At 41.9% G+C, this 70,741-nt stretch overlaps 3 protein-coding genes across 6 annotated transcripts in view; 1 reads left to right on the forward strand and 2 right to left on the reverse strand.

Moving 5' to 3' along the window:
• The window catches only part of Nfs1 (NFS1 cysteine desulfurase), an 18,124-nt gene extending 4,307 nt beyond the window's left edge, over positions 1–13,817 (reverse strand). The window contains exons 1-10 of the mRNA XM_070007166.1: positions 13,702–13,817; positions 13,093–13,202; positions 11,709–11,825; positions 9,989–10,072; positions 9,663–9,815; positions 6,521–6,614; positions 5,275–5,409; positions 2,498–2,655; positions 1,696–1,801; positions 1,535–1,616 (exon numbers count right to left, since the gene is read on the reverse strand). Of these exons, the coding sequence (XP_069863267.1) occupies positions 1,535–1,616; positions 1,696–1,801; positions 2,498–2,655; positions 5,275–5,409; positions 6,521–6,614; positions 9,663–9,815; positions 9,989–10,072; positions 11,709–11,825; positions 13,093–13,202; positions 13,702–13,798 (1,136 nt within the window). The 5' untranslated portion in view covers positions 13,799–13,817. The remainder of the gene's footprint in view (positions 1–1,534; positions 1,617–1,695; positions 1,802–2,497; positions 2,656–5,274; positions 5,410–6,520; positions 6,615–9,662; positions 9,816–9,988; positions 10,073–11,708; positions 11,826–13,092; positions 13,203–13,701) is intronic.
• Positions 13,818–13,852: 35 nt separating this feature from the next.
• On the forward strand, positions 13,853–17,257 carry Romo1 (reactive oxygen species modulator 1). Its single transcript, XM_070007167.1, has 3 exons — positions 13,853–13,962; positions 14,191–14,321; positions 17,065–17,257. Exons 2-3 carry the CDS (start codon positions 14,191–14,193, stop codon positions 17,171–17,173), a joined length of 240 nt encoding a protein of 79 aa, XP_069863268.1. The 5' UTR covers positions 13,853–13,962; the 3' UTR covers positions 17,174–17,257.
• Positions 17,258–20,528: 3,271 nt separating this feature from the next.
• Rbm39 (RNA binding motif protein 39) lies at positions 20,529–57,859 on the reverse strand. Of its 4 annotated transcripts, none has more exons than XM_070007169.1 (17): positions 57,507–57,859; positions 56,776–56,839; positions 54,985–55,034; positions 48,084–48,278; positions 44,287–44,352; positions 44,136–44,189; positions 39,417–39,534; positions 37,280–37,432; positions 35,775–35,912; positions 33,151–33,216; positions 31,201–31,405; positions 30,862–30,939; positions 26,362–26,394; positions 23,816–23,897; positions 22,914–23,019; positions 21,606–21,684; positions 20,529–21,516 (listed from the first exon to the last, which is right to left on the reverse strand). In XM_070007169.1, the coding sequence occupies exons 2-17, from the start codon at positions 56,824–56,826 to the stop codon at positions 21,416–21,418; spliced, it is 1,575 nt and encodes a 524-aa protein (XP_069863270.1). In that variant the 5' UTR covers positions 56,827–56,839; positions 57,507–57,859; the 3' UTR covers positions 20,529–21,415. The 4 variants fall into 4 exon arrangements, with proteins under 4 accessions (XP_069863270.1, XP_069863269.1, XP_069863272.1 ...); XM_070007168.1 differs by having other exon boundaries at positions 26,362–26,412; XM_070007171.1 differs by lacking the exon at positions 44,287–44,352 and having other exon boundaries at positions 57,507–57,809.
• Positions 57,860–70,741: the final 12,882 nt, after the last annotated feature.

Raw genomic sequence — 70,741 nt, forward strand, 5'->3', positions numbered from 1 at the left:
GCTCAGTGGTAGAGTACTTGCCTTACATTCATGAAGCCCTGGGTTCAATTCCTCAGCACCACATAAGCATTAAAAGCAGGAAATGGTGCTCTGCCTTTTGAGCCTTGAACTGAGGGACAGCGCCCATGCCAAGAGTTCAGGCCCCAGGACCGGCAAAAAAAAAAAAAAAAAAAAGAGGGAGCAAAGAACTCTGTCTTCATTCCCCAGCACAGAAGAGATTATGTGTATGAGTCCAGAGCACAACTAAACCCTTGGTGGGAAGAGGGCAACAGAACTCCTAGCATGACTTTAGAATAGATACAACTTTTGGGACCACAAAAAGGATCAAATTTTCCCCAAGAAGCTGGGTACCAGTGGCTCATGCCTGTAATCCTAGTGACTCAGGAAACTGAGCTCTAAAAATTGCAGTTCAAAGCCAGCCCAGGCAGGAAAGTCTGAGAGACTCTTATCTCCAATTAATCACTAGAAAAATGGAAGTGTACTGTGGCTTGAAGTGGTAGAGCACTAGCCTTGAGCACAAAAGCTCAAGGACAGTATCCAGGCCCTAGTTGAAGCCTCATGACCAAAATAAAATAAAATAAATTCTGCAAGGAAGCCCTTCTAAGGTGAGCTTGGGCTGTGTCTTGACAGGAAAAAGATAACTTTTCCCATGAATCAAGACTTTTAGAGCCTGCGCTGGTGGCTCAGGCCTATAATCCTAGCTACTCAGGAGGCTGAAATCTGAGGATTGCAGTTTGATGCCAGCCAAGCAGAAAAGCCTTAAGATTTTTTTTTTTTTTTGGTTGGTTGTGGATCTTGAACTCTGGGCCTGGGTGTTGTCCCTCAGCTCTTGAGCTCAAGGCTAGCGCTCTACCATTTGAGTCACGTACCACTTCCGGCTTTTTCTGTTTATATGGTGCTGAGGAATTGAACCTAGGGCCTCATGCAGGGAAGGCAAGCGCTCTACCACTGAGCCACCTTCCCAGCCCAAGACTTTTTTTTTTTTTTTTTTTGTCATCATGGGTCTTGAACTCTGGGCCTGGGTGCTGTCCCTTAGTTCTTCACCTCAAGGAGAGCACTCCACCACTTGAGCCACAATGCCACTTCTGGTTTTCTGGTGGTTAATTGGAGATAAGAGTCTCACGGAGTTTCCTGCCTAGGCTGGCTCTGAACCAAGACTTAGCCTTAAGACTCTTATCTCCAATAAACTACTCAGAAAAAGCTGGAAACATGGGGCTGGGAAGGTGGCTCAGTGGTAGAGTGCTTGCTTTGTATGCATGAGGCCCTGAGTTCGATTCCTGAGCACCACATAAACAGAAAAAGCTGGAAGTGGCCCTGTGGCTCAGATGGTAAGAGCACTAGTCTTGAGCTAAAGAGCTGATGAGCTGAGGGATAGCACCCAGGCCTAGAGTTCAGGCCCCAGGACTGGCAAAAAAAAAATGACCTCTTGTATCTGTCTTCTCCATAACAGTAGTCTTAGTAACTTAACCTCTTCAGTACTAAGAAGCCAGACTAATCATCTCCACCACAGTCTCTGGCTATCTGTTGGGCTCACCTCCCTGAGGATAAAGCAACATCCTTGAGTGCCATCAGCAGACTCTCTCCTTCCACATATGCAAAGGAGAGGTTGATACAGCCTAGAGAAGAGAAACATATGAGAGTGGACTCAAAGTCTCAGCCTATTCCAGAATGCAGGTTGAGAGGGCATGTCAATACCTGGGTAATGCTGTTCAGGGTCCCCATTCATCACTACATCTGGAAGGCTCTTCATTATCTTCTCTATCAGCCGCTCTGATAACTTTGAGATCCGCTTGTGGTCATACTAAGGAGAAGGAAGGGAGGACCAACCATCTTGGAAACAAATAGTTTAAAAAGTTCTTCTCTTCTACCCAGGAATCAGACCCCAACACCATCATATATTTCTGGTGAAGACCACTGCATCTCCAAAATTGAATAGTGTCTGGTGTGCTTACTAACTAAACACAAGGTGGCAACAACCCAGAAACAAATGAGGTGATGACTACTAACAGAGTATAGGTTTTAGAAGCCCTGACACCTCCCTCAGGACAAGGAGCCAGCAGCATCTGGATAGGTCAAGATTTTTTCTCTTTTCTTTTCTTTCTTTACTTCTTTGTTTTTTCTTTCTCTTTTTTCTTCTTTCTCTCTTCCTTTCTTTTTCTTTTTAGCAGTAATAGGGCTCAAGCCCTCATGCTTGCTCAGCTAGCTTGCTTGGCTGCAGCTCTACCACTTGAGTCACAATCCTAGCTTGATTTTTTGCTGGTTATTTTGGAAATGAAATCTCAGTCTTTTCTGCCCAGACTGGCTTCAAACTGTGATCCTCTGGATCTTAGCCTCCTGAGGAGTTAGGATTACAGGCATAAGCCACTGGTGCCCAGCAGCAGGCTTTTCTTAAACCTCCTCTTCCAATAGAGATCTGACTGAGCCTTGTTGAAATGCCACTAAAGAAGAAACTTGGGCATAGGGTAAGAAGTATGGAAGGGAATTGCTTTCCCCATACCTCCATCTCTTGCTGTGCCACCTCACATGCAGCCCCTAGTCCCACCACCAAGGGTGTGGGCACTGTCCCAGACCGCATACCCCGCTCCTGCCCCCCTCCACTCTGCAGTGCTTCCACACGAACTCGGGGCCGGCGGCGGATGTAGATGGCACCAACTCCTAGGAAGCAAAGTTTGTTAAAAACGAGAAACACAGATAATACAAGATACCACTTGCCAAAGAATCAAAATAGCATTTTAAATTTTCTGCCTAAGTTGAATAAAAGAAAGCTGAGAGAGGGGCTGGGAAGGTGGTTCAGTGGTAGAGTGCTTGCATGAGGCCCTGGATTTGATTCCTCAGCACCACATAAGCAGAAAAAGCCAGAAGTGGCGCTGTGACTCAAGTGGTAGAGCACTAGCCTTGAGCTGAAGAGCTGAGGGACAGCGCCCAGGCCCAGAGTTCAGGCCTCACAACCGACAAAAGAAAAAAAAGAAGGGCCGGGCGCTGGTGGCTCACGCCAGTAATCCTAGCTACTCAGGAGGCTGAGATCTGAGGATCGCGGTTCAAAGCCAGCCCGGGCAGGAGAGACTGTGAGACTCCTATCTCAAATAAACCACCAGAAAACCAGAAGTGGCGCTGTAGCTCAAGTGGTAGAGCGATCGCCTTGAGCTGAAGAGCTGAGGGACAGTGCCCAGGCCCAGAGTTCAAGCCCCACGACCAACAAAAAAAAAAAAAAGAAGGAAAGAAAGTGGTGTCTTTTTTTGTTGTTGTTGTTGGTCATGGGGCTTGAACTCTGGGCTTGGGAGCTGCCTCTGCTCTTCAGCCCAAGGCAAGTGCTCTACCACTTGAGCCACAGTGCCACTTCCAGTTTTCTAGTGGTTAATTGAAGATAAGAGTCTCACAGACATTCCTGCCAAGGCTGGCTTTGAACTGCGATCCTCAGATCTCAGCCTCCTGAGTAGCTAGGATTACAGGCGTGAGCCACTGGTGCCTGGCTCCAAGAGAGTCTTTAGCTCCCATTTCATGCATGGAGCATGGAGAACAGGAAATGTTTCTCTCTCTCTCTTTCTCTCTCTCTCTCTCTCTCTCTCTATATATATATATATATACACACATATATATGTATATATGTATATATGTGTGTGTGTATATATATGTATATATACATATATATATATACATATATATATATATATATATATACATATATATATATATATGTATGTATGTATGGGGGGGTTGCCCCATTTTAACCCTGTCACAAAAAAATGAATGCTTAAGCCAGGCACTGGTGGCTCATGCCTGTAGTCCTAGCAACTCAGGAGGCTGAGATCTGAGGATTGCGGTTCAAAGTCAGCTTGGGCAGTAATGTCTGTGAGTGTCAGTGAGACTCTTACCTCCAATTAACCACAAGAAAATCAGAAGTGTGGGCTGGGAAGTTGGCTCAGTGGTAGAGCGCTTGCCTTGCATGCCTGAGGCCCTGGGTTCAATTCCTGAGCACCGCATAAGCAAAAAGAAAAAAGCCGGAAGTGGCGCTGTGGCTCAAGTGGTAGAGTGCTAGCCTTGAGCTGAAGAGCTGAGGGACAGCGCTCAGGCCCAGAGTTCAGGCCCCTCGACCGGACCCAAAAAAAAAAAAGAAAATCAGAAGTGTCTCTGTGGCTCAATGGTAAAGCACTTGAGCTGAAGAGTGCAGGGACAGTGCCCAGGCCAACCCAGAGTTCAAGTCCCACAACGGACAAAAAAAAAAAAGTTAAAAAAAAAAGAAAAGATGTACATTATAGGGCTTAGAATGTGGCTTTAGAGGTAGAGTGCCTACCTAGCATTACCATGAAGCCTGTGTTCTATTCTTCAGTACTACATAACAGAAAAAGCTAGAGGTGGCACTGTGGTTCAAGTGGTAGAGTGCCAGCCTTGAACAAAAGAAGCTCAGGGACAGTGCCCAGGCCCTGAGTTGAAACCTCTCGATTGGAAAAAAAAAAAAGAACAAAAAAAAAACCAAAACGATGAATGTACAGCTGGGTGCCAGTGACTCATATCTGTAATCCCAGCTACTCAGGAAGCTAAGATTTGAGTTTCAAGTCACCCTGGCAGGAAAGTCTGTGAGACTCATCTCCAATGAACTCCCAAAAAAGCTGGAAGTGGAGCTGTGGCTCAATTGATAGAGCCCTAACCTTGAGCACAAAAGCTCAGGGACAGGCAGGGAGCCAGTGGCTCACATCTGTAATCCTAGTTTCTAAGGAGGCTGAGATTTGAGAATCTGAGTTCAAAGCCAGCCTGGGCAGGAAAGTCCATGCGGCTCTTATCTCTAATTAATCACCAGAACACTGGAAGTGGCGCTGTGGCTCAAGTGGTAGAGTGCTCAACTTGAGCTGAAGAGCTCAGGGACAGCACCCAGGTAAATTTTTTTTAAAAAGCTCAGGGACAGGGCCCAAGCCCTAGGACTGGCACAAAAACAAAAACAAAAACAAGCTGGGCACTGGTGGGTCACATCTGTAATCCTAGCTTTATCTCCAATTAAGTACCAGAAAACTGGAAGTGGCACTGTGGCTCAAAGTGGTAGAATGCTAGCCTTGAGCAAGAGTTCAGGGACAGTGCTCAGGCTCTGAGTTCAAGTCCCATTACTGAAAATAAACAAATAAACAAAAACAAAGAGAGAAACTAAGAGGATACAAATTATCAAGACTTCTAGAAACAAACACCAAGATATATATGAGCCTATAGAAAGCAAAGTTCTGAGAATGCAGGCATCTGAATGTCACAGAAACTCAAAGAAGAGGAAATCTAAGAGGAGCTAAGTACCTTTAGGCCCATAGATTTTGTGACCACTAATGCTCATGAGATCAATTTTCATGTCATTGACATCAACTGGGATTTTGCCAACAGCTTGGGCTGCATCAGTATGGAAATATACCTTTCTGGAACTGCATATCTGTCCTGAGAAAACAACAGAGAAGACATATAGCACAGTATTGGGAAGTAACCTGGCAGTGGTCCCATAATGGATCCATTGTCTGTATCCATAGTAAATGACTTGGTTAATATATGGCAAATCTTCTCCCATTTCCTGTCTTCCTTCATCCCTAATCCTTATCCACTCCTTATCCATACCTCCCTACCCGCCCCCTCAACCCCCCCACCTTTCCGTACCTTTCCCTCTCAGCTTTTAAAAGATCAAGGGCAAGTCAAATGTCAGTAGCTCATGCCTGTAATCCTAGCTACTTAGGAGGTTGAGATCTGAGGATCGAGGTACAAAGCCAGCCTGGGCAGGAAAGACCGTGAGACTTTATCTCTAAATAACCACCAGAAAACCAGAAGTGGTGCTGTGGCTCAAGTGGTAGAACACTAGCTATGAGCTTAAGAGCTCAGAGACAGCATCCAGGCCCAGAGTTCAAGCTCCACAACCATCAAGGACAAAGCACCAAATAAATATTCTGATGCATAATCTTCTTACTACATCATTAACACTGGTCTTTCAATATGTCACATTCTGACTTAAAAGAAGGAAAGAGTAACAGATCTTTGGGTAATAATCCATAAAGAGTGAAGATAATAAGGAAAAGTTCTAAATGAGAAGTAGAATGATAAAGGTCTTTTTTTTTCTTTTTGTCAGTGTGGGCACTGTCACTGAGCACTTTTGCTCAAGACTAATCACTTTCAGCCACAGCGCCACTTCCAGTTTTCTAGTGGTTTATTTAAGATAAGAGTCTCATGGACTTTCCTGCCTGGGCTGGCTTTAACCCTGATCCTCAGATCTCAGCCTCCTGAGTAGCTAGGATTACAGACATGAGCCCACAAGTGCCTGGCTGATAAAGGACTTTTTATTGTTTTACAGTTTTTGAAATTAATTTTAATCAAAAGACAAGAACATAAAGGGCACTAGACCTGGGTTCAAATACTGGCTGTGCCACTCATGTCAAAGAAAAAGGTAGTTTAGCAATCCTCCCCTTAATTTCCTCACTGTATCATCATCATACAGGTTAGAAAACCCGTCTACCCCTGCTCCTGAAGATGAACCCCAGGGTCAGAATTAACTCATGATACCTACCTATTTCAGCAATTGGCTGTTTCACTCCAATCTCATTATTCACAGTCATAACTGAGACCAGGCTAGTATCTGGCTGAATGGCAGCCTCTAGTTCCTAAAAAGAGGAAGAAACCAGAATACAGGCAACTTTACTGCTGAAAAGAGGCCTTTTACTGAATAGTTAAAATAGCAGGGGACTAGGCTGTAAGTCACAGGGAGAGTATTTGCCAGCATATATAAAACCACAGACATGCCAGGCACTGGTGGCTCTCACCTGTAATCCTAGCTACTCAGGAGGCTGAGATCTGAGGATCGTGGTTCAAAGCCAGCTGGGGGAGGAAAGTCCATGAGACTCTTATCTCCAATAAACCACTGGAAAACCAGAAGTGGCTCTGTGGCTCAAGTGGTAGAGTGCTCGCCTTGAGCTAAAGAGCACATGGACAGCACCCAAGCCCAGAGTTCAAGCCCCACAACTGACCAAAACAAACAAACAAAAAAACCCCATAGACTTAATCCCAACACTTAAAAAAGAAAGTGACAACCTAAAATGGTAGTAAGAATGCAGAGAAAGTAGGTTATTCATACATAGCTGATAAGAATGTAAAATAGTAGGGTCATTTCTTTTTTAGTTTTTATATTTGGTAGTACTGTTTACTAACTGATAGGAATTAAACAAAATAAGCATCATGGTAGACACTTTAGTTTTTTCTTATTTGTGTGTATGCTGCTTCTAGGGCCTGCAATCAGGGCCTGGGCACTGTTCCTGAGCTTCTTTCTCCCCTGCCTCTGCCCCTCTCCAGGCTAGCACTTTATCACTTGAGCCACAACTCCACTTCTGGCTTTTTGGGTAGTTTATTGGAGATAAGAGTCTCATGTACTTTCCTGCCCCAGCTGGCTTTGAACCATGATCCTCAGATATCAGCCTTCTGAGTAGCTAGGAGTATAGGCGAGAGCCACCAGCGCCCGGCTGAAACACATTTTTTTTTTTTTTTTAACTTCCAGAAAACAGTTTGATGACTCTCTAGGCTCTTTTGGGTTGGTTTTTGCAGCACTAGGATTTGAACTCAGAGCTTTGAACTTCCTTGGCAGATATTGTATTACTTAAGCCATTCTACTAGTTTCCACCCCTCCCCCCATTTTTTCTTTTTCTTTCTTTTTTTTTTTTGGGTCTGGTCGTGGGGCCTGAACTCTGGGCCTGGGCGCTGTCCCTCAGCTCTTCAGCTCAAGGCTAGCGCTCTACCACTTGAGCCACAGCGCCACTTCTGGCTTTTTTTTTTTTGCTTATGTGGTGCTCAGAAATTGAACCCACGGCCTCAGGCATGCAAGGCAAGCGCTCTACCACTGAGCCACCTTCCCAGCCCCCATTTTTTCTTTTTGTGCCAGTCCTGGGGCTTGAACTCAGTGTCTGGGTGTTATATATTAATTCTTTTTTTGCTCAAGGCTAGACTCCTACCAGTAGAGAGAGCCAAAGCTCCACTTCTAGTTTTTTTTGGTAACTAATGGGACATAAGAGTCTCCCAGACTTTCTTGCTTAAGCTGCTTTGAAGTATGAGCCTCAGGTCTCAGACTCCTGAATAGCAAACATTACAGGCATGCATCCTGCCCAGCTTAGTCGCCTCCCACCTATTTTTAAAAACTATTTTATTTATTAACTTATTAATTAGTTGTATAATTGTAAGATTTCTATTCCTTCATACAATGTATCCTGATCAAACTCAGCCCCCTATAATCAGTCTCCCTTATTTCCCTTCTAAAATAATTTCAAAAGGTTTCATTTTTCTTTTTTGGGGGGGGAGGGGTCATTTTTCTATTTCCAAATTCCATCAGCATTTTTCTTTGTGTGTGTGTGTGTGTGTGTGTGTGTGTGTGTGTGTGTGTGTGTGTGTGTGTGTGTGTGTGTGTGTGTGTGTGTGTGTGTGTGTGTGTGTGTGTGTGTGTGTGTGTGTATGTGAGAGGGAAAGAGAAACAGAGAAAGTGTGTATATGTGTGTGTGTTTGTGCTTGTACTGGGACTTGAACTCAGGGCCTTTCACTATCACTCAGCTTTCTTGCTCAGAACTGGCACTCTACCACTTGAGCTACATCTTTGTTTTTGGTTTTTAGTTGTTTTTTTGTTTTTGTTTTTTTTCTGGGCCCGGTCATGGGGCCTGAACTCTAGGCCTGGGAGCTGTCCCTCAGCTCTTCAGCTCAAGGCTAGCGCTCTACCACTTGAGCCACAGTGCCACTTCTGGCTTTTTTCTTTTTGCTTATGTTGTGCTGAGGAATTGAACCCAGGGCCTCATGCATGCAAGGCAAGTGCTCTACCACTGAGCCACCTTCCCAGCCCCTTTAGTTGTTTTTGTTTTTGTTTTTGTTTTCCTGGCTAATTGGAGATAAGAGTGTCTCAGATTTGTCTGCTGGGTTGGTTTTGAACTATCATCCTTAGATCTCTGTGTGTAGCCGGGGGCTGGTGGCTCACACCTGTAATCCTAGCTACACAGGAGGCTGAGATCTGAGGATTACGGTTCAAAGCCAGCCCGGGCAGGAAAGACTGTGAGACTCCTATCTCCAATAAACCACCAGAAAACCGGAAGTGGTGCTGTAGCTCAAGTGGTAGAGTGCTCGCCTTGAGCTGAAGAGCTGAAGCACAGTGCCCAGGCCCAGAATTCAAGCCCCACGACCAACAAAAAAATAAAATAAGATCTCTGCGTGTGTTTTTCCACATAGAGGATGTCAGGAGTCCACTACCATGTCCAGCCATTAGTAGTGATGGAGTATGAATCCCTGACTTCCTGCACACATACCCAGCTTTTTTTTTTTTTTTCCTGCTGGTTGTGGGGCTTGGACTCAGGGCCTGGGCACTGTCTCTGAGCTGCTATTGCCTAAGGCTAGAGCTGAACCTTTACCACTGACCTACCTTGCCAGCACCCGCCCACTCCCCCTCCCCGTCCCCCCACCCAACAGCTCTTATACAAACCAGGAAACACCCACCAAACTGAGAAACAATTCCTTTGGTGAACAGAACAGTGTGCATTTAAGCCTATGGAGAACATAATATCTGCACATTCTATTTGTCTACACTCTATCCATACCACTATGTCAACCTTCAAGCCCCAGGTGAAGCTGAAGAGATAGACAGAAGCCAGACTTCTCCATTTTGTTTCTTTTCCAAGAGTCCTTCCTACCTTTAAGTTGATGATTCCAGTTTTCTGCACTGGGAGGTAGGTGACTCGAAAGCCTTCAGCTTCCAGTGAACGACAGGAATCCAAAACACATTTGTGTTCTGTCTGGGTGGTGATCAGGTGCTTTTTCCTTGACCTGTAGAACCTGGCTACACCCTAAAAATTGGTAATCATGAAAAAAGCATACTCAGAGTTAGCAATGACATCAATCCCATTTATAAAGTTCTTTCTTTCTTTCTTTCTTTATTATGCTGGATGGATCTCAAGGCTTTACTCATACAATATAAGAACTCTATCACTAAGATCTACTCCCAGCTCCCATCCCTTACCTTAATTGCTATATTATTGGATTCAGTAGCTCCACTAGTGAAAATGATCTCACGAGGATCAGCTCCAATCAGAGAAGCTACTTGCTGTAAGTTAAGAAATAAAGATACATAAGATTAATTCCCCAGGCAAGAAAGGAGCTGCAAACAACTGGGGTAGATCTCTGCAGAAAGAAGAGCTCACTGCATTCCAATTGCCCATGAAGATACTCTGCATCTACTAGGTCTGGCTAGGATCATATGTGTAGGATGTTATTATATATTTTTTTCTAATTTGATTTATTGTTTTAGAGGTGATATACAATGGGATTTCCTTTATATGCATCAGGTAATAAGTACATTTCCTTTCACACAGTATCATTGGTTCCCTCTTTCTCTCCCATTCCCTCCCTCCCATCTCCACCCATTAGTTGCGCAATTCATTTTAATCAATGTCGCAGCTAGTATGCTCCACTGCTGCACTGTTCCATCCTTTTCCAGATGATTCTGTGTCCTCCCCCACCCTCCCACAGATGCGCACATGAATACACTGTATATAAGGTAAAGAATAGTCATCAGAAAGCTGGGTGCCGGTGGCTCATTCCTGTAATCCTAGCTACTCAGGAGGCTGAGATCTGAGGATCACAGTTCAAAGCCAGCCTGGGCAGGAAGTCCATGAGGCTCATCTCCAGTAAATCACCAGAAGACTAGAAGTGGCGCTGTGACTCAAGCTGTTGAGCACTCTCCTTCAGTTGAAGAGGTGAGGGATAGTGCCCAAATCCAGAGTTCAAGCCCCATGACAAAAAAAAAAAAAAAAGAATAGTCATCAAAAAAAGAAAAAACAATTTTTTTTTTTTTTTTTTTTTTGGTCCGGTCGTGGGGCCTGAACTCTGGGCCTGGGCCCTGTCCCTCAGCTCTTCAGCTCAAGGCTAGCGCTCTACCACTTGAGCCACAGCGCCACTTCCGGCTTGTTTTTCTTATGTGGTGCTGAGGAATCGAACCCAGGGCCTCAGGCATGCAAGGCAAGCGCTCTACTACTGAGCCACCTTCCCAGCCCCAAGAAAAAACAAATTTAAGAAAGTCCTTTATTTCCCTATCTTTGGAGTTTGTTTCAGTGTGTATATATATATATATGCATATGTATTTATTTATTTATTGCCAGTCCTGAACTCAGAGACTGGGCACTGTCCCTGAGCTTCTTTTGCTCAAGGCTAGTACTTTTAACACTTGAGCCAGGGTATCACTTCTGGCCTTTTCTGTTTATGTGGTACTGAGGAGTCAAACCCAGGGCTTCATACATGCTGGGCAAGCATTCTACCACTAAGCCACATTCCTAGCCTGGATACGGGTTTTTAATGCATGTAAATATGCTATTTAACTTAATTCACCCTTTATAGAAGCCAAATGCCTAGTAACCCACCTCTATAAATCTATTTCAGAAGTCTTAAGATCTGAGGATTGCAGTTTGAAACAAGCTTTTGGCAGACAAATCCTTGAGACCTTATTTCCAATTAACCAGCAAAAAGCTGGCAGTGAATCTGTGGCTCAAGTGGTAGACTGCCAGCCCTAAGGGCAAAGCTAAGGGACAACACACAGGCCCTGAGTTCAAGCCCCACAACTGGCATACACACACCCCCCTCAAAACCATATCCATCTCCACTCTGCACGCCTCCTACCAAAAAGAATCCCTGCACAGGCCATTAAACCTCTGTTGTCCGAGCCTCCAACACTGTTCTGCACTAACCTCTCGAGCACGTTCCATAGCCGCCTCACTTTCCCAGCCGTAAGCATGAGTCCGGGAGTGTGGATTCCCATAGTAATGGATGAGGTAAGGGAGCATGGCATCCAGTACCCGAGGGTCCTGAGCAGATCAAAGTGCATCAGTCTCCTTGTGCTATAGGTCAAGTCAGACCTCACTCCCTCTCCCCATACCTGCCAACCCTGCCTCAACACACTCCCAACTCTGACAAGGTTAGGCTTTAAACTACCCTCAGGAACTAACTACTATCAGCCTAATGTACTTCCATTCCCAAACCATCTGCAATCATATTCTTCTACTAATCCCTCAGGTACCTGATAAACATTGTGTTGTTCTGACAACTGTTTCTACTGTTCTTTCTATTCCTGCTAGGCAATGTGATTCAGGAGGGCCTGCGCAAATATCATTTCTCACACAGTGGTGAAAACGTGAGTTAATAGTAGATTAGGAATAGGGAGTCTAGGGGTATAGCTCAGTGGTAGAGTGTGTGCTTAGCAGGTACAAGGCCCTGGGTTCAGACTTCACAAACAACAATAGTAATAAAACAATATCTATCAGTTGCTAGGTTTCTATATATATATATATTTTTTTTGGTCAGTCATGGGCCTGAACTCTAGGCCTGGGCGCTATCCCTCAGCTCTTCAGCTTAAGGCTAGCGCTCTACCACTTGAGCCACAGTGCCACTTCTGGCTTTTTCTGCTTATATGGTGTCGAGGAATTGAACCCAGGGCCTCATGCATGCAAGGAAAGCATTCTACCACTGAGCCACCTTCCCAGCTCCAGGTTTTTATATTTTTTAATCCATTTAATACTCGATCAAGTTCATATAGTTACCAAGTGCCAGCCCAGCTAATTCTAGAGGCCAGGCTTTTACTACTACTATACAGTGCCGGCATACTAAAAGTGATTTAAACAAGATCAAGATCAAGAGCTAGTATGGAGTAAGGTTCAGTTCCAGTAAACTAAAACATAAACTTCCCTACTTTTAGTAGAATGTTCTTGCCCTCTTGCTAGCACACTCAACTGACTTCTACAGAGACCAGAGACTCTTTTCCTTTTCTTTCTTTTTTTTTTTTTTTGGTCGGTTATGGAGCCTGAACTCTGGGCCTGGGAGCTGTCCCTCACTTCTTCAGCTCAAGGCTAGCTCTCTACCACTTGAATCATAGCACCACTTCTGGCTTTTTCTGCTTTTATGGTGCTGAGGAATCAAACACGGGGCCTCATGCATGCAAGGCAAGCACTCTACCACTGAGCTACCTTCCCAGCCCCACAGACTCTTTTTTGGAATATTTTTGTTTCTTCAACTTCCTATAAACTGGTCTTCAACATCCTATAAACTGCCTGGGGAAAGCTGCCCCTCCATTCTTACCAAAGGAGTCGTAGCTTGCACATCCATATAGAGAGGTCGCAGAACTGACTCTGTCTCAGGGGCAGCAGCTGTGTCTGAGGGACTAGTAGACTGGGGGGCATGATCTACAACTGACAAGTCAATCATCAATCAATCAATTAACCAACCAACCAATCAATCAAGTGGAGTGGCCGAGTAAAAAATGATGCAACTATGGCCCACAGGTCATCGGAGACAGCAGCTCAAAGCTGGATAGAGATGAGATGAGAAGTTTAAGGGACGTTGGGGTCGAGTCTCAAGGCAAGAGCAGAAAAACAAGAGACTCCCAAGCAGGTGTAAAAGGAGCTCAGGGGTCTTGGCCGGGGGACGCTGGTGACAATGTGCACCCGAAGGCAGTAAAGGAGGGCTCTCAGAGACAAAGCTAACTAGGAAAGCAGAGGTGGAAAAAACCCGAGATCTCCTTCCACGCCTCCTGACTGGATGGGACCTGGACCACAGACTAGTAACAGCTGTCGGGGACCAGTCAGGCAGAGGAGACCCCGGGCTCTGGGGGCGTGGAGGGCCGGACGCTGAGGCAGAGGAAAGGTCCGCGTCTGCAGCGAGGGTGGCAGAAAGGGGCTGGGAACGTACCGCGCAGGCGCAGTCCCCGGGTGGGGTCCGCAGGCCTCAGCCCCTGCACGGCGGCCACAGCCGGAGCTGCCCGCCTCCATGCGGTTCGAAGCAGCATGTTCCCAGGCCGCAGAACCCACCACCTGAAGAAGCGACGATCGTCGGGCTCAGGCTCCGGAAGTAACCGCCTCGCGCCCCGGAAGTAATTCCTCGGGCCCCGAGTGTGCTCCGCCTTGCTTTCCGTGTGAGACGTGGAGCCGAGCGACCGAGGCCCAGAGCGAGGTGAGATGGGTGGGTGCCCCGCGCTCGGCGGCGGCGGCGGCGGCGGCGGCGGCGGCGGCTGCGGCTGCGCCGCGCGGCGACGGGTCTCGAATGCGAAGCAGGGGGTGGGGTCGGGCCACAGGCCGATATCCTTCCTGATTTCCCCGAATCCTTGGGCCCGCTCCGCACCCAGCCCGAACCCGAGGTTGGCTGGTGGGCCCTCACTTCCCTTTCCCTCGCTCCCCGCAGATGCCGGTGGCCGTGGGTCCCTACGGGCAGTCGCAGCCCAGCTGCTTCGACCGCGTGAAGATGGGCTTTGTTATGGGCTGCGCCGTGGGCATGGCGGCCGGAGCGCTCTTTGGCACCTTTTCCTGTCTCAGGTGAGGGCTGCAGTGGGGGTGATCTTTGGGTGGGACTTCCCAAAGCTGCTTCCCACTTCGGCCTGAGGCAAACCCACTGGCGAACTACTTTTAGGCCTGGGATTGCGGTGCTTAAGAATCTGCGGCTCTAGAGTCAACATGGCTTTTGACCCTTCTACTAGTTGGGTGACTTTACGCAAGTCGGAGGCTGGATTTCAAGTGTAAAGCCACGGCGGTGGTAACACCTACCTCCACATTTGTTAAGAATCAGACCGACTTGTTTTGCAAGGAATCCACGCAGTAAGTCCTCGTAACTACTCACTGTTGCAGCTGTCATTTTTACTTCCAACTGCATATAATGAAACAAATCAGTTCAGCTGTTTCTACTATTCTAGAAACAGGATGTTGGTACAAAGCAGGTAAACCCCTCTGAAACCTGGCATGGTGGCTGCAATCCGTTAATTTCACCTGTAATCCTAAAGCGGGATGATTGGAGGTACTAGTTTGCGTTACAAAGCGGAGAACGGGTCTCCAAAGAGACAAAAGAAGAAACAGGAAAAATTTTTCTCAGGGTCATCTCACATTTGAAGTGTTCCAAGTTGTAAACTGCTATTTAACTAGCACTTACTTTAAGTACTAACAATTGTTATGAAAACATTTCTGGCCGGGCGCCGGTGGCTCATGCCTGTAATCTTAGTTACGCAGGAGGCTGAGATCTGAGGATCACTGTTCAAAGCCAGCCCAGGCAGGAGAGTCCGTGAAACTCTTATCTCCAATAAACCACTCGAAAACCGGAAGTGGCGGTGTAGCTCAAGTGCCTTGACCTGAAGAGCTGAGGGACAGAGCCCAGGCCGAGAGTTCAAGCCCCAGAACCGACCAAAAAAAATTTTTTTTTCTGTAAATACCGTGCTCTCTATTTACATATGACACATTGTATAAATTGCAGAGCTGGGTTTTGAACCCAGATTCAACCCCGAAAATCAGTGTCATCATCCGGGAGCCTGTGGTTCATGCCTGAAATCCTAAGTATTCGGGAGGCTAAAATGTGAGGATAACAGTTTGAAGCCAACTCTGGCAGGAAAATCCATGAGAATCTAATCTGCAATTTACTACCGTGAAGCCAGACTTCGACATGTGGGTCAAGTTATTGTGCTGTTCCTTGAACAAAAAAGTTATAGGATGGTACCCAGATCCTGAGCTCTAAATAACTAATCTAATAATACCTTTGAAAAGATAAATGGCAGACAAAGCAGCATGGTGGGACACATCTGTAATACTAGCACTCTGGAGAGGAAAGCAGGAGAATATCAAATTTGAGGCCAACCTGGACTACCAAAGGAGTTAAGAGAGTGGCCTGAATGATATATAGTTAAGACCCTTGCTTCAAAAATAAAGGCAAGTTGAGCTGAGTGTCTCACAATTGTAATCATATTCAGGAGGCTGAGCTCTCAAGATCGCAATTAAAACCTAGCCCAGGAAGGAAAGTCCATGAGACTCTTATCTCCAATGAAGTGCCAGAAAGTCAGAAGAGGAGCTGTGGCTCAAGTGGTAGAGTGCTAACATTGAACAAAAAAAGCTCAGAGACACTGCCCAGGCCCCCTGTTCAAGCACTAGAATTACACACCCCTACCCCCACCATAAAAGGGCAAGTATCTAATTGAATCACATATATCCTGGAAGCAAAAGCAACCATAGAGCTGGCTGTCGGTAGGTCATGTATCTCCTAAGTTGCTCAAGAGGTTCAAAATGTGAGGATCAAGATTTGAAGTCAGCACAGGCAGTAATGTATGTGAGACTCTTAAACTCCAACTAAACAAAAGAGCTGGAAATGGAGCTATGGCTTAAGTGGTAGAGCACTAGTTTTAACAAAAAATCAGGGACAGCACCCAGGCCCTGAGTTCAAGCCTTCCCCACCCCCCACCCCCACCCAGCACAAGCACAGAAAAAAGCCAATCACACAAACTGGTTTTCTGCTTGGTGCCAGTGGCTCCTAGCTTTTCAGGACGCTGAGATCTGAGGATCACAGTTCAAAGACAGCCCAGGCAGAAAAATCCTTCCCTTTCCAATTGACCCCTAAAGAGCCAGAATAGTAAAGCTGTGACTGAAGTGGTAGAGTACTAACCTTGAGTAAAAAAGCTCAAGGAGAGCACCCAGACCCTAAGTTCAAGCTCCAGGACTGGCACCAAGAAAAAACTTTTTCTGATCTGAGGGCATGGCTCAATTGGTAGAACACCTAAAAAGTCTAGTACCACAAAATTTATAAGCCAGGGGCTGGTGGCTCACGCCTGTAATCCTACTCAGGAGGCTGAGATCTGAGGATCATGGTTCAAAGCCAGCCCAGGCAGGAAAGTCCATGAAACTCTTATCCCCAATAAACCACCGAAAAACTGGAAGTGGCACTGTGGCTCAAGTGGTAGGGTGCTCTCCTTGCACTGAAGAGCTGAGGGGCAGCTCCCAGGCTGAGTTCAAGACCCATGACCAACAAAAAATAAATTAAAAATCCACCTGGTTTTCCTATGCATTTTCCACTGTTTCTGCCTCCTTCAAATGGCAGTTCATCAAAATGTCCTTCAGGACCTTGATGGATCCTTTTCTTCTCATTACCTGTCCCAGAGATCAGGACCAGCTAAGACAAATGAGAAAAAAGGCTTGCCAGACTTTAGTAGTATTGCTCATCATTACATGCACAGATTATAGAGTGGCAAACTTGATACTCCTCCTGTAATTTTGTTCCCATATGGCCCCATCTTGGTTTCCTCCTCAGGATTGGAATGCGGGGCCGGGAGCTGATGGGCGGCATTGGGAAAACCATGATGCAGAGTGGCGGCACCTTTGGCACATTCATGGCTATCGGAATGGGCATACGATGCTAACCAGGGCAGTAGTTGCCTGCTACATCTACACCTTCCCATCGGTCACAGCCCTTGTACTATAATAAAAAGAAGTTTTTGCTTCTCGTTCTGTCTCTTGTTATTCAGCTTTACCAAAGCTGCTGTAAATTTAAAGGATGTACTAATAAGTAGGTTTGGTACATTTCACAATAGAAATTTTGAGGTACTTGGTACCTTCCATACCAGCGGTGTCAATTTAACTTTGTAATTTGGTGCTATTATTGGTCTCTTGAAGGTATACTCAAAGGTAGAAGATGTCTTCAAGGGGCTGGGAAGGTGGCTCAGTGGTAGAGCGCTTGCCTTGCATGCCTGATGCCCTGGGTTCGATTCCCCAGCACCACATAAGCAAAAAGGAAAAAGCCGGAAGTGGCGCTATGGCTCAAGTGGTAGAGTGCTAGCCTTGAGCTGAAGAGCTGAGGGACAGCGCGCAGGCCCAGAGTTCAGGCCCCACAACCGGACAAAAAAAAAAAAAAGAGATGTCTTCAAGATCACACACTGCAAAACCTTTAGGAGCCAATGACACTGGCTCTATGATAATGCCAACACTACTTCGTTGTTTTGGAAGAAATTTTAAATTCTTTTTCTTATGTAATCATTTACCACCTGAGGTTGTTCTGGGGTTGTGGCAAAATGTAAAACAACTCAAGCTACCATAAAACAGATTCATAGCACAAGCCACTACTTCTCAACTGGCTACATCCCAGGTAACCATTTAACCACCCACTATGATGCAGATTGTACATCTCTAAAATTCTGTTCATCAGGTTATTGGAAAATACATGGTAAGGACCCCACAGCATGCTGGGACATTCTAGTCTGTATTACTTCAGAATTGCTTGGTCACAACCTGCAAAATTGGCAGTATGATACATTGACAGATACAAGCAGGAATTAAGGGCACTATCAGAACATAGCTTTATTAACTACAGGTTTCCACTACCAGAGTAGAATGCTGTCTGAAATACACTACACATGCACATATTAAAAAGATTAATATGCAGGTACTATCCTTTGGTACAGATCAAATCCTGGACATCTTTTATGAAATTGCCAATTAAGTATGAATTTTCTTTTTTTTGGTCAGTTATGGGACTTGAACTTGACTTGGGTGCTGTCCCTGTGCTCTAAAGCTTAAGGCTAGCGCTCTACCACTTGACCCACAGCATCACTTCCGGTTTTCTGGTGGCTAACTGGAGATGAGTGTTTCAAGGACTTTCATGCCTGGGTTGGCTCTGAACTGCAATCCTCAGATCTCAGCCTCCTGAGTAGCCAGGGCATTTTCAAACCACAGATTAAACAGGACCTGGTATAGTTTATGCAGGTAACATGGGATACTGAATACTTGATGCTTCAGAAAATGTGGCTTGAATGTGGTGTAGTTTTTCTAGGGTAGTAAAGAATCAGGAATTCCAGCACAACTGGGGCTACATATTGAGATACCATCTAATCCTGCTAACAAGGACACAAGCAAAAAGGACAGAAACAAAAACTTGAATTTCAGGGGCTGGGAAGGTGGCTCAGTAGTAGAGTGCTTGCCTTGCATGCATGAGGCCATGGGTTCGATTCCTCAGCACCACATAAGCAAAAAAAAGCCGGAAGTGGCGCTGTGGCTCAAGTGGAAGAGCATTAGCTTTGAGCTGAAGAGCTGAGGGACAACACTCAGGCCCAGAGTTCAGGCCCCATGACCGGACCCAAAAAAAAAAAAAAAAAAAGAAAAGAAAAAAACTTGAATTTCACGAAGAGGCTGGGAGTGTGGCTTAGTTGTATTGTTTATCTTGCAGTACCACATAAATAGAAAAAGCTGGATGTGGCGCTATGGCTCAATTGGCCCTGAATTCAAACCTCAGGACTGGCAAAAAAATATATATACATATATATAATTTGAATTTTTGGAAACTTTAGCTGTGCTGTCAACTTTGGAAAAAGTATCTCAGTTTTACCGTGTTGAGTTGGCATTGTACAGAAATTAATAGCCATATTGGTCTAGAAATGTTAAACAATTTTTTTCCATTTGTACAGGGGTAAACGCACTGTATTAAATATGTAAGGTCTTATCTACGTGGGTTTGATTACAGAAACTAATAAAGTATTCTCTAAATAATGAAAAAAAATTTTTTTTTCCCACTAGGATATTGTCTTCTAAAAAATCTAAACAATTTTCTTGGGGGGGGGGGTGTCGGTCACTGGGCTTGCCCAGCACTCTATGGCTTGAGCTACAGTGCCACTTCTGCTTTTCTAGTGGTTTATTGGAGATGAGTCTCTCCTGGCAGACTTTGAACCTCGATCCTCAGATCTCAGTCTCCTGAGTAGGATTACAGTGAGCCACCGGCACCCAGCTGTGAACAATTACACTTATTTTCCATTAGGGACAGAAAGTAGAAACAGCACAATTGGTAGAGCACTAGCCTTGAGTACAAAAGGCCCAGAGACAGTTCCAATGAACAGAATTCAAACACCAGAACCAGAAACAAAAATTAAGCTAGGCAGTGTCCTGTGAAAACTTGCTGCCTACTACAAAAACCCGAAATCCCTTATCTCCAATAAACCACCAGAAAACCGGAAGTAGCACAGTGGCTCAAGCAATAGAGAGCTCACCTTTGCTGAAGAGCACAAGGACAATGCCCAAGCCCAGAGTTCAAGCCCCAAGACTGATCAAAAAAAAAAAAAAAAACTAAAGTAGCAGAAAGCTAAAAGTAGATGTGGCTTATTTGGTAGAGTGCCAGCACTGAGCAAAAAAAAAAGCTAGAAACAGTGTACCAGGACCAGAACACACAGGTTTGAATAAACTGAGTAGTGGTGTATAGAGAAAAAAGTACAAACTTAAAATGCATTTTTATCCATACTGGAGCTTGAACCCAGGCCCTGACACTTACATGGTAAGTACTGTATTGTTGGATAAGAAGGGGTAGGGGTCCCTTTCATTTTGTCTGAGATCTTAAAATCATGACCAACCTGATCTCTTAATTCCCGAGTAGTTGGAATTGCAGCTGTTAGCTAAGAAGGACAATTTACTCATTTTCTTCGGTACTATTTAGTGGAGGAAAAAAAAAAGTCCCTCCCCATAAAGGTAGCCTGAGCACACAGGAAACCAGAACCTAATCTAGGTCAGATTTCTTTGGTTTTCCCCTAAATTTATTATCAATAATCTAATCCTGTTATAATGAGTATAATGTAATAGCTAATACCCAGATAGACATGGTATTGTATGCCAATAATATAAGCACTGAGGAGGAGATTGGTAAAATCAAGGCCGGGCAGACCTACATGAGATTATTAAATAAAAGTAATAACTACTTTTAAAATAATTTCTATGACTTAAAAACTTGAAAAATGAAGCTTTCTTGTGGCCTTTTTAAGAGAATTTTATTTGAGTGGTTCTTACAAAGATTGTTGCAATATGAAAGTCATTTGATAGAAATATCAAGCTGTCTTGTCAAACACACTGAATTAACCCAAAAATATATTTCAGAGCTCACAGAGCTTAAAAAGAGCAAAGATTATATATATATATGAAACCAGACAAAACCTATTTCTGCATTTCCCACTTGTTGCTTGAGTGCCTTGCTTCACAAACTTATTAAATACCTTCAGGAAATGCAGTTATTATTTTGTTTGGAATCTTAAAGACACACCAGAACACATAGTATTTACAAAGAAACTTTTACAGGTACATTTAACTAAAAAGTTACCATCAAGAAATATAATTGTGAAATCTCCCTTTCTTGCTCCAGATGATCAGTATGCAAGATGAGATGCTCGCCAAACAGCTGCTTAGCTATCTTAATTTCCATACACTTAAATGTGTATTTCAGACACTGTTGATAAACCATGAGCCAAATATCAAAATTAGTGAAATGTGAAGTGTAACTGCTGTGTAAAAAGTTAAGACTCCTAAAACAATAAAAAACATTACATATCTGTCTGCCTTGACAGAATGTACATTTGTTCCTCCTAGAACTATTTCTATAGATCCTTAATGTAATTTTCTACATGAACATTTTAAAAGGCAGAACAAGAGAACAACTTGGCATACAGTGGGATATGCTAGTTAGGGAGAATGAGCACACTGTATTCCTGTTAACATTTTTATTTTTTTCAAAGTAACAGGAATTGTATACAAATGACAGTAGACCCTTGCCTCTTTATTTTTATCTAAATAAAAGATAACTCAGGATGAATTCTCAAGAAAAAAAAAGCTATGTACATAAGGGACTATATCTTCCTTCATCGTCTACTTGGAACCAGTAGTTGTGTTGCTGTCATAGAATCAGGGAACAGGTTGTGGTAAGTTGGAAGAGGTACATATGCTGCTGTTATCATTTTACCTGTTGAAATAAAAAGATGTTGTTATGCTTAGTGTTGAGTAGTACTGAAAATTAAATCACTTAAGAAAACAAAACAAAACAAAACTCACCAGCAAACCACCTGCCATGCAATGCATTAACAGCAGCAATAGCTGCAGCAATTGATGGGCACTTCACATACACGTTGCCCTAAAGTACAGAAACAAAACAAATGTAATGACTCACTCAAGATAACCAAAGAAATAACTAAATAATTCATTACCAGATAATTCATTATCTGATTGCTTCTAATTCCAACAAGCAAAATGAATACTTAGCATGTGGAAGACACCAGAAATATTTTCATTTATAAATTATGTTGCAGTGTGTATTAGGTCAGTATATTAAGGCAAACTGTAGAACAGGAATGATTGGCAAATGCCTGTATCCTGCATTTTGGGCAAATCAACAGAATATTGAAAACCAGCATGGCATGGTCAACCTACCGATATGATGTTTCCCCTTGAAAAGAACCATCATCATATAATGTACCTTAATTATGTAATGATCAAACCCATGGATTAATGACTCACATTAATACTGGATGTTCAAGAGGCTGAGATTCTAAGATCAAAATTTAAACTAGCTCTGGCAAGAAGGACCACAATATGCTATCCAATATAACCACCAAATAAGCCAGAAGTGGAGTTGTGGCTCATGTGGTAGTGCCATCCTTGAACAAAACACCTTAAGGATGATACCAGGCCCTTACTTTCACCCACATAAAAATTGGTATTCCAGAAACTGAGATTCAAGCATCACTTTTCAAAGCCAGCCAGAAGAGGAAATACTGTAAGACTCTTCTCTTAAAATTAACTGCTAGAAAACTCAAAATGAATTTGGCTCAAAGTGGTAGAGTGCTAGTCTTTTTTAGTTTATTTTTTTTGGGTCTGGGCCTGGGCCCTGTCCCTCAGCTGGTCAGCTCAAGGCTAGCGCTCTATCACTGGAGCCACAAAGTCATGTCTGGCTTTTTTCTTTTTGCTTATATGGTGCTGAGGAATCGAACCCAGAGCCTCATGCATGCAAGGCAAGTGCTCTACCACTGAGCTACCTTCCCAGCCCTGATATGCTTACTGCTAGTCTTGAAGGAAAAAGCTCAAGGACAGAGTCCAGTCCCTGAATTCAAGCCCCATGACTAATCCAAAAAAAACAAAAAATGTGGCTTAGTAGTAGGGAGAGTGCTTGCCAATTCCTCAGTAACACATAAAGAGAAAAAGCCAAAGTGGTGCTACTGTAGCACAAGCCGTAGAGTATCGGTCTTGAGTGAAAGAAGCTCACATTAAAGAAAAAAAAAACAAAAAATACCCCACCAAATATGTAAAAATGAAGAAACTAAACGGAGCAATATTCTACCACTGTTACTTTAAAATTCAAAATACCTGAGCTGAATTTTTGTCCACATAAATATGAATAACACCTCCATGTTTATTACATTCTTCAATCACATCATCTTTGATCTCTGTATCCCATCCAACTTCTTCTTCTCTGTAAAAAACAAATTTTAAAGTCCTGTAAATAGTATACAAATAGTAAAAAAAAAAAAAAAAAAAAAAAAAACACTATGCAATTAGTAAAATTTTCTTTCTTTTTGGGTTGATTGTGGGACCTGAACTCTGGGCATGGGTGGGCACTGTCACTGAGCTCTTCAGCTGAAGGGTAGTGGCTTTACTGCTTAAGCCACTTCTACTTCCAGCTTTTCAGGAGATTGATTGGAGTCTCCTATATACTTTCCTGCCCTGGCTGGTTTTGAACTGCAGTCCTCAGATCTCAGCCTCCTGAGTAGCTAGGATTATAGGCATGAACCGCTGGTACCCAGCTCTAACATTTTGGGGGTGGGGGGGAGGGAGGAGGGAGGCAGTACTGGGGCTTGAGCTCATCAGGGCCAAAGGCCTTTCCCTGAGCTTTTTTTGTTCAAGGATAGCACTCTTACTACTTAAACCAAAGCACCATTTCTAGCTTTTTCTGTTGATGTGGTACTGAGGAATCAAACCAGGGCTTTATGCATGCTAGGCAAGCACCGTACCACTAAGCCACATTCCCAGTCCCCCACCCTTCTTTCTGTTGTCGAAAGCCATGGTGGCACACACATGCAAACCCAGGTCAGCTGGATGTTGGTTAATGAAATAGAAAGAATAAGGGAAGATAGGATAAGTAGTTTTGTTTTCCCATCTTAAAACTTTGCAGGCTCCAGGTGTGGCTTAAAGTCTATAAAATGCCAGCCTTGCAAATAAGAGATAAGTTAGAATATTACAACGTCCAATGTGTACTTAAGCATACTTACGTTTGAGGATTAAACATGTTAGACAGCTGGAAACACTGCGTTGCAAGTGGTTGGACAGAGGCGGCTGCAGCTAAAGCTGAAGCTTAAAAAAAAACAAACACGGAGAAATTAGTTTCATGTTAAATGTGTTGAAATGTTATAAAACCTAATCCCCACACCCTCAAGGTTTATGGGTATGACTACATCATCTTAAAATTTTTATTTTCTGTAATAAGAAAATAACCCACTTCACTAATATACCTTTCCCTCAATCTCTCTCCCCTCTCTTTGGGATCAGGAGTGGGGACTAAACTCAGTAACTCACACTCATTTGGCTTTGCTGCTAAAGGCTGGCAATTTGAGCCACAGCTCTATTTATGGCTTTCTGCTGGGTAATTGGATAGCCTGAAAATTTCCAAGCTGAAATCTTTAAATCTCATTTTCTGAATAGAAGTAATATCCCTCCTCTTAACACTATGTTAAAGGACTCAGCCACTAAATCATATCTAGAATAATTATGTAATACCCAATACAATGTAAGCTCTTTAAGTAGCTGTTACATTATTCAGTACAAGTAAAAATGATTGCACAGGCAAGGTATATATGAAAATTCCCAGGTCCCACCATTTTCAATCTATAATTATTTGAATACTCAGATATGAAACATATGGGCAGAGGGCTGACAAAGATAATTTCAAGGTTGATTTTTCATAGGAGAGCTAGAATTTATACTGCAGTAACAGAAATAAAACTTTCATTTTCTAGGCTAAATAAATCTATACCTCCCTATTTCTTGGTTTCTGCACATGAATAAATAATTTCTTTTAAAAGGTTATCTACCAAAATAGGAAAATACTGAAAAGACTAGCTTATGTAATTAAGATAATTTAAAAACACCAGCCACTGTAATACACAAATAAAAAGCACATACATGTTTTAAGAATGAGGTTAAGAGTACTTTAAAAAATAGGTGCTCCATGCTTTTATGGGACTTACAAAAGCATTACCAGTAGCTGTTACAGAACTCACCGTAATCATATTATCTGACCAAATTTCTTTCCAATGCATAACAAACAATGCTAAGGATAAAACAATGCATTAAGAAAGGTAACAAAAATCAACAATTATCTGAGGAAGTATGAGATACATTCCAGTAAACAAAAATTAGGGCTATACATAAGACACCTTTAAAAAGACTAATTGTTTCTGGTTAAACTATGTGTGTTACTTTCCTTCAAGTACTTTTCTTTCACAGAGCTTCATTTACAATAATGAAGGTTTAAATACTTTCATGTTAATTAAAAGTATTAAAAAAAAAAAAGCTGATGTCAAATTCTACTGGAGAAAAGAACCTCAGAACAGTGCTACAATTAGGGTGGAGAATCTTATAAGCCTAAAAGTAGTCTGGGCAATGTAACAAAAATGGATTTTCAAAAAAAAAAAAAGTCAAGATTATTTTCATTATACTTTAAAAAGCTAAAAAAGGAAAGGACTTAACATATAAATTATCTAAAATTAACTTACATAAATAAGAAAAATATTAGAAAACTTACAAAAAACAAAAAACAGTTCAATATATATCACATGCAGTATATAACAAAAATACCTCTCTACTTCGAAAAAAATTTGTTAGGAGTGCATGGTTTTCATTTATGGGAAGACTTACAAATGTATTTAATACTTATCACCAAGGACAAAGTAAGCACAGGTTAAACAATAAGCATTAAGAAAAAGAAGGTACCCAATTTGAATAGGAAATTACTACGTGGCCAAAGGGTAGACATTTGATCATTTAAAATAAGAAATTATGGCTAAGTAAAGCATGCAATATAGACTTAAACCTACTTCTAGTCTTGGCTCAAGCTCCTACTAATCATCATTATCAGAATACAAATTCTAAACAAAAATTGATGAATGTGTCTATGTAGCAGGTCTTGAACACAATGCCTCCCATGCATGATCAAGAAGTTTTCTGACTACATCTCAATCCTGACCCTAAGCTTTTTCATTTAAACCTAGTACTCTACCACTTTGAACCACAATACCAATTCTGGTTTTCTACTAATTAACTGGAGATAAAGAGTTTCACAGACTTTCCTGCCCAGGCTGGCTTTGAACTGAGATCTTCATATCTCAGCCTCCTGAGCATCTAGGATCATAGGTGTGAGCTACCCGCACCTTGCTTGATTTCTTTCTAAAAGTAAATTTTATTTTTCTTTATATAAAATCTTAAGAGCAGTCAAAACATGAATATTTAACGATATAGGGCTTAATGGTTTTGAAGTGCTAAGGATAGGATTAATCCAGCCAGCTAGGGCAGGCCTCACCTGTACCACTGACCTAAAAGCCCCCAGTGGAAAGCTGGAAACTAAGAGAAAACCAAGCACAGACATTTTCATTTCTCCATTAATGTACTAAGTTAGGTGCTCAGAAATAGATTACTCTCTGTAAACCAGTATGTCTCAATCTGGCATTTGATCCAAAGCATTGTACCAAATAAGATAAAGTAACTAAGCCTTAACTACATTTAATTTTAATTCAAAGGAAAAAAAAAAAGTTACACTCACCTTCAGTCTGTTGTGAAAGTCGTGTTTGCAAATCTATAACAAAAGAGAATTCTACAGCTCAGTGCAGGAACAATGAAGAGCCTCAACTAACAGGGTAAATGTCAGTAAAGCATTAATAAAAAGAGGACTACAACAGCAGGGTTTATTGAAATAAGCTTAGTAACAATACCTGGCAGCAAAACCTCCTTCCCCATTCCTCATTGAAAAGGCTTTGGAGCCTTTTTATTTCTAGTGCCCTAGAAAATTTACACCTTTCTTCCTATTCCTACTATACTTATCTCACATACATTCCACAATAATAGCAAGTCTTCTGTTGGGAATAATGGGAAATGGGGAAAGGGGAGCATACCGGTCAAAAATGTGTGAAAAACCCTGATCTTGAGAATTCAATTCCAAGTACTTAGAAATTTGAGCTTTTATTTATTAAACAGTGGCAGTATTTAACACAAGAATTTTGAAACAATATACACCAAAAAGCTGTAAACATGCTCAATAGGAGCCAAATTAGCAAGAATATCACTATTATAAAACAGTATTTTTCAAATTGTGTATCAGATCTAAATTTAGGGCTGGCATAAAAATTGACAATATGACTTCAATAATATTAATTGAAGGCTTTGTGTCCTAAATTGAAATTTTAATAAAAAACATCTACAGACTATATACCCTAATTGAAATATCAACATCAGACATTACGAAAAGTAAAAGGAACTTTTGGGGATATGCTTTGAAACACAAGTGTGCACATTTCTACAGTGAAGGTATTGTGTCAATCAGCACGAAGACTAACTAGCAGGGGGATTTTATTAATATAAGACTATCTGGAATTAAAATGTCAGAAAACAGTATGTAGGAAATGCTTCCTATTAGTAACCTGTCATCAAATGCAAAAGACTATTAATTTATATGGACTTTTAGTTGCTCAAAATTGGCATCTCAGAAAGCTGAAGAAAATAAGTGGTACATACTGAAGGAACTTGAAGATATGACCATAGGAACACTGTCAATAAAAGTTAATTATAACAGATTGTCTTTTTTCCCAAAAAGGGGAAAATGTATAGATAACAGAAATCCATGCTTTAAAATGTGTATCTCAATCCCAATTACAAATATTCTGTAAACCATTTCTGACAAATCAGGAAAGAGCATGGGTTTCATTCATAAAGTAAGAATTCTAGCTCTATGCTGGTAACTGACACCAGCAATCCTCCATAAGACTTTTATCTCCAGTTAACCACAAAAAAGCTATAAGTGGATCTGTGACTCAGGTGGTACAGTGCTAGCCTTGAGCAAAAAACCTCAGAGACAGCACCCACACCTTAATCTTCCAGCCTCAAGACAGGGACAGAAAATAAATATAAGATGCTTTTCTGCCCAAGGCTTCCACACCTCTAGTCTGGCTTTTTGCTACTATATTGGAGGTAAAGAGTTTGGGGGATTTTTCTGTTCAGGCTAGATTCAAATTGTAATCCACAGGGCTGGGAAGGTGGCTCAGTGGTAGAGCGCTTGCCTTGCATGCATGAGGTCCGAGGTCCAATTCCTCAGCACCACATAAGCAGAAAAAAAAAGCTGGAAGTGGCGATGTGGCTCAAGTGGTAGAGCGCTAGCCTTGAGCTGAGGAGCTGAGGGACAGCACTCAGGCCCTGAGTTCAGGCACCACGACCGGACCCCCGCACCCCCCAAAAAATTGTAATCCTCAGATCTGATCTTCTGAGTAGCTAGGAGTACCACCAGCACCCAAGTTCTATAAAAAGTTTTAATGATGATCACCTAGACAAAACATCTAATTACAAATATTTACCTTAAAGTGTTGCATATCAATAAAAACTTAAGTATTGATTATTAACTCAGTACCAATATCAGTCTGAAAAACAAACAAAAAACACCTCATCTTTTTGTGTTTTTTTTGGTCAGTCCTGGGTCTTGAACTCAGGGCCCAGGCACTGTCCCTGAGCCTCTCTCTCTACGCAAGGCTAGCACTCTACCAGTTGAGCCACAGTGCCACTTCTGGCCTTTCCTGCTTATGTGGTACTGAGAAATCAAACCCAGAACTTCATGCTAGGAAAGCATTCTACCAATAAGGCCACATTTCCAGTCCAGCAACCCATCTTAATAAATAATAGAAAGAAAGCCAGGTGGCAGTAGCTCACGGCTCTAATTCTAGCTACTCAGGAGACTGAGATCTGAGGATTGCGGTTCAAAGCCAGCCCGGGCAGGAAAGTCCATGAGATTCTTATCTCCAATAAACCACTAGAAAACCAGAAGTGCCACTGTGGCTCAAGTCCTAGAGCACTAGCCTTTCTGAAGAGCACAGGGACAGGGCCCAAGCCCAGAGTTCAAGCCCAAGGACAAAAAAAAGAAAAGAAAAAATAGAAACATAAACAGTATGTAAGATTACTAAACAGATTAGTAGATACAGTAGTTCACCAAGAAAAAATAAAGAGATACTGGTAGTGATAATACTTAACACTAAAAAAAAGTTCAATTGGGTAATATTTTGTTGCTGTTGGTTGTGGAACTAGAACTCAGGGCCTGGGCATTGTTCCTGAATGTCCCTGCCTAACCAGTGGCAAAAACAAAAAACAAAAAAATTAACACACCAAAAAAAAAAAAGTTGAAAATGAAGTTGTAAATAGAATGTTAGAGCATTATCCTACATCAAAAAAATCTAGGGACTGGGAAGGTAGCTCAGTTGTAGAGTGCTTGCCTTGCATGCATGATGCCCTGGGTTCGATTCCTCAGCACCACATATAAGGAGAAAAAAGCAAAAAAAAGCTGGAAGTGGCACTGTGGCTCAAGTAGTAGAGTGCTAGCCTTGGGCTAAAGAGCTGAGGGACAGCACCCAGGCCCAGAGTACAGGCCCCTTGACAGACAAAAAAAATAAAAAACAAAAAATAAATGGACTGGGAAGATGGCTTAGTGGTAGAGCGCTTGCCTTGCATGCATGATGCCCTGGGTTCGATTCCTCAGCACCACATAAGAAAAAAGAAAAAAAGCCAGAAGTGGTGCTGTGGCTCAAGTGGTAGAGCTCTGGACTTGAGCTGAAGAGCTGAGGGACAGCACCCAGGTCCAGAGTTCAGGCCCCACGACCGGACCCAGGGGGATAAAAAAAAAAACCAGGTCCCACGTTCAAACCTCATTATAGAGACACACATATACACACACAAAAACACATTTTAGTTATCTGACTTACAACTGTTAAAAAAAAACGGCGGAGACCAGTGGCCCAGGCCTATATAAAGCCTATCGACACAGGAAGATGGGATGTGAGATCAGAGTTCCAAGCCAGCCTGAACAAAAAAGACCCAAGGACTTTTTTTGGCCAGTTCTAGAGCTTGAACTCAGGGCATGGGCCCTCTTAAGTGAGCGTCTGTGATCAACAACACTAGCACTCTACCATTTGAGCCATAGTGACACTTCCAGCCTTTTCTATTTATGTGGTACTAAATAATCAAACCCAGGAGTTCATGAATGCTAAGCAAGCACTCTACCAATAAGCCAGATTCCCACCCCTGTAAGACTTACCCCTATTCACAAAATTCCAAAGCCGAGTTATGGGTCAAGTGGCAGAGGATTATCCTTGAGCAAAAAAAAGGTCCAGAACTAGAACAAAAAAGGGGGGCTGGGATGGTGTCTCAGTGGTAGAGTGCTTGCCTTGCATGCATGAGCCCTGGGTCCATTCCTCAGCACCACTTAAACAGAAAAAGCCAGAAGTGGTGCTGTGACTCAAGTGGTAGAACACTAGGCTTGCACTGAAGAGCTGAGGAACAGCTCCCAGGCCTAGAGTTCAAGTCCTCACGAATGACCACCCCCCCCAAAAAAAAATAAAGGAAAAAAAAAATCCCAGGTTGGTGCCAGTGACTCATACCGGACCTAGGTTTAAAGCCAGACTAGGCAGAAAATGAGTTGTGCTTGTGCGGTGAGACCTCCTTACCTAGTTAGGGGAAGACCATTACAAGCTTATCCTCCCCTAGTCCTGCTGTGACTAGATGGAGACTATTGCTGTCTGGTAACACTTGAGGGTGTCAGAGATACACTGGGGACTTGCAATAAACTGTCAATTAATTGCCCCTTGGTCTAAATCTCCCAGCTCATCCTCAATTCAAATTTTCATTTACTATTCAGAAAACAAGTATTATCTGTCATCGTACTCTGGCAGTAAAGATTAAGAGATTCTGAATGTTTTCTGAAAAGAATTTATTACTAAAACCTTATTTAATGAATGCAATCCTTACAATCCTCAGTAAAAATATTCAGATACTATCAATTTCAACTAAAAGTTGAATGTGGGATTTAATAATACCCTGACATCTTATCTTGGTTAGTAAATAATTTTATCTTAAAGCTAAACTTCCTTATGTGAATTATGGAAAATTTTATCCTAAAAGTACTTGATGAATTGAATTCTCAGTTAGTCCTTTTAAATGGAGAAATTTGGCATATTTTCGAATTAGATGAAAAAAAACAACGATTTCAAATTAGAAAAGATTCAATTCCTACCTGCCACAGCACCAAATGCCAAAGAGCCACTCATTTGTAAAGCTTGCTGTGCTGCTGGTGGAATCTGCAAACCTGTGCCTGTAAAAGAATAGATCTTGAAGTCCTTAATAGGTGAGAATAGAAAAATTAGTTTTGTAGATTACTACTTGAGTCACACTTCACTAGAAGAGATCACAGATGAGGACAAAGAATTGCAATAACTGCAAATAATTTTATTCCCAAGTATGTTCATGAAGCAAATCTAAATCTAATTTGTCTTATGCTGTCAAGTAAAATAGGATGTAATATAGATTCCATTGAGAGTTGCAATACCTTGCAATCAACTAGAAAAAAACTTACCCTCTGCAAGTCTTGCCATTAATTGGAGACGACCAGTTGTTCCCAAATCAATTCCAGTCCTTTCCAGTTCATCACTATCCAAAAATGAACTAGCACTAGAAGCATCAGTTCGTTCAGTAACATGACCAACTTTCATTGGCCTTCCTGCTAGTTCAAATCCATTAAGTTGTTCCAAAGCCTTTTTGGCACACTCTGAGTCTGAAAACTAAGGATAGGAATACAATATATAAATAGTTAATTTAACTAATCCCATAAGAAAGATTTGACTTCTATGTTCTATTGTCCAGGAACATGGCTCAAGAACAAACATGACTGTAATGTTCCCCACCCTCATCCCAATTAAAGAATCATGCATGGCGTGTTGCCAATCATCCAAGCTTTGTGAAAGATCCACAGGTAGGGGAAATGCTGACTCTGCCAAGACAAAAACAAATCCCTATGCACAAAAGGTCTGGTGGTAAACCACTTACCTAGCAAGAGAAAGCAAAGAACACAATACATTATACACACAGCTATAATTCATAAAAACTGAAGATTTGTTAGTAGTTTCAAAAAATTTTTTTTCTTTTTTGTTGGTCATGGGGCTTGAACTCTGGGCCTCGGTGCTGTCCCTCATTTATTCAGCTCAAGGCTACCACTGTACCACTTGAGCCACAGTGCCACTTCTGGTTTTCTGAGTGGTTTATTGGAGATAAAAAGAGTTTGACAGACTTTCCTGCCCAAGCTGGCTTTCAATTGTGATGCTCTGATCTCAGCCTTATAGGATTATAGGCATGATCCAACTGCAACCAGGTTTAAAAAAAAAAAAAAAATCAGAAAAAATTTGATGGGAATGCTCATGCGTGCAAACCTAGTACTCACGATATGGAGATCTGAAGATGGCAGCTTGAAGCCAGTACAGGCAGGAAAATGAGACCAAAAAAAACTAGAAGTAATGCTGAGGCTCAAAGTTGTATAATGCTAGCCTTGACCACAAAAGCTTAGGGACAGGGCTCAGGCCCTTTATTCAATCGCCATAACCAGGCACCTGTCTAATGCTCGTAATCTTATTCAAGAGGATGAGATCTGGTGATCATGATCCAATACCAACCTAGGCAAGTAAGTCCATGAAACTCATCTCCAATTACCATCAGGAAACCAAAGTGGCACTGTGGCTCAAAGCAGTAGAGCACTAGCCTTAAACAAAAAGAACTCAGGGACAGGTTCTAGGCCATGAGTTCAAGACCCATAAGCGACCAAAAAAAGAAATACACAAAAACTTGGTAGAGGTCTGGGAATTTTGCTTAGTAGTACACTGCTTGCCTAGCATGTGTGAAGCCGTGGGTTCAATTCCTTAGTACCACATAACCAAAATTTGCACTGTGACTCAAGTGGTAGAGCTCTAGCACAGAGCAAAAGCAGCTCAGGGGCAACTGCCTAGGCCTTGAGTTCAAGCCCCTGGACTGGCAAAACAAAACCAAAAAAGTAACTGAATTCAGGGCATCCTACTCTAGTTTGACATGCATTCTACAATGTGGCCTTTAGTTTGTTTTTAAATTAGACCTCTCAGTTTGGGAATGGTGGCTCATTTTTATTCTAGATACCCAGGAGACTGTGATCTGAGGTTCATAGTTTGAAGCCACAGCTCACAAGGTAAAAGTCCATGAAACTCTCATGTCCAATTCAGCAACAAAAATCTGAATGTAACTTAAGTGGTAGAGTGCCAGCCTTGAGAAAAAAAATCCCAAGTCATGAGTGCCAAAGTCTAAATGAGTCCTATTACTGTTAAAAATCAATCAATCTCAGTCAATATATAAATTTGGTCTTGCAAAAGATTTACCATTTTATTATGTGTGTGGTGGTCAGTGCTAGGACTCTTAACCTGCTACAAACTAATCGCTTAAAATTAGTAACCAATAGCTTCATTATGCTTCTAGATTAATAACATTGTTAATCATAGCAATTACTTACGGTAATAAAACCATATCCTTTAGATCGACCTGTTTCACTATCCATCATGAGCTGGATACTTTCAATCTAAAATTGAAAGACATAATTTTTGTAAGTTGAAAGCAGGAAAACACCTGGGTACTGATGGTTCACACCTGTAATCCTAGGTACTCAGGAAGCTGAGAAAGAACTGAGGAGGATGTCAGTTGTTGCAAACAAACCCAAATTAATCAGCAAAAAGGTGCTAGGTCTCAAGATGAAGTTCAAATAGAATGTAAGCCTTGAAAGAAATGCCAAATGAAAATAAGAAGCCAAGTTCAAACCCCGATACCAACACACAAATACAAAAAACTTGTCCATTTATCTCAAGGGCACATGAACAACAAAAATTCCAGTTATGTTTGTTGAAATGCATGGGATTCTCTCAATTAGTCACTGTATAAGCCTATTTATTTTTTCTTTTTTGGGGGTCCGGTCGTGGGGCCTCAAATCTGGGCCTGGGCTCTGTCCCTCAGCTCTTCAGCTCAAGGCTACCACTCTTCCACTTGAGCCACAATGCCACTTCCAGCTTTTTCTGCTTATGTGGTACTGAGGAATCGAACCCAAGGCCTCATGCGTGCAAGGCAAGCACTCTACCACTGAGCCACCTTCCCAGCCCCAAGCCTATTCCTTATATTATGACAAAGTTAGACCAGATAACTACTTTTCAGACATCTTTTTTATGGAACTCTGTAAGCACAGGAAATAAGACCCCAAAACATACACTGACACATACCTGAATCATCTTAAATTTACAAAAACACACCTTCTCAACATCTAGAAAAAGGGGCTGGGAATGTGGCTCAGTGGTAGAGTGTTTGCCTTGCAAGTATTAGACCCTAGGTTTGATTATTTAGCACTACATACTGAAAAACAAAAACAGAAGCACTACATACTGAAAAACAAAAACAGAAGTGGTACTGTGGCTCAAATAGTAGAGCTCTAGCATTGAGCCTAACAACTAAGGGAGTGCACCCAGGCCCAGAGTTCAGGCCCCAAAAACAACAACAACAAAAAATATCCAGAAATAAAGTAAGATTATCATAGTGCCCAAAGGAACAGTTTAGGAGATAGGGTTTTCCAGGGCTTAGGGCTTGATACTTAACATGGAATACAACTCTTTTAAACTTTTATTTCCTTTTTTTTAAAATGGGGCTGGGAAGGTGGCTCAGTGGTAGAGCGCTTGCCTTGCATGCCTGAAGCTCTGGGTTCGATTCCTCAGTACTACATAAGCAAAAAGAAAAAAGCCAGAAGTGGCGCTGTGGCTCAAGTGGTAGAGCGCTAACCTTGAGCTGAAGAGCTGAGGGACAGAGCCCAGGCTCAGAGTTCAGACTCCACGACCGGACCCCCCCCCCAAAAAAAAATGGGGCTGGGAGTGTAGCTCAGTGGTAGAGTGCTTGCCTTGCATACGTGAGCACCACATAAGCAGAAAACAAAGCAGGAAGTTGCGTTGTGGCTCAAGTGGCCTGAGATGGAAGAATCCCATGTTGAAGCCACTTTGGAAAACTAAGCAAAACTTTGACACATTCAACCACAATCCGCATGCACACACGCACGCACGCACAAAGTATCCTTTTATTCATGAAGAATTTTAGAAAAGATTCTAACATACATTATGCATTAGACAGCAGCATTAGAATTAACAAGTAGTGATTAGGGGCTGGAAAGGTGGCTCAGTGGTAGAGTGCCTTGCATGCATGAGGCCCTAGATTCCATTCCTCAGCACCACATAGAAAAAAGAAAAAAGCCAGAAGTGGCGCTGTGGCTCAAATGGTAGAGCGCTAGCCTTGAGCTGAGGGACAGTGCCCAAGCCCAGAGTTCAGGCCCCATGACTGGACCCAAAAATAAATAAATAAAAAGTAGTGATTATATTCAATGTACATCATATAAAAACTGAACTATCTAATTTGGGGATAGGGATGGGAAGGGAGGAAATGGGGGAGAACAAAGAAAGGGGTGACATGGACTATGAGTTATATACACTAATAACCTGCCTTAGGGAATTATCCTTTTGTACCACTAGTAACAATAACTTTTTATTTAAAAAAAGGAAAATCTGATACCTAGGAAGTCCTAACTACTTTATCCACCCTCACAGCCTCCTATGTATCTCAATTTCAGGTACTTATCCCCATGCCCATCAACTACATAACATTCTTTGTATTCAAATATATAATTTTTAAATTTTTATTTATTTATTTTTTGTTCAGTCATGGGGCTTGAATTCTGGACCTGGGCCCTGCATCTCAACTCTTCAGCTCAAGGTAAGCACTCTATCGCTTGAGCCACTTGGTTTACTGGAGGTAAGAGTCTCATGAATTTTCCGCCCAGGCTGGCTTTAAACCATAATCCTCCGATCTCAGCCTCCTGAGTAGCTAGGATTACAGGCCTGAGCCACCAGCACCTGGCTTCAAATATGTTTTTTTTTTTATTATTGTGAAAATACTGTACAAATATATGTTTTTGTGAGGCATGTTGACATCACAAAAATCTTTCAAAACAACCACTCTTTGCAAATATTAACAGAAACTTAAGTAGACCCGTAGAAATCATTAAATTTTTTCTAACCTGACACTTCATAAGATTTGTTGAATATATAGACTTACCCTTCCAAAAGGCTCAAAGATCCCACGAAGCATATCCTCAGTTATGTTAAAGTGTAATGAGCCTACATAAAGCCTCATAGGTCCAGCACTGCCTTTTTGTAAATTATTTGCCATTGCTGCAGCTCTGTTTTTCTCAGCCTACAAGTAAATCAAGACAAAATATACATGATATAATACTCTGATTGTTAATGACAATCATAGGAAACAGATTAAAATGTTTAAGGACAATTGAGAGTAAATAAAAGATTATGCTAAAGTCTACTTTATAAAGCATTAATAGACAAATTCAGACATTAAACAGGACTGGCAAAAAAAATACAGGAATATGGCTTTTTGGGTACATTTTTATTTGGCAATATAATTTCTGAAAATGATGGTTGTTGTACAATAGGAATATAATACATTGTATTGAACTTTTAATAGTGGCTGAGTCAGTAAAGAGATCTGAGAATCATGGTTGGATACCAGCATGGTCAGAAAAGCCCATGAGACTCCAGCCCCAATTCAACAGGAAAAACATAGTAGGAAGTGTTGCCTAAGTAGCAGAACACCTCTAGTGAAAAATTAAAGGGACAGGTCTCAAGACCTAGCATGCACTTCTATGTGCACAGGCATGCACACACACCACTATCAACAACAACAATTACTAAAGAAGTCTGGTGTGTGCTGGTGGCTGACATCTGTTAATCAATCCTACCTATTCAGGAAGTTGAGATTTTAGACTAATGGTTTATAGTCAGTACAGGCAGACAAATTTGGGACTCTCAATTCAATTTTATTACCTCTCAATCAACTAGGTGAGAGAGGGCAGGAGGTTATTGCATTGCAGGTGCTGGAATTTTATTTTCAGGGCTTGGAGCTTTTTAGAAAAATATTTTACTACATGAACTTATTCCTTTTTGGCTAAGCTTATTTCTCAAATACTGTCAGATTTTACCTCAGGAACAAGACCCTGGTCTTCCAATTTATATCTCCCAATATATGGGGGACAAACAAGTTCCACCATACCCAGCTTATATTTTGAATATGAGGTATTGCTCCTAGTTGTCATTGATGTATATTAAACATCCATCATGTTCTCTGCTTCAAGCTGGGCGCTGGTGGCCCACACCTGTAATCCTAGGTACTCAAGAGGCTGAGATCTGAGGATCACTGTTCAAAATCAGTCTGGAGAGGAAAGTCCATGAGACTTTTATCTCCAATAAACCACCAAAAAACCACAAGTGGCGCTGTGGCTCAAATGGTAGAGCTCTTGCCTTGAGCTTAAGAGCTGAGGGACAGCACCCAGGCCCAGAGTTCAAGCCCTATGACTGACCAAAAAAACCCCACAAAGTGCTTATTTTCCCAATGGTGAACTCTTCTAAGCAAAAGAAAATTTTGCCTTGCTGAAACAAAGAAAGGACCCACTCACCGAAATTGTGACTTAAGGGTTTGGGGATTACCCGAGCAAAGCACAAGACCATAGAACACTACTAAAGCAAATGAAACTGCTAACACAAAATTACCTGTGATGCTTGTACTATAATTGGCACTCCTAAAACTCGCTGGCCAGTTAATCCGATTGCCAGAGGCACTGAGCTAACATCCACAAATTCCACATAAGCAATTCCTTTGGAACGTCTTGAGTTTCTATCAGAAATCATCCTTACATCACGAACCTACAAAGAAATAACAAGGTTGTTTGTACAATAATACATAATAAACCACAAAGATGTAAGTATTTTTGTTTTTTGCCAGTCCTGGGGCTTGAATTCAGGGCATAGGCACTGTCCCTGAGCCTATCAGTACTTCTTTTTCTCAAGGCTAGTGTTCTATCACTTGAGCCAAGGTGCAACTTCCAGCCTTTTCTGTTTAGGGGCATATGCAGACAGAGCACAGGCTCTACTCCTGACCTATATCCCCACTACTTTAGTAATATTTTTCTAGAGACAGGTTTTTTTCCTGTAGAAAATGCTTGCCTTTAACTTGTAATCCCTATGGCCACCTCCAAATATGCTAAGCATGTGCTACACCATGTCAATTTTTTAATCTTAGCTTCTCAGAAGACAGATCTGAAGATCACAGTTCCAAACTACCCTGGGCCTTGAGACTCTTAGGGAACCACAAGTTAAATGGTAAAACACTGGCTTTGAACAAAAACCACAGGGACAGCACCCAGGTCCTGAGCTCAACTCTAGGAAGAGTGTGTATGTATACACACACCCAGGCACACACAAATTATAGATATTACTGAAATATCAAGTATATTTTTCTTACTACCTTTTAATAGTCTATAGTAGGACTGGGAAGGTGGTTCAGTGGTAGATTGCTTCCCTCTCATGCATGAGGCCCTGGATTGGATTCCTCAGCACCACATAAGCAGTAAAAAGCCAGAGGTGGCACTGTCACTCAAGTGGTAGGGAGGTAGCCTTGAGTTGAAGAGCTGAGGGACAGCACCAGGCCCAGAGTTCAACCCCCATGACCAACAAAAAAATAATAATAATAAAAAAAGTATATATGGCCAGGGAATTGTGGCTCACACCTATAATGCTACTTTCCAGGAGGGTTATGATTTGTGGATCATAGTTCATAGCCAGCCCACCCAGACAAAGCAGAGAACTTTCATTTCCGATCAGTTAGAACAAAGCCAGAAGTGGTAAAGTCTCAGCCACTAACAAAAAAAAGCCCATCAAGAGGAGAGGTCTTAAGTTGAAGCACAACTACAGGCTAACATAAAATTCAAGCTAGTTTGTCACTCTGTTGTAACCCAGGTAACTTTCAATGATTCTCCCCTCACCCGTTAACCCCATGGTACTGATGTTCCTAGCTCCTCTTTGTATCATTTTTTGGTTATTACTGGAGATCAAATTTACAGCCTTTTGCTGAACAGCCCCTCTACCACTTGAGTCATGTCACCTGTCTTTTAGTAATTTTCAAGGTAGATGCTCAATTTATAGCCAGGCCAGTGTGGGATATAATCCCCCGACATGTACTCCCACACTGTCGGGAATGACAATCACAAGCCACTATGCCCTATCACTGGTTCAGATATTATAAGCTTGTGCCAGATCACCTTTCTTTTGATATAGTAGTTAAAGGATACCAAATTTTAACACTACATATCCTTACAGATATGCAAAAAGGCACCAATGGACAGTTTAAATAAAACAATTTCCTAGTAACCCCAAGGAAAGATAAGAGGGAGTCTAGACATATTCCAATTTTTATTTGCCACACTGACAATAAAATTACTGCACTGAGGACTGGGAATGTGGCTTAATGGTAGAGTGCTTGCCTAGCATACATGAAGCCCTGGGTTTGATTCCTTAGTACCAGAAAGGACCAGAAATGGTGCTGTGGCCCAAGTGTCAGAGTATAGCCTTAAGCAAAAGCAGCTCAGGGACAATGCCCAGGCTAAATTCAAGCCCCAGGACTGGCTGGTTAAAGTAAATAAATAAATAAATAAAACTACACATTAAGAGAGAAGGCAGGTTAGGAGGACTGGGGGAGAACAATGAAAGTGATGACATTAAGCAAGATGCATTGTTCTTAAAAACTGACTTGAATGACAAGCCCTTTGTACAACTACTTAAAAATAAAAAAACATATATAATTTAAAAGGGAAAGTCTTTTTCCACCCATTTGGTCTTCCTCCATTATTACCTTTCCTACTGTAGAGAAAAATTCTTCCAAATCCCTTGGTCGAATTCTTGCTGCCAGCTGCATACAGAAAACTGTCCTTGCATCTCTTTCCTCAGGAGTTAGATTGTCAATAGGCTCCCTAACAGGAGTAAAGAATACAAAATTAGTTTTGCAACATTGAATTAATGTCTAGAACAAGCCTAAATTAGTTTGATACTACATCCCAACACATGCTGGGAGCTGGTGGCTCAGACCTGTCATCATAGCTAGTCAGGAAGCTGACATCTGACAATGGCCATTCAGACTGTCAGTCCATGAGATTCTAATCAACAATTACCAACTTAAAAATCGGGCTGGGAGCCGGGCGCTGGTGGCTCACGCCTGTAATCCTAGCTACTCAGGAGGCTGAGATCTGAGGATCGCGGTTCAAAGCCAGCCCGGGCAGGAGAGACCGTGAGACTCCTATCTCCAATAAACCACCAGAAAACCGGAAGTGGCGCTATAGCTCAAGTGGTAGAGCGCTCGCCTTGAGCTGAAGAGCTGAGGGACAGCGCCCAAGCCCAGAGTTCAAGCCCCACGACCGACAAAAAAAAAAAAAAAATCGGGCTGGGAAGGTGGCTCAGTGGTAGAGCGCTTGCCTTGCATGCCTGAGGCCCTGGGTTCAATTCCTCAGCACCACATAAGCAAAAAAGAAAAAAAATGGAAGTGGCACTGTGGCTCAAGTGGTAGAGTACTAGCCTTGAGCTGAAGAGCTGAGGGACAGCGCCCAGGCCCAGAGTTCAGGCTCCATAACCGGACCAAAAAAAACCAAAAAAAAACAAAAAAACTTAAAAACCAAAAGTAGCAGGGCTGGGAAGGTGGCTCAGTGGTAGAGCGCTTACCTTGCATGCATGAGGCCCTGGGTTTGATTCCTCAGCACCACATAAGCAAAAAGAAAAAAGCCGGAAGTGGCGCTGTGGCTCAAGTGGTAGAGCATTAGCCTTGAGCTGAAGAGCTGAGAGACAATGCCCAGGCCCAGAGTTCAGGCCTGACGACCGGACACCCCCCCCCCCAAAAAAAACCAAAAGTAGCAGGGTGCCAGTGGCTCACGCCTGTAATCCTAACTACTCAGGAGGCTGAGATCTGAGGATCACAGTTCAAAGCCAGCCAGGGCAGAAAAGTCCCTGAGACTCCCATCTCCAATGAACCACTAGAAACCCCTACGTGGAGCTGTGGCTCAAAAGGTAGAGTGCTTACCTTGAGCTGAAGAGCTAAGGGAGTGCGCCCAGGCCCAGAGTAAAGGCCCCATGACAAAAAAAAAAAAAAAAGTGGACCTGGGGCTCAAAGTGGTAGAGTGCTATTCTTTTTTTGTTATTGGTCGTGGGGCCTGAACTCTGGGCCTGGGCTCTGTCCCTCAGCTCTAAAGCTGAAGGCCAGCCCTCTACCACTTGAGCCACAGCACCACTTCTGCCTTTTTCTGCTTACATGGTGCTGTGGAATCGAACCCAGGGCCTCATGCATCCAAGGCAAGCACTGTACTACTGAGCCATTGAGATACCTTCCCAGCCTGAGATAACCAGTTTTAACTATAATTACTATCTGCCCAATAACAAATTTGAGACATATTCAAAATCCATAATGATGCCTCCTCAGAATAAAACCATAATGTAAAATGTTTGAAAATTAGAAATGCTCAACTTAGAGATAAAATTCCCAAAGACGAAACATTCTAAATTTACAAATTCAGATGAAAACCGAGGATTTTTTTTTTTTTGTTATTGGTTGTGGGGACTGAACTCTGACTCTGGGGCTTGGGCACTGTTCCTGCACTCTTCAGCTCAAGGCAAGCAATCTACTGCTTGAGCCACAGTACCGCTTCCTGTCTTCAAATGGTTTATTGGAGATAAGAGTCTCACAGACTTCCCTCCCTGGGCTGGCTTTAAACCGTGATCCTCAGATCTCAGCCTTCTGAGTAGCTAGTTAGCATGAGCCACTGGCGCCCGGCTAAAATGAGTTATTTTTTAATTAGAGTATTTTGAATTTATAAGTGCAATCTAGTGTCCACACTTTATCAAGTGCTTTTATTTTGGTCAGTCGTGGGGCCTGAACTTTGGGCCTAGGCACTATCCCTCAGCATTTCAGCTCAAGGTTAGTGGTGCACCATTTGAGTTACAGCACCACTTCCAGCTTTTTCTGCTTATGTGGTACTGAGGAATTGAACCCAGGGCTTCACGCATGCAAGGCAAGTACTCTAACACTAACCCACCTTCCTAGCCCTCAACTGCTAGTCCAGATTGACCTAGAAAATCAGTGTCAACCAAGTGTCTGGCCTATTTGGGTTTTTGTTTTTTTTTTTTTAAGATAGGGTCTTTATTAACACAAGCTGGACTCAAATTCCTGAATCCTTTCACCTCACACTGCCAAGTGCTGGGATTACAGAATTTATTCTGCAATCTGCTCTAGTGTTTCACTTCAGGAGCATATATACTAACATGGATAAATACAGAAAGGATGAGAACGTACAATAGTCAATAAATTCTCAACTAATGGGAGATTTTAATGAAATTAAATAAATGTGTTAACATCTACTATAAAATGTGACTTTGTTTTGTTTGTACTGAGACTTAAACTCAGGATTTTGTACTTTTGCCCACAGGCTAGTAGTCTACCACCTAAGCCACACCTCCAGCCGTACACACAGCTGTGTGTCTGTGTGCATATTGTTCTCTCAGGGCTTGGGTGCTGTCCTTTAGCTTTTTGACTCAAGGCTGATAGCTTTGCCACTTGAACAAGTGAGGAACAGCTCTTAAACATATTTTATCCACATTCTCAATATTATCAGGCACAAGTGCAGGTTGGGAAAAAAAATTACTACTTCACTAACAAAATGATTCCAAGTGATTGGAAAATCAGCAGACAGGTGATCTGCAAGACAATTTAAACATCTCAACTAGATTCAAATTAAGAACAGAAACTCTTTAAAAATATGGAATGTTTTACAAATTTGCTTGCCATCCTAGTGCAGGGACATGCTAATCTCTGTAACCTGAACTGGTGGCTCATGCCTGTAATCCTAGCTACTCAGGAGGCTGAGATCTGTGGATCAAGGTTCAAAGCCCAGGCAGGAAAGTCTGTGAGAGTCTTATCTCCAATAAACCACTCAGAAAACTTGAAGTGGTGCTATGGCTCAAGTGGTAGAGTGCTTGCCTAGAGCTGAAGAGTGCAGGGACAGCGCCCAAGCCCAGAGTTCAAGCCCTACAACCGACAAAACCAACAAACAAACAAACAAAAAAAAGCAAAAAACCCCAGTCTGGGTATGAAAGTCTATCAGACTCTTATCTCCACACCAAACTACAAAAAAAAAGTTGCAAATGGAGCTGTGTGAAGTGGTAGAATCTTGGCCTTGAGCAAAATAGCTTAGAGATAGCCCCAGCCCTGAGTTCAAGCCCAAAGACTAGCACAAAAAAAGATAGACAGATAAATAGATAGATGGCAGAGAGTCTATAAACAACTAATACTTAGTATGTGTGCCTCATTTGGTCCACAGGGTTGAACATTACCTATCATTTTTTTTTTTTGGGGGGGGGGGGGAGGTCCGGTTGTGGGGCCTGAACTCAGGGCCTGGGTACTGTCCCTTAGCTCTTTAGCTCAAGGCTAGCGCTCTACCACTTGAGCCACAGTGCCACTTCCGGCTTTTTTCTTTTGCTTATGTGGTGCTTAGGAATTGAACCCAGGGCCTCATGCATGCAAGGCAAGCGCTCTACCACTGAGTCACCTTCCTAGCCCCTACCCATCCTTTTAATAAAAGTTTTCAAGACCTCTGAGATACAGTTAATTTCCTCAGAAGAGCCAGGAGCCAATGGCTCACGCCTGTAATCCTAGCTACTCAGGAGGCTGAGATCTGAGGATCTCAGTTCAAAGCCAGCCCGGGCAGGAAAGTCAGCGAGACTCTCATCTCCAATAAACCACTAGAAAACTGAAGTGGCTCTGTGGCTCCAGTGGTAGAGCGCTAGCCTTTAGCTGAAGAGCACGCAGGGACAGAGTTCAAGCCCCACGACCGACCCCCAAAAAAATATTTCCTCAGAATAGAACAAAAAGTCAGCAAAATTTATTCTTATATGAGGCTACTTCAAATAAGACTATAGCAAATAAGTTATTTTTTTGCTTGAACTCAGGGCCAGGGCACTGTCCCTGAGCTGCTCTGCTCGCTAGTCACAGCGCCACTTCCAACTATTAACTTATTTCTTTTTTTTTTTGGGTCCGGTCATGAGGCCTGAACTCTGGGCCTGGGCACTGTCCCTCAGCTCTTCAGCTCAAGGCTAGTGCTCTACCTCTTGAGTCACAGCGTCACTTCCGGCTTTTTTCTTTTTGCTTATGTGGTGCTGAGGAATTGAACCCAGGGCCTCAGGCATGCAAGGCAAGCGCTCTACCACTGAGCCACCTTCCCAGCCCCCTTAACTTATTTCTTAATAACTTAATTTCACAGTTAAGCATATTTAGTAAATACTTCCACATTTAAATGGTCCTTTACTTGCTATTGAAAACTTACATTCACATTGATTTGAATTTATAATACTACCAAAAATAAAAATCAAGATTAATATTCTCTGAAGTTACAGTCACTGAATCTAGCATAAACATAAACTGTCAAAGTGCTTTTAGGTTTTTTTCAGTAATTTCGTTAACAAATTGTTACAGAAGTTGTAAGCTCTAAATTTAAAAATATATGTATTTTATATATATGTATATTTGAACAGCTACCTCACAGGGCTCTTGTCTTTTCTGAATGGACTTTTGCTTCGGGAACGTCGTCTACTGCAAAGTTAAAAAATTTCACAAGTTACGAAAAAAAAATACATCACAGTAATTCCTTAAAAAACAATTTAAACAATTCAGAAGTATGTTTAAAAACCTTAATTTGATGCTATGAGGCAACCCAATCTTTCCTCGGATGGCACTGTTAAATTTTGGTCCGGAGCTAAAAAGGAAAACACAAAATTACACTAGTTACAGGTTTAGGGTCTTGCTAAGATTGTGCTCACGTGTGCTCATGTGCTCTCCAGCAATTTTAACATTGTTTAGGCTGCTGCTTTTCCTTCCACCTCAATTATGAAGAGGAAACAAAGGACTTTGAGGAATCTTAACTATTTCCCAGGCCTGTGCTCATTTTACTTATTGATCCTGGGACACTAAAATGTGTGAACATAAAGAAAGGTAAAAGCATAAAAGGGCTCACACATAGTTTTTCCTTCCTTACTTTTTTTTTTTTTTTTTTTTTGGTGCTAGTTAATACCAGGGCTTGAACTCAGGGCCTTGAGCTCTCCTTTAGCATGCTTCTTCTCATGGCTGGTACATTACCATTTGAGCCACAACTCTATTCTAGCACTTTTGTAGTTAACTGGAGTGTAATGTCAAAGAACTATGAAACAAGGACTCAACCTGATTAGCTATAATTTCAGTGTGAGCCACCCTCAGGCTTAGTTTTAATTACCTAATTTAACATGTCCTCATAAATATAAATCCTGCTGTGTAACTTATTAGCAACTTTTTGTGTTATCTTCATATTTATTCTTGACAAATTATATGTACATTCATATTAAATTTACTGCAGTTTACACAAATTTTTATGTTTGAAAGACTTTCTAAGTGTGTATGCTAGTCCTGGGACCTAAAACTAAGAGTTTGGGCACTATTCTTGAGCTTTTATGCTCAAGACTAGCACTCTACCATTTGAGCAATAATAGCTGTATGCTTTGGCTTTTTGGTGGGTAAATGGAGATGAGAATCTTATGGACTTTCCTGACTGGGCATTCTGCAAATTATGATCCTCACATCTCCATCTCCTGAGTGGCTAGAACTACAGGTTATAAGCCAATGACACCCAGTTAAAGGACTTCTTTTAAAATACAAAGGGAGTAATATTTTACATAACAGTAACACTTAGCGTCTTTTAAAAATTACAGGGAGTCTTTGTACATCACCTTTATAATAGAAAAAAAATTTAATTACAGGGATACTTCACAGTCATAAACATCTTTCCATTGAAGAAGTAATACTGTTCTTGATCACAGTATTATTTTTTGCTAGTATAGGTGCTTAAATTTGGGACCTTGTGCTCCTGCATGATTTTTACCCATCATGGCTGATACACTACCACATTTGAGCCACACTTCCAGCTCAGTTTTTTTCCCCAGGTTAACTTAATAAAAGTCTCAAAGATTTTTATGTCTAGGCTGACTTCAAACCTCAATCTTCAAATCAGCCTCCAGAATTTCAGGTGTGAACCCTGGGACCTGGCTGTTAACAGTAATTCTTAAGTAGTATACACTTAGCTCTTCATAGCAATATTCCATAATACAGGAGTGATGGTATTCATCATCTCCTCAGAAAACTTTTGAAGATTTCTCATGATTAAAACATGACTTTCAAACAGATTACAAAAGAAATCCAAAGTATCCCAAGTTTTCGCATAACTTTAAAGGCCAACTAACTTAAAAGGACCTTAGTTTTCCATGAAAACTAGTCCATTTCCAATAGACAAGCAGTTTCCACTGAAAGTATTTTATATTAAAACAGGTCCTTATAATTAAGACTAACAAGAATAATTAATATGCACATTTACTGTGACCAGAGGTATGGCTCAAGTAAAAGAGCATCTTCCTAGCAAACTCAAGGCTATGAGTTAAAACCCAGTATTGAAAGAACAAAAAAAAAAAAAAAAACGCCATGCAAATAAAGGTTCCTATAATATCCTGAAAACTATTTGTTTTTTTCCTTAAATTATGAAAGTTTCAGTCAGCCTCCAGTTAAAATTTGAAATACAACACAAGAGCTAAATCGTCTTTAAGTAAGACAGATCAGACAGCAAATATGCTACAAAAATATGCTAAATCTTTTCAACATGCCAAAATTATTTTTAGTTAATATAGTCCCATTTATTTCACCTAGGTAAAAGATTAACAATTTCACTGTGAGAATATAATGTATCTTCATTATATGGGCCAAAACAAATGTTTATAATATACTGCTCAGTATTGTGATCTAATATGAAGCTTGTAAGAAAATACATAAAATAAAGGATCTGGGGTATTCATTTATATGTCTTCAATTATTATCAAACCTTTTCATTAATACTGTTTCAAAGTACTGAGTGCTTTATTTGCATTCTCTTATTATTTATGTGTAAGTTACCTCTTTGCAGAAGAGTAAACAAAAGCTTATCAACCAAAACCTATGGCTTATAATTCACATCTTTGAATTCCATTCTTAATCAATTAAATCAACTTTTAATACATCTTATGAAACAGTGTGCTTATTAACAGGAAGTAACACCAAAGGTTGAAAGACTGCTGGTTTTGGGGCTGGGAAGGCGACTCAGTGGTAGAGCGCATGCCTTGCATGCCAGAGGCCCTGGGTTTGATTCCTCAGCACCACATAAGCAAAAAGAAAAAAGCCGGAAGTGGCGCTGTGGCTCAAGTGGTAGAGCGCTAGCCTTGAGCTGAAGAGCTGAGGGACAGCGCCCAGGCCCAGAGTTCAGGCCCCATGACCAAACCCAAAAAAAAAAAAACTTAAGAAAGACTGCTGGTTTCAATTCTTGCTTAAAATTACATCTAATTTCTTTCCAAAATTGTTAATATAGCTGAATTGTTTATTATGTACCATAACTTGCAATTTTTTTTTGGTCGGTGGTGGGGCTCGAACTCTGGGCCTGAGCACTGTCCCTCAGCTCTTCAGCTCAAGGCAAGCACTCTACCACTTGAGCCACAACACCACTTCCGGTTTTCTGGTGGTTTATTGGAACTAAGAGTTTCATGGACTTTCCTGCCCGGGCTGGCTCTGAACCACAATCCTCAGATCTCAGCGTCTTGGGTAGCTAGGATTACAGGCATGAGCCACCGGTGTCGGTTTAACTTGCAAATTTTTACACTGACATAATGTTCAAAGCACTTTCAGTTTATAATAGCATTATTAAAGAATCTTTTCTGTGTATATGTTCTGGTCCTAGGCACTATTCCTGAGCTTTTCTTGCTCCAGGTTCTCTTACCACTTGAGTCATAACTTTAATTCTGCCTTACTGGTGGTTAATTGAAATTAAGTCTTATCAGATTTTCTGCCAGGGCTGGCTTTGAGCCCTAATCCTCAGCTCTCAGTCTCCTGAGTAGCAAGGATTATTGGCCTGAGCCCCCAACAGCAATCTTAAAATACAAATGTGGGATGAGTATATTACAAGAAATTCATAAAGGAGTTTCATAAGGACATGATTTTTACCCTTAACTAATTATACACTAATAATTTTAGTGTTAATGACATGCTATCTACTATTCAAAATCGTTATAATTCAAAAAAATAATAATTTTAGTGTTTACTAGTAATTTACTGTTCACTGGTATTTTAAGAGTTCATACCTTTAAGATTTGTTTCAATCAATTCAGTGTTTTTAATTAAGTGCAATTAACTAAAATATTTAAATTGGATTAACAGGAAAAAAAAGGCTAGAATCCTGGGTAAAACAAATATTTTACCCACTGTGTATTTTACCCATTATTTATTTCCACAATCCTCTAGGTTTCAATGCTAATATCATTTACTCTTAGTATTTTTATCTAGCTACTGAAAATTAAAATTTCACACTTGAAGCAAATGTCTCAAGCTAAATTGTCAACTGAACATCCGCAGAATGATACTCCCAACAAAATTATAATTACATACTAGGGACTTCTGTAGCGGCCTCGGAATCTGCGATCTCGACTTCGTGAGCGGCTTCGTCTCCTTTCTTTGCTTCTACTGCGCTTCCTTTCTCGGCTTTTGCTCTTTTTCCTTTCTCTATCTCTACTTCGCTTACGTTCCTTACTTTTGCTTCTCTTGCGTTCATGACTACGACTTCTGCTCTTGCTTTTTTTCCTCCTGAGAAGAAAAAAATTGCCATTACTTTGCTGGCTTAAAAACAGAAACGTACTTCCTTTTATGGTCAGAATGTTTACTATACTTTTGTAAATTTGTTTTTCTAATTTTCCCATCACACAATAGTATATGATCATACTCAAAATTTTAAAAAAAGAAATTCTTAGGAATCATAAAGACCACAACTCTTCTTGAGTAGTCAGTGGAGGAATTGAGAGACCGTATTTTATGAGCAGGAACTATAATTTCTTCCTTTCCTTTCGCTTTGTTTCAACAGTACTAAGATTAGACTAAAGAGTCTGGGATTTACTACAAAAGCACTATAACATAAGCCATGCACCAACCAGCCCTCAACAGCCCAGTCAGCTACTGCTTGAAGAAAGTATTTCAAAACTTTTTATTTTTTGTCGATTTCTCCCATCCATGTACTAACTTGACCTGACCCTGCTAAGCTCATGAGATAAGAGATCAGGCACATTCAGGGTGATATGGCTGTGTACAGGAGGCGGATTTCTAAGAATAACTGTTCTAAGCCAACCTGGACAGTAAAGTCCCCCAAGTAATCACCAAAAAGCCTGAAATAAAGCTGTAGCAAATGGTTTTTAAGAGAGCCTTAAGCAAAAGGCTAAAGAACCACATCCAAATGGAGTTCAAACTAGCATTAAAGAAAAAAAAAAAAATCATACATTTAAAAGATCATCATTAGCTAGGAGCTGGCTCCTACTACCATTTACAGGACAACATTCTGCCCTTCCAAGGACCACCTAAGCATTAACATTCCAGTTATGTGAAAATTACAAATATTAACAAAGGATACTAGAACTCATGCATTAAATGCATTTTTACATTCCCAGACTTTTAATCTGACCATTTATAACACTTTCAATTTATGACTACACCAGAAAATGGGAGTATGTCACTTTTAAGCCACTTTATACACAAGCCTATGGGGTGAAAAACAATGATCCAATGACATTCATAAATCCTTATAAAATCTCAAACTCTGAAAGGTTAAAAAAAAAGCCAGTTATATCTGTTTATTCTATTATGCTTCACAGTATTCCACCACTCATTTCATAAGCAATTGGTACCTGTGTATCACCCAAATTAGAGGTGCCTTCAGATATTTCATAAAGACATTTCAAAATAGATTTATTCCACTAAAATATCAATTTGTATTGGTTTAAAGTTTGAACATTTTAATAATGCTGTATCATTATTTGGAAACTTAATTATTTAGTCCTTATCAAAGCAGTTAGCACAGAGCTATGATGTTTGCCTCAGAGAACCTGTGAACAGGTCATCTTTAAGAGTGCATTGAAAATAGAAAATGAAGACACCCACCTTCTGGAATCTTGAAACCCACACTCCAATCACAAGGAGATGTAGAGCTTTCCAAGGAGGCAGAAACTTTGTCTAAAATTTCAAGATAATCCACCTGACTGTCAGAAATATATATGCTAGTAGTAGCACATGACAGAAAATAAGGCTACACTCATTATTTATATAGTAGTCAAAGCAATGCCAATGCTTAGAATGGAAACCACTAACATGTCAACTTTTTTTGTCTCAAAAACCTAACAGTCTATTAGACTAAAGAATTTTGTGAAATGACCATTAAGTCCTATATACAATCAATTCAAATTAGGGAGTAGGTAAAAAGTAATTCCATCCCCCACAAGGAAAAAAGGCAAATATGGGTTTTGCTCTCCTCAATAATGTCCCATAGCAGAGGCAGTTATCTCCCTGTTTACCTTTAACATGTCCTGTAACTTATTCTATCAAAAACTTCAAAATATTAGCTACTTTTTAACTTGAAATCTTCCTAGTACTTTTTGTAAACAAATCCACATCCACATCTGAAGGCAACCCCAGACAGGTAAAAAGACAACATACAAAGACATTTAGGAAATATAATCTCCTATAAAAGCCCAGACCCAAAAAATACTTAGAGCGTAAGAAGAAAATATGATATTTCCTGTGACAAATTTCAGTTTCAGAGAACATTTATCAACTAAAGAAATAATCAAAATCCATACTAATAGTCAAATCCTGTTACAACTTAAATGGGACTTTCTTTCCAAAGTCTTTAGTGGCAGTGGAATTTTGTACTGAACATCATTGAAGTAAATGGTCCACTGGGCTGAGCCTTTGGAATTTTTGGTTATATGGCCTCTGCTGTAAAGGTGTTTTGCTATAACTGGATTTGACCTCTTCCATGTAAGAAGTTCTAAATTTTAAATGCAAAGTATTCTGGAAAATAAGAAAAAAATAGAAAAGTCATTTATTCCAAAATTTATATATAGTCCACACCACAGTAGCCAATATATTTCAACTATGTAATTTTACTTTCCTTTTCGAATAATTCTCTAAAAAGGTTAACAAAAAAGGCAGGTAAGGCTTTGCCAAAGTGGTTATGCTAATAAATGCAACCAGTAGGGCAACACCTCAGATAAAGCACTCACAGCATTATTATGGAGGTCTTGCCAAACCAAGATATGCTAGACACAAAATGAAAACTCAGGTATATATAGTTGGCTTCACAAAACTGAAACCTATTTAATTTTAATAATTAGCACCTTTTACTACTTACTACTTCTGGATAATGAAGTGTATGTGTTCATTAAAACATTTATACAGTTACCCAACTCAAATTCTCAAAATGTACATCTTTTTTTTTTAATGTACAACTTCTTAATTCCAACATTCAGTGGCTCTTAAAACAAAATTTTAAGCTGAGCACCAGCTGCTCTTGCCTGTAATCCTAACTACTCAGGAGGCTGAGGCGTGAGGATTCAAGTTCAAAACCAACCCAGGCATACAAATTTGAGACCTATCTCCAGTTACCAGCAAAAAGCCAGAAGTGGTGAAGCAAAAAGCTAATTGAGAGCTTTAAAACGTCCTGAGGTCAAGCCCCAGTAGGCACATGGGTATACATGTGCACATGTGTACATACAAACCCACAGTGTTTTTAGGATGAAACTGGTAAAATACCTTCCTTTGATTAAGACAATTTTCTGACAATTTATCCTAAAGACTAAAGCAAAAGGAAAATATTTTTCAGTTGTTTTACTTTTTTTCTACATGTCTAACTGCTTTGAAAAAGTTCTTTCAGAAAAATACATCAAAGCTGTTGGTTGAACTATGAAGTTATATTTGACCTGCTATGATTAATGATTAAGAAATCTATCTGACAAAGCTAGGCACCGGTAGCTCACACCTATAATCCTAGTTACTGAGCAGGCTGTAATCTGAGAATTGTGGTTCAAAAGCCAGCTTGGGAAGCCAATCCCCAAGCTTCTTTATCTCCAATTAACTACAGAAAGCTGGATGTGGAACTGTGGCTCAAGGAGTAGAGTAGTAGACTTGAGCACAAAAAATTCAGGGACAGTGCTGAAGCCCTTAGTTCAAGCCCGTGACCAGCACCAAAAGAAAAAAAAAAAATCTGACAAATTTTAATAAATTACTAAAGTGTTTAAAAATTCTTCCCTTCAACTGTATGGAAAACTATTCCTGTATTATTCCCACGAAACATAGTTAAAAACAAAGCGATTAATGCTCAATTTCCCTATAAAAAGTTTGTGACATTAGATGCAGAATAAAAAGATGTACAAAGTAGAGATCACATTAGTGCAATGACTGAAGTCAGAAAATTATATAATACCTGGGCTTATGCCTATAATCCGAGCTACTCAGAAGGCTGAGATCTGAGGATTGAGGTTATGAAGACAGCCCAGGCAGGAAAGTCCTTGACACTCATCTCCAATAAACTACTCATAAAAAAAAAACAAAAAACAAAAAAAAAACGACAGGGTGGGGTGGTGGCTCAAGTGGTAAGAGCCCTAGACTTGAGCAAAAAGCAGCTTAGGGAGTTCAAGCCCCAGGACTGGCAAAAAATAAAATAAAATGATAGAGACTGGGAAGGTGGCTCAGTGGCAGAGTGCTTGCCTAGCATGCATGAAGCCCTGGGTTTGATTCCTCAGCACCACATACACACAAAAGCCAGAAGTGGCGCTGTGGTACAAGTGGTAGAATGCTCCCCTCGAACAGAAGAAGCTCAGGGACAGTGCTCAGGCCCTGAGTTCAAGTCCCAGGACTGGCAAAATAAATAAAATGATCTAATAAATAAGGTCTGCATCCAAAATTTATCTTCAGCCTTTTGGCAGTTAAGGGACATTTTTTTTAGTCACTAAGCCTGGTATCTAAAGTAATTTTCATCATTTATACATTATTCTTTCTAGAAATTTGATTATAAGATTACAAAATACATAAGGAAACTACTGAAACTAGATTAACATAAATAAACCCTGAAACAATTTATCAGGTGCCTCAGACCAAAGCAATTGAAGACTAAACCCAACCTGATCCCCACATCCAATGATTAGGAAGTAACTATAAATAACTTCCACATAAGCTTGATCCGCCTGCCCCAACCTCCAGAGTCCTGGGATTTAAGGCATGTACCAGCATACTTACCTAAAATCATATCATTTTTCAGCTCATTAAGGAAATCATAAAAATAGGGTAGGATACCATGAATAACACAAATCCAACTATTTTCCCAATTATTTATAAAACTGTACCAATCTACTTAACAGTCTTAAGATAGTTGTTGTAAGGCACTCTGAGCTCTTAGGAGAAAAATAGCTATAATGAACCAAGTAAATGGCTACTTTGCCATTTTTGTTATGTACTGAGGTCATATTAAAAAAAAAAAAGCCAGTGAGAGGGTTGGAGATATGGCTCAGTTGGTAGAGCACTAGGCCAATGAGCAAAAGCACCAGGTACCAAGTCCTGAGTCTTAGACAGACAGACAGACAGACAGACAGACAGACAGACACACACACACACACACACACACACACACAGTACTAGTCTAAATGCAAAATTCACAATGACAGGTTACTCAAAATAAAATATGCAATCATAATTTTCAAAACTCTAAGTCCCAGAGAGACAATGAAAGCCACACTAAGAAGTATTAAACTCAGGAGCCAGTGGTTCCTGTAATTCTAGCTGTAATTCTAGGATTGTAGTTCAAAGCCAGACTAGGCAGGAAGTGTGTGACAGACTCTTTATCTCCAATTAACAACCAAAAAGGCTAGAAGTGGAGCTGTGGCCCAAAGTGGTACAGCTCTAGCCTTGAGCAACACTTAGGCCTTGAGTTCAAAGTCCTGGAAACAATGCAAAAAAAAGTATGCTCTTAGAGCTGGGAAGGTGGCTCAGAGAATCAGAGAAGCAAGCCCTACATTCACTTAGCCTCCAATCCTAGGGCTAAAGCTGAAGCCATGGGCTGGGAAGGTGGCTCAGTGGTAGAGTGCTTGTCTTGCATGCATGAGGCCCTGGGTTTGATTCCTCAGCACCACATAAGCAGAAAAAGCGGGAAGTGGCCCTGTGGCTCAAGTGGTAGAGCACTAGCCTTGAGTTGAAGAGCTCAGGGACATTGTCCAGGCCCAGAGTTCAGGCCCCACAAACGACAGACAAAAAAAAAAAGTATGCTCTTAATACTACCAAAAGGGCCAATAAGCACCAAGGAGCAGAAATAATAATGTACAGCCCTGATGTCCTTTAGTGATTTAGAGAAACAATTTCTTTCCATGAACTGATTAAACTTTCTACTATAACTTCTTTCTCTTAAGTTCAGTTGGTATAGTTTTATTGATACATCACCAAATAATAAGTCAAAGTTATCCTTTTTTTTTTTTTTTTTTGGTCCTGGGTGCTGTTCCTGAGTTCTTTTGCTCAGGCTAGCAGCACTCTACCACTTTGGGCCACAGCCTCACTTCTGATTTTCTTGTTGTTAACTGGAGATAAGGATAAGGGTCTCACAAACTTTTTTGCCTTGGCTTCCAACCATGATCCTCAGATCTCAACATGGTTAAGCCACCAGCGCCCAGCCAAAGTTATCAAATTTAAGAAAACAGATAAGCTTTTTTTTTTTTTTGGTTGTGGGGCTTGAACTCTGGGCCTGGGCACTGTCCCTCAGCTCTTCAGCTCAAGGCAAGGGCTCTACCACTTGAGCCACTGTGCTACTTTCGGCTTTCTAGTGGTTTATTGGAGAGAAGAGTCTCACGGACTTTCCTGCCCTGGCAGGCTTTGAAGCAGGATCCTCATATCTCCTGAGTAGCTGGGATTACAGGCGCACCAGTGCCTGGCTGAAAACAGATGAGCTTTAATTTAGGAACTCACTCTTAACCAGATTATGATGGTCTGCAGAAAGTATACAGAACATCCTTAAACCTACATTCTGAAAAATCTAGGCAGGAAGTCCATACATAGATTTTTTTTTAATAACTTCAAGGAGTTTCTTGTTCCAAAAGGTAAAGAACAAATTTGTGCGTGCGCAAGCACATGTTCAAGTCCTAGGGCTTCAACTCAGGGCCTGAGCTTCTTTTGTTCAAGGCAAGCACTCTATCACTAGAGCCACAGCACTACTTCCTGTTTTATGATGGTTAATTAGAGATAAAGCGTCTGGCAGACTTTCCGGCCCAGGCCGGCTTTAAACTTCAATCCTCAGATCTCAGCCTCCTGAGTAGCTAGGATTACAAGCATGAGCCACCAGTTCCTGTCAAGAACAAAATTTCTCTAAGAAGTACTCTGAAAAGAACCTCAGAGCTTGGTATTTTAGGAACAAGAACACAATTTAGAATTTCAACCATATTAATTTCAATAATCCCACCCCCACCCCCAGCTTCTCCTTAAAACTTACTTTTTGCTACGTTCTTCATGGCCGTTAGCACTGCTCAACTTGTTCTCATCCTAAGCAGGGTTGATAGAAGAACATCATGAGGACGAAGTGGTAACATTTCAAGTTGTCAAAGGGTAAAGGGAATAGGAATAAGAAAATACAAAACAATTTTAAAACTAATTACTTATTTAGTTTTACATGGAAGGCTATAAAAAAATTTAGATGGTGTGTTTAACCACTTTGTTGCTTATAGTTAAGTCATCAAGATACAAAATAAAAATCTCCACATTAACACGTTAAATTTTACTTTCTTACATAGATTAGACAGATTATTCAGATTTTACAATATTGAAGTGGTTAAATATAATTTCTATAAAACATGAAGTCCTGGTTGAGTTTGATTCCATGTGCTATGGTCCCTTTCGTCAGTACCATGGCTCTATTTCTGCCTAAGCCCCAAGTGGCCATGCTAGCAGCCAGCCACTATCGATTTCCTGTGACCGATGCCATTCCTGAGATCTTCGCCCATTTCCGTTGGAGGGTTGGGACTGTAAGAGCTTGATGCCACCTCTGTCACACATCTCGCCCTGAAGCAAACAGGGATTCACACTGCTTTAGTAATGTTGACTCCCAAGAACCCAAGAAAGTCAATTAATAATCCACCAGTCCAGCCTAAACATTCCTACTTCCATACCTGTTTTACATGGAAGTACATCCACGTTAAACTAAGACAAGAAACATTAAAACAGAAAGTAGCTTTCTTCAAGAGTCTAAGCATTACAAAACTACATAAACTATTTTAAAGCTATCAGAATTCATCCAAAAGGTACCACATGGTCGTGCTATACACTCCAAAGCAAATGTATTATTTTTAAAAGGTTTAGTGCAATGTTTATTTTAAAGTTTGATCACATCATCTATAGGAGCATAACTGCTAAATTACAAAGCTTACAATTTGTGACACCAGTGATAATGCATGCATACTGCTATTTTCACCACCAACTGGTGAAAGAATGAAAAGACAGTTTAACTGTGATACTGAAATGGGTCATAATGTATTCTTATCCAAAATAACTCCTTTGTAGTTTTTAGTGTGAAATACTATGACAGGACCTAATTAAAAACAAGACAATATGGAGAACAGTAAGTATATCAGTCATCACGTGACTCTAGGCTGTGATACTGCCTCTTTTGACTTTTTTTTTAAGTTTCTATCAGGGATCCAAGAATTTTAGTAATTATTAACTGAGAAGCAGATCACCACCTGCCTGTTTTACCTATCACCAGTCTTTTTAGTACATGTAAATTTTTAAATCTCACCCATTTCTTCTTGAAAGACTTATTAAAAGATTTACTTGCCATAGACTGGTATTCTTTGTTATTCTTGGACCCCTGCTGTTTTCCCAAACCACTACATTCACCTTTTTGCTATACCAAACTGGAGCTGGTAATTCTTAGTTGAGTCATTTTACCTAGGGGACCACGGTACAGCGATAAGTCACTCAATTACTACCTTATGATTGACAGTTCACACTGGAATCAAAGGTGAATTCATGGGAGTAGAGGTGAGATATCGTTAGGCAAGTCTACAAAGAGAGATAGATGGGCATTTATTCATCACGCTGAAGTGAAACTACTGCACAATATTATTACATCAATAGCATATATTTACTTTTGTAAGTTATACGTAATGCATCTCTGATAAGATAAATCAAGAGGGCTCCGGGGAGGTTAGTTTACATTTCAGCAGTAGTTTCGTGAATAATGCTAAATTAAGAAATAAACAGACCTCACCGACATGTTTTTTCTCACCTTCTTATAAGGAGCCTCAAGCATTGCTTCAATATCAATATCGTCTGCCATTTTCTCTAAACGCCTAGGGAAGAACAAGACAGTCCTGTGAATAATTTTCGATGATGCTCAATTTCTCTCACGGCCAACACATCTCAAAACTGGAAAAAATCCTTCAGAAGACCTACCATGACTATAAAGGGGCACGACGCACTTGATCAGGCGTGGCTTATGTAAGCGAATCTGAACCGCCTCGTACATCAAACACACAAAAATAAAGGTTCTAACGTCCGATTTTACTTTTAAAAGCCTGCAGTGAACACCCAAAACGTAATTTGAAGGGCAGGAGGTTGAGAGCGCTTTTTAAAAGCGCAAAATCCGCGCTGCCATTTTAGGGGCAAAGGGAAACTCCCTCTGTTGGGAGGGGTGGTGTACCAAGGTAGCGTTCGACAGGCGCCATGTTGGGAGGTCGAGGCCGACACAGGCCTCGAAGGGACAGGTCGTCACCACCTACCCGAGGCCACTGAGGTCCGTAGCACCACTACCACCCAAATATACATACATCTTTGTATGCGTATACACACATCGGTGTAGGTATGGACTCTGACCCTACCAGGGAAGGAGGGAGCGAGCACAGCGGCGGAGACGATTTCACGGGGGCCCCTCCCCCACCAAAAACCGTCAAAATCCCTCTCCACACCGAGGCCCAGGGACGCTCCGCTACGTCCCGACCTCCCGCGACACCACCGTACCTGTTCGGGCTTTCGCACGCCTGTGGTCGGTTCGGGAAAAAGTCTGCTGCTGTCGCTGCCGCCGCCGCCGCTCTGGCTACTCTTAAGCCCCTAGGCCGAGGCCGCGGAACCGCCCCACCCGAAAATCGGGCTCCGAAGGCGGCTAGGCCTGAGCGAATCTAAAAGAAACAATGGGATTAGAGGCGCCCGCGCGGACCAGCAGGACGGCGGCTTCGGCAGCTCAGAGTCCAACCCTGCGACAGCGTCGGCAAGCTCCCTGAAATGGCGGCCGCTGCTTCCCCGTACTCACAGTCACCAACACACATACACACAAACACCCGGGGTCTCCTAGAGCCTACAGCACGGGCTCTCGCGAGAAACCGCCCGGCGTTCCAAAATGGAGAACACGAAGTATCGCGAGACTTAAGTACAAGGGGGAGGAGGGTGGGGGGAGGGGATGGAGGGACGCCCGGCGATCCTGGCCCAATCTCGCGCAACGATTGCGGCATGGACGTTCTATTCCCCCCTCTCCCCCCACCCCCCACCCCCGCCTCCCGCCTTTGCCCCCGGGAGTCTCATTCTCTCTCGCCAACTAAGCGCCCAAATCTCGCGACACGGCAAAAGCTGTTGGTTCACTGTCAATCTTTCGGAGAACTCCCTGCTGAATGGGCCTCCGCCATCCCTAGTCCTGGCGCCTCCTCGCAGCCGTCTGAAAGGTCTTCCCTTCTTTGCTAACCGCCCCTAACCTTCCATCTCCCACTCTGATGGCTGTTCAAAGTCGCCATAAGATGGCCTAGTGTGTTTGGCCGATGGATAAATCGGTCGTTCTCAGATGATATTCCAAAGGGAGCCTAGGAGAGATGCCGAGAAGAGACCCTACGGGGGTTGGGGGAAGATTTGGAAAGTAGGATGAAATTATGATTTCCCTGCCCCTCAGTGCCTCTGAACAAGGTGTGGCCTCCCCGGTCAAGCTTCGAAACACGCGGAAACTGGAGAAAAGCAAAAAAATACTAAGTAGGTTTTGCTTCGCTCAGCCATAGAGGACTTCCTCTCTCTCAAATTGATCTAGAAAAAAATACCAGAATTGCTGTTTTTTCAAAAGTGGCCCATTTTCACGTTAAATTGAAGTCTCCCAGAATCCTCTCAGCCCAAGCACAGATTTTACCGCTTGTTTTTGACTAATACTGTCACAAATAAAAGGAAACAGTTCACTGACTTTTTTCCCCCTCCTACATAAAAAAAATTTAAGGACCATGTCTTTAAGCAAGTCACGAGATTAACAGCTTAATAATGGTGGCTTATAAAGGGTTAGAAATGAGACACTTGGTTGATGTAGTTGCTCCAACACTGTAACCTTCAACAAATGAAAGACCAAATCTTTAATTTCCTTCCACAAAAAGGGAATTCATTAGTTACAAGATTAAATTTCTTGAGACTGACCAAGTCTAGAAATGATCACTACTGGATTCCTGAATTTAAGATGTACCTAATTATGTGGATACTCAGTAAATGAATGCTCAATAGAAGTATAATGGAGGAAGTGGCACTGTGGCTCAAGTGGTAGAGTGTGCTCACCTTTAGCTGAAGAGCTGAGGGACAGCACTCAAGCCCAGAGTTAAAGCCCCATGACTGACAAAAAGCAAAAAAAAAAAAAAAAAAGTATAATAGAGAACAGATAAAATATTTTCATGGGCTGGGAAGGTGGGTCAGTGGCAGAGTGCTTGCCTTGCATGCATGAGGCCCTGGGTTCGATTCCTCAACACCACATAAGCAGAAAAAGCTGGAAGTGGCGCTGTGGCTCAAGTGGTAGAGCGCTAACCTTGAGCTGAAGAGCTGGGGGACAGCACCCAAGCCCACAGTTCAGGCCCCACGTCCAGTAAAAATAAATAAATATTTTCTTCAAAATAAGGTTATTTCTGTTACTGCTAAACATTTGTTTGGCAAAAATGTAGACCAGGGAACAGATATCTCATGGCTGTAATCCCAGCTACTCAGGAGGCCAGCCTGGGCAGAAAAATCCCTAAGAGTCTTATCTTCAATTAACTAACAAAAAGCATGAACTAGAGATTTAACTCAAATGGTAGAATGCCAGCCAGTGAACAAAAAACCTAAGGGACAGCTAGAGACAATGAGTTCAAACCTTAATACTGTTAAGGTCCGCTCTGCAAAAGCTAGGCTAACTCTTCTCAATTCTTGGCTAAGTCTCCACCCAGTACCTGTGTAACCTAGGTAACTGGCACACCTGGAGGCAGTCACCTCCCCCTCCTCCAAAGTCACATCCTAGGCTGCCCCGCTCCCATGGCCCCATAAGACCAACAGAAGATCCCAGGTCCTGAGGTCACAACCCCATCAGTGATCACACTGTCTCTTACCTGGCCCCACTTTCTCCCTGCCCCTTCCCTAGTTAAGGCCAGGCCTCTCAGATATGCACAGTGGCACAGGCATTTCAGAATAAACTTCTCTTCCTCCCTGAATACCAAGTGGTGTTTATCGCCTACCCAATTAAACCTACTCTTTAATAAACCTAACAAGTATGAACACACAAACACAAATACAAAATGTTTCTTCCAAGCATATTGTCAGAATATATTGACACTCCATCTCCAAAAGCCAAGAAAAAAAAAAAAAAAAAAAGAAGGAAAAGAAACTGGTCTTGGCTCAAGTACTTAAGAGAGGTAACATAAGGCCAGAGTTCAATCCCCAGAAACAACAAAGCTTTGGCTTTTCAGGTTAACTTTCCACACAGAGATAAAGATTTAGCCCAGTGCTGGTGGCTCAGACCTATAATCCTAGCTACTCAGGAAAAGCTTTGAGATCTATCATGGTTTGAAGCTGCATGAGTCAAAATGTACAATTTTTTTTTGGGGGGGGGGGTGGGTACGGTTGTGGAGCCTGAACTCTGGGCCTGGGCACTGTCCCTCAGCTCTTCAGATCAAGGCTAGCACTCTGCCACTTGAGCCACAGCAACACTTCCGGCTTTTTTCTTTTTTTTTGCTTATGTGGGGCTGAGGAATCAAACCCAGGGCCTCATGCATGCAAGGCAAGCGCTCTACCACTGAGTCACCTTCCAGCCCAAAATGTGCAATTTTTATTTCTAGTTAACCACCTAAAAACTGGAAATGGAGGTGTGGCTCTAGTGATAAAGCACACCAGCCTTTAGGTGAAAAAAGAGCTCAGGGACAATACCCAGGTCATAAAGTTCAAGACTTACAACACACCAGAAAAAAAAAAAAAAAAAAAAAAAAAGAGTATTTATCTTACAGGGTTAACAGGTTTTTGTACTTAGTAATACTTGGTTAATCATATAGTCCCAAAGATTCAAATTTTCTTTTTTTTTTTGGCCAGTCTTGGGGCTTGAATTCAGGGCCTGGGCATTGTCCCTGACCTTCTTTTTTTTTTTTTGGGTCCGGTCGTGGGGCTTGAACTCTGGGCCTGGGTGCTGTCCCTCAGCTCTTCAGCTCAAGGCTAGCGCTCTACCACTTGAGCCACAGCGCCACTTCCGGCTTTTTTCTTTTTGCTTATGTGGTGCTAAGGAATCAAACCCAGGGCCTTGAGCATGCAAGGCAAGCGCTCTACCACTGAGCCACCTTCCCAGCCCATCCCTGACCTTCTTTTGCAAAGGCTAGTACTAGCACCACTTCTGAGAAATCAAACCCAGGGCTTCATGTATGCTAGGCAAGCATTCTACCATTTCCAGCCCCTCCTTGTATTTTTATTCTCTCTTTCCTCTCCCCTCTTTTCCCATCCCCTCCCTTTCTTCACCCCTCAATATTTGGCTGGATTGGAACTGGACCATACTAGGTAGTTTTCCTCATTTTGTGTGAACCCAGCGCTTTTGTATATATGCTAGGCAAGCATTATACCACTAAGAACTATGGTTACCACATCTTGGTTGTTGGGTTTTTTTGCCAGTCGTGGGGCCTGAACTTTGGGCCTGGGTGCTGGCCCTCAGCTCTTCAGCTCAAGGCTAGCTCTCTACCACTTGAACCATAGTGCCATTTCCAGCTTTTTCTGCTATGTTGTGCTGAGGAATCAAACCCAGGGTCTCATGCCTGCAAGGCAAGCACTCTACCACTGAACCATCTTTCCAGCCCCTTGGTTGTATTTTTTTTTTTTTTGTAGGTGGTGGGGCTTGAACCTGAGCTTGGGCATTGTCCCTTTGATTGTATTTTTGTTTTACTTTGTGCTAGTACTCAGGCTTGAACTCAGGACCTGGGTACTGTCCCCGAGCTTTTTTTTTTTTTTTTCCTCAAGGCTAGAGTTCTACCACTTGGGCCATAGCTCTACTTCCAGTGTTGTGTTGGATAATTAAGACATGTCAGGGGCTGGGAAGGTGGCTCAGTGATAGAGCACTTGCCTTGCATGCTCCAGGCCCTGGGTTCGATTCCTCAGCACCACATAAGCAAAAAGAAAAAAGCCGGAAGTGGTGCTGTGGCTCAAGTGGTGGACTGCTAGCCTTGAGCTAAAGAGCTGAGGGACAGCGCCCAGGCCAAGAGTTCAGGCCCCACGACCGGACCCAAGAAAAAAAAAAGAGATGTCAGCCTCAAGGATTTTCCTGTCAGAAGCTACTGGTGTCTAGCTACCTATATAAGTTGTTGTTGTTGTTGTTGGTTGGGAAGAGGGGAGGTGGTTTATTGCTGGTCCTTGGGCTTGAGCTCAGAGTCTGGATGCTGTCCTGAGCTCTTTTTTTCACTTAAAGTTGGCACTCTATCAATACAGCTACAGCTTCCTATCTAGTCTTTTGTCCCTGAGTTTCTTTGTGCTCAAGGCTAGCACTCTACCCCTTGAGCCACAGAGCAACTTCTCGCCTTTTCTGAGTAGTTTATTGGAGATGAGAGACTCATGGACTTTCCGGCCCAGGCTGGCTTCTAACCACCATCCTCAGATCTCAGCCTCCTAAGTAGCTAGGATATAGGCATGAACCCCCAGAGCCTAGCCATGTAGAAGTTTCAAGTGTCTTAAGTAGAATAGGAAACTGAGAAATAATCTCTTTTTCTTTTTTTTTTTTTTTGCTTTTTTTTTTTTTAATCCGTTGTGGGGCTTGAACTCTGGGCCTAAGCACTGTCTTTCAGCTCTTCATCTCAAGGCTAGAGCTCTTATCTCTTTTTTTTTTTTTTTGTCGGTCATAGGGCTTGAACTCTGGGCCTGGGTGCTGTCCCTCAGCTCTTCAGCTCAAAGCGAGCGCTCTACCACTTGAGCTACAGCGCCACTTCCGGTTTTCTGGTGGTTTTATTGGAGATAGGAGTCTCACGGTCTCTCCTGCCCGGGCTGGCTTTGAACCGCGATCCTCAGATCTCAGCCTCCTGAGTAGCTAGGATTACAGGCGTGAGCCACCAGCGCCCGGCAGAGCTCTTATCTCTTAAGCCACTAAGCCACTTCTGGTTTTCTAGTGGTTTATTAGAGATAAGAGTCTCACAGACTTTCCTGCCTGGGCAGGCTTTTAACTGCAATCCTCAGATTTCAGTCTCCTGAGTAGGTAGGATTACAGGCATAAGCCCAATGCCTAGTGAGAAATAATTTCAAAGGAAAGAACAAACTAACCTTTGCCATCTGTTTTCCCCTGTTTTTTGTTTTTGTTTTTGTTTTTGTTTTGCCTGTCCTGGAGTTTGAACTCAGGGCCTGGGCACTGTCCATGGATTTCTCTTGCTCAAGGCTAGCACTCTACCACATGAGCCACAGCATCACTTCTGGCTTTTTCTATTTATGTAGTTCTGAGGAATTGAACCCAGGACTACATCCATGCTAGGCAAGCACTCTACCACTCTCTACCACTCCCAGTTACCATCTTGTAATTTTATGGTGTTTTGTTTTGTCATTGTGGGGCTTGAACTCTGGGCTTGAGTATTGTCCTTGAGCTCTTTAGTTCAAGGCAAGTGTTCTACCACTTGAGCCACAGTGCCACTTCCAGTTTTCTGGTGTTTTTCTGGAGATAAGCCAGAAGTGGCGCTGTTGCTCAAGTGGTAGAGCGCTAGCCTTGAGCTGAAGAGCTGAGGGACAGTGCCCAGGCCCAGAGTTCAGGTCCCACAACCGGACCCCCCAAAAAAAAAGAGTCTCATGGACTTTCCTGCCCAGGCAGGCTTTGAACCGTGATCCTCAAATCTTAGCCTCCTGAGTAGCAAGGATTATAGATGTGAGCCACCAGTGCCCTGCTACACTGTAATTTTATTTATTTATTTATTTTGGGGGTGGTCCGGTCATGGGGCCTGAACTCTGGGCCTGGGCACTTTCCCTCAGCTCTTCAGCTCAAGGCTAGCGCTCTACCACTTGAGCCACAGCGCCACTTCTGGCTTTTTTCTTTTTGCTTATGTGGTGCTGAGGAATCGAACCAGGGTCTCATGCATGCAAGGCAAGCGTTCTACCACTGAGCCACCTTCCCAGCCCTACCCTATAATTTTAATATTGTAAGTTATTGTGCAAGTATCCAAGCATAAAGGTGACCATAATTTTTTTGGTTTGTCTGGAAATATCACAAGACAAAATTTTACTTTAATCTCTCAACTTCTTTTTTATGAAAAGCATTTATGGCTAAATCATTTGATCAAATATCCCTTAAGTTGTTTTTAGGCCAGGTGCTAGGGTCTCAGACCTCTAATCCTAGCTACTCAGAAGGCTGAGCTCTGAAATCTGACAACTGAGTTTCAAAGCTAGCTTAGGCAGGAAAGTCCATAAAACTATTATCTCCAATTAACCAGCAAAAGGCCATGGCTCAAATGGTAGAGCATGATCCCTAAGCAAAAGCAGCTCAGAGACAGCCAAGGGGCTCTGGTGACTCTTGCATGTAATCCTAGCTAATCCTAGCTGAGATCTGAGGATCAAAGTTCAAAGCAACTGGGGCATAAAAATCGCCATGAGACTTTTTTTTGTCAGTCATGGGCCTGACTCTGGGCCTGGGTACTGTCTCTCAGTTCTTCAGCTCAAGACTAACTCTCTACCACTTGAGCCATAGTGCCATTTCTGGCTTTTTCTGCTATGCACTGAGGAATCAAAAGTAAAGTCTGTGAGACTCTTATCTCCAATTAACCACTCAAAAACAGGATGGCTCTTTGGCTCAAGTGGTAGAGTGCTAGCCTTGAGCACAAAGAGGCTCAATGATAGTGCCTAAGCCCTGAGTACAACCACCCCTCCCAATGACTGGCAAAAATATATATTTATTATTATTATTTTTTTTTTGCAAAATGGGATTAAAGTAGGGAAGAATGGAAAAGAGAAGAAAACATTTTCTGCTTTCCATCCTGGAAATAGGAGGTAAAGATAAAAATGTACCATTCTGGGCTGGGAAGGTGGGTCAGTGGTAGAGTACTTGCCTTGCTTCAGCTCAAGGCTAACACTCTACACTTGAGCCACAGAGTCACTCTGGTTTTTTGGTGGTTAATTCCAGATAAGAGTCTCACAGACTTTACTGGCCCAGCTGGCTTTGAACTGTGATCCTCAGATCTCAGCCTCCTGAGTAGCTAGGATTATAGACAAAAGCCACCACCAGCACCTGGCTCTCTAATTCTCTTTTATTAACTCTGGTAGTAGTTTCTAGAGTCTGAAACTTTTTGTTGTTGTTGTTGGTTGTGGGGCTTGAACTCTGGGCCTGCTGCTGTCCTTCAGCTCTCCAGCTCAAGGCTAGCACTATAACACTTGAGCCACAGCACCACTTTGTGTTTTCTGATAGTTAAAGAGTCTCACTGACTTCCCTGCCCAGGCTGGCTTTCAACCTCGATCCTCAAATCTCAGCCTCCTAAGTAGCTAGGATTACAGAGGTGAGCCACCTGTGCCTGACTGGGCTCATTTGTTTTTATATTTGGTGCTGGGGATTGAACCCTGGGCCTCAGGCATACTAAGCATTCTCTGCCAGTGAGATTCTTTTCCAGCCTAGAGTCTAGAATTTAGAATCTAGATATCAGCAGAGTGGGCATCAGTAATTCATGCCTATGATCCTAACTACTGTGGTTATTGAGATCTGCTTTTCAAAGCCAGCTCAGGCAGGAAAGTCTGTGAGACTCTGTTTTTGTTTTGTTTTGTTTTTTGTCAGTTGTGAGACTTGAACTCTGAGCCTGGGTGCTGTCCCTCAGCTCTTCAGCTCAAGGCTAGTATTCTGCCACTGGAGCCACAGTGCCATTTCTGGTTTTCTGGAGATAAGATTCTCATAGACTTTCGGCTGTGAGACTCTTTTTTTTTTTTTTTTTTTTTTTTGGGTCCGGTCGTGGGGCCTGAACTCTTGGCTTGGGCACTGTCCCTCAGCTCTTCAGCTCAAGGCTAGCGCTCTACCTCTTGAGCCACAGCACCACTTCTGGCTTTTTTCTTTTTGCTTATGTGGTGCTGAGGAATTGAACCCAGGGCCTCAGGCATGCAAGGCAAGCGCTCTACCACTGAGCCACCTTCCCAGCCCCTGGGCTGTGAGACTCTTATCTCCAATTAACTACCAGAATGCTGGAAGTGGAACTGTAGCTCAAATGATAGAGCACTAGCTTTGAAGACAAAAGCTCAGGGACAGTGCCCAATCCCTGAGTTCAAACCTAGGATTGGCACACACATAAAAAAAAAAGAGAGATTTCAGGAAGTGGCACTGTAGCTCAAGTGGTAGAGCGCTCGCCTTGAGTTGAAGAGCTGAGGTACAACGCCCAGGCCCAGAGTTCAAGCCCCACGACCGACAAAAAAAAAAAAAAAAAGAGATTTCAGATGAGGCTTAAGGGAATTGTGTGCTGTTAGGCAAGGTGGTAGAGTGAAGTGAAGGAAGTACTATTTACATCCAAAGTGGGGTTGGGAATGTGGCTTAGCGGTAGAGTGCTTACCTAGCATGCATAAAGCTGTGGGTTCAATTCCTCAGTAACACATCAACAGAAAAAGCCTGAAGTGTGCTGTGGCTCAAGTGGTAGAGTGCTAGCCTTGAGCAATAGAAGCTCAGGGACAATGCCCAGGCCCTGAGTTCAAGCCCCAGGACTGGCAAAATAAATAAATAAGTAAATAAATAAACCCACAAGTATAGAACAACTAAGAAGGGGAGAACTAGTATACAGGCAAAAACAAAGGGAAAGAGGTTTGTTCTTCTGTAGAACATGAATTATCCCACACCACTACCCTCATAAGCAAGTAAATACACTGTTAAAATCACATCTTTGTTCTTGGTGCTTGGGGTATGTGTGTTTGTGCCTCCTGAGTAGCTAGGATTACAGATGTAAGTCACTAGTCCAGGACACTACAAGGTTTTTCTTTTTTTTTTTTTTTTTTTTGGAAAAAAAAGTTTACTGAGGCGTTGTTTAGAACAATTGGAAATATGAGTGACCATCAGAGGAGAATTATTTATTTCAGCATTGTTTATCAATAATAAAAATGAAAAAAAAAAAACTTTTTTTTTTCTTTTTGGTCAGTCATGGGGCTTGAACTCAGGGCCAGAGTGCTGTCACTGAACTTTAGTGCTTAAGGCTAGTGCTCTACCACTTTGAATCACAGCTCTATTTCCAGTGTTGTGGGGGTTAATTTGATGTAAATGTCTCACAGACGTTCCTGTCTGGGGTGGCTTTGAACTGGAATCCTCAGATCTCAGCTTCTTTCTTTTTTTTTTTTTTTCAGTCATGGGGCCTGAACTCTGAGCCTGGATGCTGTCCCTCAGCTCTCCAGCTCAAGGCTAGCACTCTACCACTTAAGCCTCACTCCCATTTCTGGCTTTTTCTGCTTATGTGGTGCTGAGGACTCGAACCCAGGGCCTCATGCATGCAAGGCAAGCACTCTACCACTGAGCCATCTTCCCAGCCCCCAAGATCTCAGCTTCTTGAGTCACCAGTGCCCAGCTATGGCTCTTTTTTTCTTTGAGACAGGGCCTGCTGATTTTGTATTCACTAAGTAGCTCAAGCTGACCTCTACAATACTACTGTCTCAGTATTCCAAATGCTAGGATTACACTTATGCTTGACTATGCCAAAACCTCTCTATATATTTATGTATTTTTTGTACCAATTCTGGGGCTTGAACTCAGAGCCTGAGTGCTGTCCCTGAGCCTTTCTGCTTAAGAGTAGTGCTCTATCCCTTGGGCCAAAACTCCACTTCTAGCTTTTTGGTGGATATTGGAGATAAGGCTCTTGTGGACCTTTTTTCGTGGGCTGGCTTAAAAGGGGATTGTCAGATCTCAGCCTCCTGAATAGCTTACAAGAGTAAGTCACCAGTACCCCTGCTTACACACACACACACACACACACACACACACACACACACATTTTGGTCGGTTTTGACGCCTGAAGTCTGGGCCTAGGCACTGTCCCTCAGCTCTTCAGTTCAAGGTTAGCGCTCTACCACTTGAGCCTCAGTCCCACTTCTGGCTTTTTCTGCTTATGTGGTGCTGAGGAATCAAACCCAGGGCATCATGCATGCAAGGCAAGCACTCTACCACTGAGCCACCTTCCCAGTCCCACATATATTTATTTTAATGTAGAATTTATAATATTTTCTTAATCACTTATTCTTTACATATCTTCTGGATATTATTCCCTACATGAAGTCATGAAGATCATTTCTATTGTTTGTGATGTTGATCCAAGGGCTTGATCTCAGGGCCTTGGCACTGTGCCAGAGCCTCTTTGTGCTCAAGGCTAGCGCTCTACCACTTGAGCCACAGTGCCACCTCCAGCTTTTTTGAGAAGTTTATTGGAAATAAAAGTCTCACCAGTCCTAGTACACACCTATAATCCCACTACTGGATAGATGAAAGCCTGGAAGCAGAAAAGTTTTAAATTCAGTCAGCCCAGCAAAGGTTATCCTATTGGACTGGGAAAGTGGCTCAGTGGTATAGTGCTAGCCTTGAGCTGAAGAGCTGAGGGACAGAGCCCAAGCCCATAGTTCAGATCCCATGACCAACAAAAAATAAATTAAAATAAAAAAATATAAAGTAATCCTATCTCAGAAACAAAGTTAAAAAACTGGCTAGAGGCATGATTCAGCAGTAGAGCACCCTCCTACCAAACTCAAGGTCCTAAGTTGAAACACCAGTGTAGCAAAAGTAAGGGGATGAGGAAACAAAACAAAATAAATTAAGGGTAATGTGGTGGTGCACCTCTATAATCCTAGGAGGATTGTGACTTTGAGGCCAGCAAGTTCCAGAAGTTTCAGGAAAAGTTTGGCTGCACAGCAAGCTGATGTTTCAAAAAAAAAAATTAAGTTATAAAATGGGAGGAGATGCAGAGATTTTATTTAATGAACCCCTTTTATTTAATGAACCTTAGTCCCTGGGGCTAAAATCTTACTCTTTTGTCTTTATTTCTGATCTGGCAGTTTTAACTCACAAGAAACATTTATTATCTATGCCTAAATTACAGGGAGCAGTATTATCTAATAAGGCCTCCCAGGGATACAGTATCACTGTCCTGGCACTTGAAGTAGTCCAGGTGTATTTTATGTCATTAGTGGCCAAGAGAAGAATAAAAAATGTTCTATCCTTCCTCCTTTTCTTTCCCTCTTTACAATACTGCAAAATGCTTGGAATATATTGGAGTTCCTACTTTGTTCTGCTTGTCATCCTCCTCCTCACTAAGAGAGCAGTTAAGGTTTGAAGAATTTAGGAACTTTCCATCAAACCCAGACTAGAGAGATTTTGGGCCAGGGCCAAGATTCAACCAGCTTCCCTTGAACCCCTGGTTTTTTTGAGGTTCATGAAACTCTGAAATGCTACTGACTGTGGTTTCTAGCTTCCGGAGTTCTCAAACTCAACTTAGAGATCACACCCAACTTCCTGCTTCAGGGACTGACATGACCAAACTTGATATTAAGTACCTGGACTCTGAGACTTAAGAGACTTACTGTTCCAGTTTTTATTCCCCCCTGCCCTATTTTTTCCTTTGACTCAATGTAAGTGCCTTTGGGTTGCATAAGGACAGAGTATAAATGTTTATTGGGTACAGATTGAGAAAGATCCATTGACCATTTCTTGATTAAATATCATTTTTTGTACCTGTGTATGCCTGTACTGGGGCTTGAACTCAGGGTTTAGGCATTATCCCTAAACTCTTTTGCTCAAGGATAGCACTCTACTACTTGTTCCACAGCTCTACTGCTAGCTTTTTGGTGGTATGGAAATAAAAATCCCCTGTTTAGGCTAGCTTTGAACTGCAATCCTCAGATCTCAGCTTCCTGAGTAGCTAGGATTACAGATATGAGCCAGTAGTGCCTGGCTAACTAATCATCTTATTTTTTTTTTTTTTTTTTTTTTTTTTGTCGGTCGTGGGGCTTGAACTCTGGGCCTGGGCGTTGTCCCTCAGCTCTTCAGCTCAAGGCGAGCGCTCTACCACTTGAGCTACAGCGCCACTTCCGGTTTTCTGGTGGTTTATTGGAGATAGGAGTCTCACGGTCTTTCTTGCCCGGGCTGGCTTTGAACCGCGATCCTCAGATCTCAGCCTCCTGAGTAGCTAGGATTACAGGCGTGAGCCACCAGCGCCCGGCTCTAATCATCTTATTTTATGGTAGGTCTTTAATTTGTTTCTCTTTCATAGAGGTGTTATATATGTGGCATAGTAGACCTTTGGTGTTTGGGGGCATGTGATTACAAGAAAATCACCAATGAGGAAAATCTGCACATGTTCAGGATGCATAGAGTGCAGCATTCTATTGTTGATACTTTGTTCATAATGTTGCCCAACTTCTGCCAACCCACCTTTCCACAAACAGAATTTTACTTTATTCATGCTATTCAGTATATACTAAGTAGAAAACAACCTCCATAACTTGTGGGTAGGGATGGGAAGGGGAAACTGAGGAAAAGCAAAAAAAAGGGGTGACATTGTCCCAAATAGAAAAGTATTAATTACCACAGCACCACCTCCAGTTTTCTAGTCATTAAATGGAGATAAGAGTCTCATAGTATTCATTACCCCTCGGTACAACACTTTAATAAAAATAATAAAATTAGCCAGATGCTAATGGCTCATGCCTTTAATCCTAAGTACTCAGAGGCTGAGATCTGAAGATCACCGATCAAAGCCAGCTGGGACAAGAAAGTCCATGAGCCTCTTATCTCCAGTAAACCACCAGAAAACCAGAAGTGGCACTGTGGCTCAAATGGTAGAGCACTAGACTTGGGCTGAAATGCTGAGAGACAGCACCCAGGCCCAGAGTTCAAGTCCCACAACTGACAAAAATAAAAAACAAAAAACAATAAAATTATATTTTGCTGTATTCTGAATCTAGTAAGAAAACAATTGGAAAATTATTTGTGTAGATATTTGCAGCTTAAAATACATTCTCCCATATTATTCAATTTAATGTAATAATTCAGTGAATGGGAT

This window comes from Dipodomys merriami, unplaced genomic scaffold (assembly GCF_024711535.1).
Source record: "Dipodomys merriami isolate MVZ:Mamm:240054 unplaced genomic scaffold, mDipMer1.0.p SCAF_7, whole genome shotgun sequence".
Lineage (NCBI taxonomy): Eukaryota > Metazoa > Chordata > Mammalia > Rodentia > Heteromyidae > Dipodomys > Dipodomys merriami.

Bases quoted from the DNA above. Each gene is read 5' to 3' on its own strand.
- Romo1 (XM_070007167.1), top strand. From the start codon at position 14,191: ATGCCGGTGGCCGTGGGTCCCTACGGGCAGTCGCAGCCCAGCTGCTTC. The intron at 14,322-17,064 runs GTGAGGGCTGCA...TTTCCTCCTCAG, and splicing joins GGCACCTTTTCCTGTCTCAG to GATTGGAATGCGGGGCCGGG.
- Rbm39 (XM_070007168.1), bottom strand. From the start codon at position 56,826: ATGGCAGACGATATTGATATTGAAGCAATGCTTGAGGCTCCTTATAAG. The intron at 37,433-39,416 runs GTAATAATGGAG...ATTTCTTTGTAG, and splicing joins TTTTCTCTACAGTAGGAAAG to GTTCGTGATGTAAGGATGAT. The intron at 21,685-22,913 runs GTATTTTGAATT...TCTGTACTTTAG, and splicing joins TGGACAAAAATTCAGCTCAG to GGCAACGTGTATGTGAAGTG.